Source organism: Manacus vitellinus, unplaced genomic scaffold, assembly GCF_001715985.3.
Source record: "Manacus vitellinus isolate BGI_N305 unplaced genomic scaffold, ASM171598v3 scaffold_51_pilon, whole genome shotgun sequence".
Taxonomy (NCBI): domain Eukaryota; kingdom Metazoa; phylum Chordata; class Aves; order Passeriformes; family Pipridae; genus Manacus; species Manacus vitellinus.
The window spans coordinates 4118528-4190062 of NW_021940620.1; the positions used below are offsets into that span (position 1 = coordinate 4118528).

The following is a 71535-nucleotide window of genomic DNA, read 5'->3' on the forward strand; positions in this document are numbered from 1 at the left end:
CCTCAGAGCCTGGCTCCCAGGCAGCTCCCAGGCAGTCTGGCGTGGGCTGTGCTGGAATGTTTGCACCTACCTGGGGGGCACATGCAGTCTGAGGGAGCCTCTCTCGCTGTCCTCAGCTTTGCTAGTCCTTCACCCAGTTTCTGTTTGGAGGAGGAATAAAAACAGTCATTTAGAGAGCACATTATGTCTAAATGCAGGCTGTGCACACGTGCCAACAGCCAAGCCATCCAGCACACTCCCTTCCAGGGAAGCGTAATGGTTTCATCCTGTTGCATTCAGCCTCTTTGGATAATAACCCATGCTTTAGTAGCACATAAATATTAAAGATTTCTTAGCAAGTGGCCAGTCTACAGCTCTCATATGGAACAGGCAGAGACTCCTTCTGCACATCCCAAAGTCCCTTTAGCCAAGCTCCATTGGTGGGATTCATCCTGAGCTCCTGTTACAAGTCCTGTGTTCAGTTGTGCCGTGATCTGGCTGATATTGTACTTAAAATTCATGCTCTGTGGAGTATTAGAGGTTTCTTTGGAGAGGGATGAGGAGGGGAAAGACAGTCAAGACTGGAGTGCTCACCCACAACCAGGTCTACCAAAAGCACAGTGTTTCCATCTCCAAGGTGAAAAACTCGTTGATGGGACAACTAGAACTCATAAAAATTCACAAAACTCAAGCAGTGTCTACGTGGCATATTGCAGGCAGATGTGAGCACACTCTGCCTGCTCCCTAAGCCAACCACACTGTTCGTGCCTGTTTCCAGGACACTGCCAAGCCCGAGTTAATGAGCCTTGTTGACAGGTATGTTACATTAACTCCAGCCTAGCACTTCATGGCTGGGGCAGCCCAGCAAGGGTGGGAACAGCTCATCTTCACCCACAGTCCTCACCCTCAGTCCTCCAGGAATGCCCTGTCTTACCTAAAGTACTTGCCAAGAAACAAACCAACAATCTGATAACTGGAGTCCCTACATTTCAAAGAAAGACTATTCAAAGTACCTATTGATTTCAGGGTGTTAAGACTTCAATTTTATACAGCCAATGACCCAGTCTCTGTTCAAATATTTGAACACTGTGGACCATTGAGGAATTAGGCTACCTGTGAATTAGGTTATTTTCCTTTTATTCAGAGGATTAAATAGTTTATCTGTTGCTGAAATCCTATGCATTCCTCTCTAGCTGCTAGGATGTGATGCTAGGAGATCCTGAAAGTATCGATATGGTTTCATAGCACCTCACAAAGCAGTTGTCCTAAGGGCAGTACAAATGCCAGAACAATTCAGCTGCCTTCTGCAAAACACACACCTTCCTTGAGAAAATGTGGCAAAAAATTAGCTAAATGACTTTTCTGACCTGCAGTCTAAATGTCACAGAGTTGCTCAAATTCTATCTGTTTACTTTTAAAGTAATTTGGATGATGAAGATGTTTGAGGAAATGAAAATAAGCTCTTCCATCCTTTTAGTTCCGCAGGCATCACTGGGAACAGCAGAGGAGATCTGAATCCTGGAGCCAGTCCTCTGTTCTCCCATTGAATTGCTCTTGTCATGCAACTGATTAATCTGGACACTGTGGACAATAAATCCTTTGTGAACAAAACGGTCCAGCTTTGTTTACAACAACTGGATGTTTCTATAATCCTCCCGTTAATATTTTCCCTCCAGTGTGAAAACTACACGCTTCGAGCTGGGGCTTTTGACACAGAGCAAGTGGAGATGCTGCCACGTCTGGCCCACGCTGTTGGCAGTGTTTCAGAGGGTATCAAAGCAGGAGCCTGCAGCATGTCCCCCTGATGGGACAGCCAAGGGAAGGGCAAGGTCCTGCCACAGTCAAATGAGCAGTTTCTCCAAAGTTAGAGGGATGCCTGTCACAGAGCCAGAAACTAAATCCTAGTTGTCCAAATTGGTTTTCATTACCTTAACTACACACTCAACCTTCCTTTACTGTTTCCTATCCTCTTATACTTGCCAAACATTTAAACAACACTAACAGGAACCGAGCCAGTGTGTTGATGTTGTGTTTGCTGCTCTTTACACACAGTTCTGCCATAAATTATGCCAGCAAATCACTCGATTGGTATATGGAGTAATGCTTTTTGGGTCATGGCAGAACAAAGGATGCTGGGTCATGCACAGAGAGAGTATGGAGCTTTGGTTTCACTTCTGAAATACTGTGGTAAACTTCAAAGGAGGACCAACACAGAATTTAACAAAAAAACTGACCCCAGGCATCAGTTGATGTTCATGACGATGGAAATATTCTCTCGCTCTCCAGAAACTCCCAAGCACAGAAAGGGCAGGAGTTGCCTGACAAGTGAGCCATCTTATGTTACAGAGTTTGGTCAAGAAACAGACCCTTTCTGAAACTTTACCATAAATTAATAGGTTCATTTGAAATGGTCATTAATAGATAATCACAATCTCTACCATGCATTCTTTGAATTTGTTACTTGATTCAAAATTTGCTCTAGTACTGACAAAAGTTTTGCCATATTAAATATTTCAACAAGCTCACTCTTGCATTAGAAACACAATTATCTGGTTTTACTTTATTTTCCCCTGTACAAACTCCATCTGAGCATTCCCAGTACAAAACAAGCTTTCCACACTTAACTAAATCTCAGCAAGAGGTTGCACATGATCTTACGCAGTGCCACAGAAACCATTCCCATTGCTAAGCACATTTGTTGGAATAATTGGAACAGAACCACTGCCACGACCAGCAGGCTAATTCCTGCCTGGAGAAAAGACGATAACTCGAGTCTGTGACTGCGCCTCACAGGCACCCCTCTGGTCTGGTATTCAGGGGTTTCACAAAAATATTTTTAACATTTCACTTTTATCAAGGCACATCAATGCAACTCCGACAGCAACAAACAGCATGAGGAATTGTCTCCCCATGCCCCCAGCACTGCCTCCATCCCTGCTAACAGCCCTAGAGCTGGTCACAGGGCATCACATACATTTTTGCACGACTGAGGCTTCATGGCTGTCACAGTTTTAATGCAGCACCGTGTTTTGCACCCCAGTCATGCCATTAATGAAATCCCAGTGTAAAACCTTCCCCAGATGTCAGAATCGATCACTTGGGGTGTCCTTGGGTAGCCCCGTAAGCCGTGTTGAATCTTGCTGAACTTTAGGAACTACTGTTTAAACAAATCCAGCAAATCAACTGTGGGATCTTCAAGCATTTCCTATGAGTGATGGAGCCGTCCCTGTCCCCCCGTGCCTGCAAAAAGCCCCAAACCTAAACACCAGAGTCAGGAAAAAGATGATCCTGGAATCAACTAAAACTTCTTCTAGAGATTTGGTTTAGTTACAGAGAAGGGCATCAGTGTGCATAATAGTTCTCCAAGTAGGGGAAATCTTTCAGCACAGAAATATTTATTGAATAATTTCAGAAAACCCTGGGACTGAAAGTTAAGTAACTAGTGGCGGGGTCTCCTCTGCCTGCCGTAAATCAGTTCTGCACTGCCAGACCACAATACGCTGGGAGAGACAGTCCAGATAACAGGGATCATGTTCATAAATTTCTAACAAGGAAATTATGGTCCATTACATCCCAAGATAAATAGTATTTAAGTACTCGGGTTACCTGTGCCAGTGAATAGAATGAGAGGGGAAAGTCGCATGTCCTCAAACCCTGAACTGCCCGCCCTTCACCTGGGGCATTCTGCCTTGTAAACCAGACGGGCACTGCCACGCCTGATTCACGGAAATGGCAGCAAGAAGGGGAAAGTTTGGCAAAAGGGAGGAGAAGCCGGTGACACTGGGAGCGAGCCCCGCGCTCCCCGCGCCGGAGCGGAGCCGGGAGCGCCTTCCCGGTCCTGCGGGCGCTGCCCGCCCTGGCGCCACTCACTCGTGGAAAGCTGCTCCACGCGGGGGCTGCAGCGCATCCAGCAGCGGCCCGTGGGCGGCGGCGCCCCGCTTCCTCCAGCGCGGCCAGCCGGCCCTGCAGCTCGGCCGTCTTGGCGCCAGCAGCAGGCACACGGGCCACGGCGGTGAGCGAGAGCAGGCAGGCACAGTGGCGGAGGTGGCGGTGCCGCCGCGGCCGCGGCCCGCTGCCGCGCCCGCGCTCATCGCGCCGCTCGCGCGGGCTGCGGGGTCCCGCTCGGTTGCGCGCCGCCCGCCGCACCGCGCATCCGCGCCGCCCGTGCGCTGGGGCGGGGCCGGAGCTGCGGAGCGGCCGCTCTCTACGCTCGCCCCGCCGGGCCGGGTCTTAAACGGAGGAAGCGGGGCGTGACGGCTCCCCCGCCGCCCTCCCCCCGCTGGGGAAGGGGGGATGCTCGAGCGCGGCCCGGCCCCCCCATCGCGAAGCCAGATCCACCTCGCTGCCCGGCCCCCCGCGGGGCGCTCCCTCCCGCACACCATTCCGCCGCCCCGCCGGCCCGCGCCCCCAGAGATACCGGTGAGCCCGCGGCGGGGACGGCCAGAGCCGCTGCGGGGTGCGGGGTGGTCTCGGGCGGCCCGCTCCGGTCCCCGCGCCGGTCCCGGTGCGGCAGCGGGGGCGCAGCGCAGCCCGCGGGCCGGGCGCCCTCCAGCGGGATCCCCCCGCCGGGAGCGAGGGAAGGAGGGAGCGCGAAGGATGTGCCCGGCCGCGGGGACACGGAGCCGGGGAGCGGCAGCGCTCCCGGAGAGCGGGACCTGCGAGAGGCGTCACCCGGCCAGGAGGTTTGTGCCTTCTGCGCTACAGCCCGTCTGGACCGCGGTCTGTTTTAGGGAAGAGACCTTACCGGTAACCCCGTGGCGCATTGTAACTCACGATGTTACCGCGCTGAAGTGCCCCATACGCTTTAGGGAGCCCATGAATGAGAGAAACTATGCTCATATATAACACTAAGTATCCCCACACTCTGCCGTGCCTTTTCCTCGCTGTTACAGTGCTTTACAACTCTTAACTTACCCGTAAAACAACCCCTGGTAACTTCATGCCTTACTGCCTGTCTAGACTCTAAGCACATAGCAAGTCCAAACGTACTCTTTGCCCGCTGACCACAGACACTGCCCTAGTAGGAGTAATTCTTACTTCTAGAATAGATGAGTGAAGCATAGGACAGTTAGGAAATGCTGTTATGTCAGTAATGATACCAATGTCAGATTCCAATTAAGTTTGTCAATAAAACACACACATGTGCACAGCTAGACGGCAGTGCTGCATATAGACATGATTTCGTAGCTATTTCCAAAGCAGTTAGCCAGGCAAATCTGTATCGTTTGCTAACAACTATTTCCTGCTCTCTTTCAGGGCCTGAAGACACAAAGAGCCTCTTCCTTACCTCCTTCTCCCCCTCTCCTTCCTCTGAGCCTGCCAAAACCATCTTTGCAAGCTCCATGAGATCAATTGCAGACTCACAGCACCATCACACTGAGGGAGAAGCATCTCATCCTAAAATGTGCCCATGTGACCCAAGCCCCCCTGACAGCTCTGATGCCCAGAAACTGAAGCAAGAGGCAGGACTGATCACTCCTGCAGCAGCTGAGCCCCTGCCCCAGAACTCCAAACCCCTTTCCTTTGCTGTTTATCCCCCAGCTCAACTCTTCCCCCACTCGGATGAGGTTCTGAACCTCTGGCTCTCCATACACTCTTTGCCCTTCAGCAGTGTCCTCTTGGAAGACAGCTTTATTCTGTCCCATCATCCATGTCTAGCGAAAGGTGAGACTGATCCATGATGGAAACACACTGTTAGTCTGCCTGGCTGACCCAGTCACAGACCAGATTTTTAAGGTACAATAGCTAAAAATCGGATGTGCAGAAACAGACGTGAATGCTCCTGTAATTATTTAACCAACAGCCATAGCTTGATCCAAACGTGTAAAGATTACAAACTGCCCAAATTATACTCAGGTATAAAGATGACAATGAGGGTGTGCACATAATCTGTCTCCTACTGAAGACACAGGACCAAGGGCAGCCCAGGAGACACCAGAGCCCTGGCCCTGGGTGCTGCTCAGCTGCCAGGAACCCCACTGAGCTTCACTGGGGAGTCCAAGGGCCCTGGACACGTGTCCCCGCAAATTAACACTCCTGTACACACTGCAAGGCCTGCAAAGCCACTTGGCACCTCACTGCAGACGCCACATTAATTGTGATAGTGGTTTTTTAAAAGCTTACTGGAAGAAAGTCAATTTAAACAGGGCTTTGTATGTTTTTCTAGCCTGTATCTCCTTGATGCAAGGCATTTCAGTACCTACATCAAGTACTCTGTAAGCAGGAGTACAGTGTCTTTGCCTCATTTTGATAGAACTGTTTTATGGTTACAGTTTTATTGTTATAGCAGCATATAAACTTTTCTCCCCCCCATCTGCCTTTGATTTGCAGTGTTTGGCTGATACACTCAGCCAAGTCCTTGCTTTGCCCCTGAAGCTGTGGGATAGGAAGTAGTGTGGGAAGAAGGGAAGGAATTTACTCTGGTCCTGCTCAGCCCCATGGCGCTGACCTGGACGGCACCAACTGTTCCATCTTCTGTCATGCAGAGCAGAAACAATGTCACCAACACCAACATCCAAGGAAAGGGGGTGGCTACGATGGGCTGTAATCAAGCCCAGGAGGTGGCACTGGTTACAGAAGATAAGCTTTCAAAGCCTGTCCCAGCTCTATTCTACCCCCACGATTCAAAGATATGCACGTCTGGAGCCTCTTGCAAATGAAAACTCATTCACATCAGTGAAACAAGGACATCAGTTTAAAATCTTACTGTGCATTAGGGCTAACTCAGTAAGCACAAAACCTGAAGTCAGGCTCCTGTGGAGCTGGAACAATTTACTGTTACCACACAAACCTTCTTCAAAGGAAGGAAAAGTCAGGACTGAAATAAAGAGCCAAAATTTGCTTATTGCAGCTACCCTGACAGACAGCCTGAACACTTCCATGGAAGGTTCCCCTCCTACTGCTCAGCAAGCCAACCATACTGTGTCAAATGGATTAAGAGAGTTGGAGCAAGACCAAGAAAACATCAACTTAGACATGGAAGAACAAAAACTACCAAAGTACGTTAATGGGTCTTGGAAACTTGTACCATTTCCTTCTCAACTCAGCACCTGAGTTCAGGAGTCACAACTGAGAACCCAGCCTTTTTCTTGTATAATCCTGATGCCTGTGTTTCCCAGTTGCCAAGGTTACTTCATTCATCAAGCAATTAGAAATCAAGCTCCACAGAAATATGCATTTGAAGACTTCAGAACGATCTCCTTACTATGGCAAGGGCTTAAATATGCCACAATTCCGTGGCACACTGTATTCCTCTGCAGCAGTACAGTCCTCCTAAAAACCTTATCACAAAAATCTTCATCTTTAATGACCCAGAACAATATTTAAAATAGGAAATGCTACTTTTCAAACCTCAACTAAAAAGATTATCTATAAATACTTAACACTGAAAGCATCAGACAAGTTTCCAAGGACTAACTAGCCAGCTGATTAACAGAAAACCTGGGAAAAGGTGACTCACAAAAAATACCTATTTAGGATAATACACCACTTCCAACCACGTTTCAGAATGGCAAAAACTGTTACACATTGTAACTAGGTGGCCCTAGTCCTTCAAATCTTTTCTTATGACTAATGAAACAAAGTATTTTTTTTTTTTAATGTTTCTAGATCTTCTTCAGCCAGTTCAGACTCCTCACCTACAGGCAGGTGGTCAACCAGCCTCATCTGCAAAAGGAGAGTGGCACAGGTTCAGACAGAAAACAGTTTTCAAAAATGAAAATTACTTTATTTTTCACTTTGATACCGATAAGACTACAACTGCTCAACAAGGTAAACATAACAGTTATACAAAACATATGTAATTATTTACAGACTTAACTGTACAAAATAATTTAAAGCTTACAAAAGTTTCATGCAACCTCTGCTGACTGACTGACACAGTCTAGGAAATCTCCTGGAAGAAGCATAAAAGATCTTTGAATTTATTTATTTAATGGTTCAAAGAAAGGATGCTGCAAGGCTTCATCAAGAGTAATTCTTTTGGCTGGGTCATATTCCAGCATCCTGCGAACAAGGTCAAACAGACTTTGATGATCTGTGTCCTGGCAATGCATGAATTCCTGAAAGAAAAGAACAGGAGGTATTTTAGAGAGTTGTTTCACAACTGCAAGTCTAACAGAGCAATAAAAGTGTTGTCTCCTACCTTTAAAGGCTTACAGCGCCTCCTGACATACCGGCCTGCAGAGCTGTGCTCGTCCCAGTCCAACTGGTCATGGTGGAAATAATGCTTCCTGCATGACAAGGAAAATCACATTAAGACAGTGCCAGTGCGCAAAGCAGGCAGATGCTTTTCCAAGTCTTGAAACACCATAAGGTGTGCCTGTGTCTATCTCTGCATTTGGGAGTTAACATTTCTTGTAGTGCAAATTTATAGAGTTTATACAAAAATCAATGTCTAATACTGTTCTGGTGACCATTCCAAACTTGGCTTTTAAAGACCTAAGAACATTCATACTCAGTTACAGTCGAGAGCCTGACATTTCATACTAAGACCAGTAAAAAGGACTGTCAACTATTTAATTAATCTCCATCTGACACAACTTCTTGCAACAAACTGAGGTAACAAAAAGCCTGTGAGTCCCTTTGTTGATCTTCAGCAGCTCATAGCTAACAATGGCAACTTTACAATTTCTCGTGTAATAGGAAAGTATGAGGCAACTTACCACTTGTATAGTGAACATACCTGGATTTCTTGATCATGTGAGTGGGCAGAGGCCCCAGGATTCTTTCCATCATTGCCAGGTGTTCTTTACTATCATGTGTCTGTGTGGAAAAAGCAATGAATGCACTTAGCACATTTTTCTCCTCTTAGCCACTTGGTAACAACGTTCAACTACAAACAAGATGTTTGCCAGAGTACTGTCCCAGTACCTTTACATGTTACCACCTCGAATTATTAAAAACAGATTATGCAATGCAGATTATACAACACTTTCCACAGCTAAGATGGTCCTTGAACAACAGAGTTTATAAACCAAGTTTTGTAAAAGTGTTTTCTTTACTCTTAGTTCCAGCAGTATGAGAGATTCTACACAGGCTTCTTCAACCAAAATGCCAGAACGGACAATCTTAGACACTCTGAAGGAGATATTTAAACATCTTATTTTTATATGCATGTTGGCTTTACAATCTCATTTATATAATCCTTAAGAAGCCTGTGAGGTTGATTATGTCTTTTACACTAACAGTTAGGTACATCATTAAGAGACCAAAATCAGTAGCCTGTAACAAACACATTCTATTTAACTTTATCTACCCACCTGAAACACTGTAAATCCCAGGTAATACTCAATCAGAATACAGCCAATACTCCACACGTCACATGGCTGTGACCACCCCAGTGCTGCAAAACAGGTAAAGTTTATGGTTTACTTTTCAATACATTCTCAATACCTGTAACCCACAAAGCACATGCCCAGTTTCCACACATTTACTGATGCTGATCTTACCCCTCCACGACTCCCCAAACCTTAGTGGGAGAGAGTGGGAAAGGAACATGTTTGGACTTCTGTTTTTAGCATATTTCTTCTACTGTTTACTCTCAAGAATTACAACACCACCATCTGTTATGGTGATGGTTCCATGACTGGTTATCAGAACCATGAGCAATTCCCCCAGTCTATGAAGTAAGGACATCTGAATGAACTGCAATGAACTGTCAGAAGGTTTAAGATTCTTTACTGACCTAAAATAACCTCAGGTGCTCTATAATGTCTTGTAGACACTAATGTGCTGTGATGCTCATCATCAAAAGTTGCACTTCCAAAATCAACCACTTTGATGTCAGTGTTTTTTAAAGTGCGCTCATCTCGCTTCTGCAAGAAAATCAAAATGCTGTCTGTTAGTATTTTTTAAAAGCATGCTCAGGCAAAAGGTATTCATCACATTATCTTCAAAGCACTAGCTATCATAAAATGCTAAAAATTAAACCCCTGTAAAAAAACCACTTCTTCCAACTACATCAATTCCTATTCAGCTCAATGATCCAAGAAAGAAGAGTGGGTAATAGCTGAGTAAAGACCTTTCCCACAGTAACAAGAGTTCTTTTCCTCTTTCCTTAACTTTCAAGTTAACTTCAGTTACTTGTTATCTTCATCCTGTTATTTTTTTTTTTTTAAGAGAAGTTCCAATGAAGACAGAAAACAGCACAATTCAAGTTGGGAGAAACAAAGAACAAACTTACCATTTTGGCATTGTACTTCACTATGTAATCAGACTCCACAAACAAGATATTTTCAGGCTTTAAGTCTGTGTGAGTTAATTTATTATGGTGTAGAACTAGAAGGAAAAAAAGAAAAATATTCCATAATTTATAAAATAACTTCAAAAAGGAAAAACCAAAAACCACCCACATATTTGATAAGGGTATGGGAATTTACTTACAGTTTATGGACTGGCAAATTTGATAAGCCATGTTTCTAATGTCATTAATATGAAATGGCAGAAAGCTGTTTTCCTTAATAAAGTCATAAGTACTAAGTCCCAGTAGCTCAAAAACAATGCAAACATGGCCATGGTGATCAAACCATTCCAGCATCTGGACACAGCGGCTTTAAAGAGAAAACAAAAAAAAAGAAAAAAAAAAATGAAAACACCATTCATTGGATAATTACCTTCCTCAAATCCTTGGTAAATTGACTGATTTTATACTTACAAATTGCTGCTTGGATCCATGTTGTTCAAGTGTTCCAACACCTGTATTTCTGAACGGGCTGCCTCCCGGTATCGACCAACATTTTTCACAATTTTAACTGCTACATGCATTCCTCTCCTTTGAGAGAAAGTAAAGCATCACAAACTGGATCAATTATTGTTAAATACCCACGACTCCAAAGCAGCTTGATTTTAATAAGCGAAACACAGGAAGATTAAAGGTCATGGAGAATTATGAACTGCATTAGGGGAATTTGACTTAAGCACGCTGCACTCAACCAGAACAGGTTTTATGAAAAATAAATGTAATACTGAGCTTTCCTTTCTCAAATACTCATTGTATATGCTACACTAACTATTTCCCAGTGTTCTTATCTCATCTAAAGCAGAATAAACATCAGGAATCCACCTGCAAAACAATGAAAAATATTCAAAAAGTTCTAATTTGAGCAAAAGTATGACTTTTTCTCCTGCAACTTGCACAACTTGTTCTAGTTCTTTCCCATTGCTCCTATGAAATCAGGGCAATTGAGTAACTTCTGAAGTTTAGGTTATGAGTATTTCATACCAGTGAAAGTTGCCCTGAATTGACTGTAAAAATTCCAACTGTAAGGTTATTACTTAAATGGAACACAGACAGACACAGGTCATTCTGTGCCATTCACTCTCAGACAAGTTTTAATTGTCTCTGTAGAGCTCTTTAGATTGTAACGACTTCAGAATATTGTCTGCCCTCACACCATGATCTCAAGCTCCACAACACATCTAACTTGTGAAATGGCTGAACAAACAAATCAAATACAGAGGAAAACATATTAAAACCACCTCACAGAACTGCAGACATAAAACATACAGTTAAAATAGCTTAACAACTGTTAGAACATAGAGAACTATTGGAAATACAGCAATTTTCTTCTCCTTCACCAGACATGCCATCACACGGAAGTAATCATTCCATAAAAAAAAAGGACTGGATACTAGATTACTGTTTATTCAAAAAAACTTTTAAAGGATAATTCTGATTATGGAGACTGAGGAAAGCAATTTACAGCTCGACCAATTCCAAGCAACTGCTTTCATTAAAAACTAAATCTACTCAGTATCTCACTGCAACATCTTCTGAAAGTCAGTCTCCCAAACTAATTCCACACTCTTTACCTATTCTAACCTTCTCTAGTTATGGCAGCAGCACTTACAGAATCAACAGAAAAATGTGATGAAGCAAAACATAGTTCTCAGTCACTAAAAAGGGTGCGTGACTTCTACTTAGTAGTTTGCACCCTGTGATTAGACAGTTTGTGCAGAAAAAAAGTTATTAAAGGTTTATTTTTGAAAGAAACCCTCTCCAAACAGATGTTTCCCAAGACAAATGCAGTTAAGGAAGTTTGTTAGAGACAGATTCTCAAAAACTTAAGAGGAAAATCCAAGTATTTCTCCAGATAGCATCTTGTATAAAGTCAATACTATCCTAGAGAGTTCACAGAGTAATAGAAGAAACAAAATACATTTATACAGGCAGAGATGACTGAAGCACCTTAAAAACAACCAGGGACGTGTAGTATCACCTAAAAGTCCTTAACAATTTTAAACCAGGAACAAGCTTAGTTTTCAAAACCAGTATAATTGCTTTTCTTAAATATACTGCATCACTTCATTTGAATTGCTTTCTTTTAAAGAAAATGTCCCTGAGTTTTAATTTCTGATCTAAGAAGTGCCATTTAATTTCTGATCTAAGTAAGAGATTCACTTAAAAAAATAATCAACACTTACATATCATGATCTATGCATTCCACTACTTTTCCAAAAGCTCCTTCTCCTAAAGTCGCAACAATTTCATCTAAAAAGAACAAAGATAAGTTAGAACTATACAACTACTTAAAAGAAGAATGAATATTATTAATGTAGATTTAAAAATGTGCCATTATAAAAGCATAATTACTTTAAATTTCAGCATCTGAATGCATTACTTTATTGGACAGGTGTCATGAAAACAGTTAGCCAAAAAACTATCTCTTGTTCTAATCTCAAGATTCAAGTTCATTTACTAATTGGAACTTCTCGAACACAGTATTTAAATTCTACAGAAAAGAAGATATGCAAAAAAACAAAAAAGCACAAAAAAAACAGAACAAAAAGAGCAATGAAGATTTCTTTAGCCCCCCTCCTCTGACATACTATTCTAAACAGATTTTTTTCTGAAAAGTTTTTTAAAAGTGTTGAAAAATGTTCTATACATCTTGCTCTTAGAACGTCTCCACTTTCACAGATCAGGTGACCCTCCTCATCATCCTCTACACTCCTGGATCTTTTCCTTCGGTGACTCTTCTGGGAACGGCACCAAGATCGTCCAGCCAATCAATATATCAGAGTGAATTCAGGGCAGAATACGCAATTCATTCAGCGGGGAGATATTCAGGCATTCAGTTACACACCAGGCCACGAACAGTTGGCAGGAGCAATTTCAAATTCAGTCCCCAGAAATTCACAGGGCACAGTTTATGTTACAGAAGAAAAACATGGCAAGGAACAGATTTTCAGATAAATACTTAAAGTGATACAAGCAACAGAAAAAAACAACACAATTTTGTCTCTCAAACAGTGGCTTAATTGAAGACAGATTAAGACTGCAACATTGCTATTTCTAATCCTTTGCTAACAAATAGTGAAAAACAGTATTTATTTGCATATCTAAGCTCTCAGTCAGGTGAAATGTTTCTGTTCTTAAAACATACAGTTCATGTAACTGATTTTACTTCCCTCATGTTAGAGAGAGAAGAAAAATTACTCTCAAGTCCTTAATTTGCATGGGATAATCTAATACAACTTGCTGTTTCTACTGCAGAAAAGTGACATAAAACACCTGGATCTGCGGATGCATCAGTGGGCATCATGCCAATCATGAGAAATTCAGAGGGCAAGCCTTCAAAGAAGGCAAGCAGCAAACTTCTCCCATCTAAGACATTAGGTGCCATTAGCTGGGCTCACACTTTATCAAAGGTTTTTTGGAATTAGGTGCAGAATTGTTCTTATCAATTTACCAGACATGCACATTCATACTTCCAATTAAGCCTATGTTAAAAAGGCATGTCATGTCAATTACTCTGAGTAACAGGATGGATGGCATCTCAGTCTACCTGGAAAAGCACAGTTCACTATGCTGTAAAACTGCCAACCGTACTTTACAATAGGATAGCTACCTGTCTTCAATTTCAATACAACATTTTTCAGATCAATCCCAGCGATTTTGACTACCAACCACCTACATTCCCAGTGTCCAACTTGTACTGATAATAATCCCACCCCCCACCCAACAGTGATACAAAAATCTCAGCTAAGAACATATTCACATGCTCCACAAACGGACTCAAATACAACTCCTTTTTTACTAACATATTTCTTAACGTACTGTGGATCAGGAATTGAAGCTCTAGCACTCACTTAAGAAGTCTATTACCACTAATTCATTAATAATAAAGTTAAAAATTACTCATACCGAATGCGATTGGTGACTGGAGCAATGATGTCTCTTATGCTTCCTTTTATGACTACTTTTCCTGCTCCGACCAGAGGATTTGCTATAGTGGTGATGGTGACTCTTTTCATAGTCTCTGTGATAATGCCTGTGGTCATACACTTCACAGAAGTCATTCCTGTACTCCTCAACATATCTCCGGTCATGATGGTCTCTTTCATTTATGGCTCTATCGTCCAAATAATGACTGAAAATATATTTTAAGTGAATGTTCTCCACTTCAAAAACTTGAGCTTCCAACAAGATAAGTGACTTGAGCTGAGTTACACAGTATCTGTCTTTACAGCAAAAATTGACTCCCTCCCCAAAACCAGTGGAGCTTTTGATGTTACTTTATTAGGAATTTAACAACATTGTCAGTCTCAAATACATAGCAGGCGTCCACAGGAACAATATATGATCTGTCCACAGTTTGCACTCTAAGTAAGAAACTCAGACTGAAAAAGGAGAAACACTTCCTAAAACATACTGACCAACTCCATTACAATCTTAGAAGTCTCACAGTTAGACACTTTCAATATAGAAACATCCCTTTCTACACTTTCAAAGTTCAAAGTGTTAAAGAAAAATAAACCCTAGAGACTAAGAAATGTAGCATCATTCTTAGTGCTCTGCAGTGAACATTAAAAACTCAGAGATCATCTGGAACATGGATTCTTCTGCACAGGAAACAGACCTTTAAGAAAGCTGCTGAGGCACAGAGTCCCCTTACTGCTGTACACCTACCCTTCCAGCATTTTATAAGAATGAGTATAAACAATTAAACAATTCCATTGGATCTTCTTCTCAAGGGAAAAAACCAGAAAAGCACATCTTTACAGTGAAAGCAGTGTGGGAGAAAACACCAACCACCTCTAAATTAGTTAAGAGAAATTCATACTTACCATTGTATTTAATGATTAAACAAATGTTCTCTTCTTCTTGTTCACATTAAGTAAATTAAAATGCATTCTTTTTACTTGAAACTTAACATTGATTGTATTCAATACCAATATTTAACTGACACCACTGAAACAAACTAGTTACAATTGCTTGTTTTTATTAAAGAACTTCTATTTAATGGGTCAGGTATTATGTTAACAACTACCCATTAAGCTCGTCTCAAGTGAGCCAAACCATAAGGAACTGACGATTCTGAGCACTCAAAAACTCTTATCCTGAAAACATTTATTTTAGGCACAGCAAGAAACATTTGCACTACTCAATTCAGAGTCTTATACCTTTCTGAAATGCGACTGGGTTTATAGTGCTTGCTTTCTTGGCCGCTGCTCTGGGACCTCTTTCTGCGTTTGCGGCTGCTACTGTGCTTCCTCTGATCCCAGCTCCTCCTGTCATCCCACTCAGGACAATGGGATTGCTTTGAATGCCTCATCTCCCACTGGAAAAACAAAACACATCAACAAACACACATGTAGATGCAAGTCAGCTACTGCAGTCTGATCAAATATGACAGAAGTGGAAAGAATCGTTTCCTCAAATAACTCTTGTTCCTCAGCCTCCCCCCCTCTATTATTTCAGTTTGGCAGCAGACACAGCTCTGTCAGCCCAACACTAACGCTGTTATGAAACACAAATCAAGATTAAATAGGCCAACTCATCTTCACTTAATAGCTTCAAACATGTCATTAAAGCCCGTTCTAAATAAACTCTCAAGTGACTAAAGAGAATCACTTCCTTAAAGAGCCTTCTCTTGGAAAAAAATCCTTCATCTCCAAACATCCTCTCTGGCAAAAGCTGGATTTAGCTTTTCATGCTATATGGTGCATAAGTTACTACGTGAAAATTAAGTATATAAAAATCAGTCTAAAAACTTCTCTCACAAAACTCTTCACAGATCCCAAAGCCAAGCCACAATCTTTGAACCCTATTAGCATTCAGGTCTGCGGGTGTTTTACAGTTCAGTTGATGTGCCAAAGACAAAACCCACCAGCTTCTCTTGCTGGATGTTAGGTGGAGGAATTCTTTGTTCAAACAGGTACATGCACAACTGAAAAAAAAAAAAAGTAAAGTAAAACAGTGGTAGAAATAAGGAATATAACAAAACCAATTATTATCTGTTTACTGATCTTTGGCAGGAGTTTTTTGGAAGCAAAATAACCTTACCTATCTATTCCAGTATATTCTAAAGAATTAATTTACACAAGAAAAAGTTTGCATAGTAAATAGTGACACTGAGAACAGCAGTTTAGACACAAAGACAGCAGTACAATAGAAAAAATGATTGTAAATCGTGTGAATTCTGCGAATCTGTGTAAATTTACACAGAACAATGTTGGTTGCCTCTATACAAAAGAGGAGGCATTAAAAAGGAAAGTCCTAGAACATGTAAATGAAAATATCTATTCTGAAAAAAGAAGTTTTCTGATACTTTCACAAGATTTGTGAGAGGTTGGTAGTTTAAAAAATCCACAGCAGACACCTGCACCAATACTTTTTACAGAAATAGGTTTTTAAACTACCAATACAATGTGAATAGAGTGACAAACTCTGCAAAAATGAGTGACTGGCAAACCCTTTGGGTCAGTCATGATCTAAGTCTCAAAAAATCTTATTTACTTATGAAACGTTAACAAAAATTAAAAATAATAATGTGGCAAATGCCAAACCAAAATACTTGAAAAATTAAAACCGACTTGGTGCTTCATTTATATGCTTGAATTTCTTCTCTCCTTACACAGCTCCAAAGTCATTTTCCTCTGTTTTCACCTTATGCAACTCGGGTTCTGAAGCGCACTCAGGTTTCAGTTACTCAACTTTTGACGTGCACGAACACTGAGTTACAGGTGAAGTGAAAATTTTACTTATGAGTGCTTGCTTTCTCATTCCTTCCCCATTGGGTAGAAGGCAGGCTATACTAGGGCTCTGTAGGGCAATAAAATCACCATTAAAGGGTCCTGCAGAGCACGGCTTGGGGGTGGAAGGACAGACATTTGACACGAAAAACTGGAGAAACGGTTTTGCTGAAGATTAACTGCTGCTTAACTACACTCAAATGCTTATGGCATTACTGGAATTAAGATACGAGTTGCAAATTCTGTCCTTAAAGGAGCAAAGGAAACGCGAATGAGGAAGAAATGGTCAGAATCGGTCTGAGTCCATTTTACAGCGAGAGCCACCTTAAGATTTCTGACTATTGTGCTCTCCCCTCTGAATTTATGCGCCGAGGAACTTCACTTATGTAATCCTGACAGCTGCCACGAACATATGCATTCCTGTAGCATATGGATCTAATCCATATCGCAGGCAGTTTTCGCTCCCACATTGTGCCATCAGGTTCCTCAGAAGGGAGCCGCGGCCCGTTTGCAAACGATCCACGCACGCCGAGGCCGCAAAAGCCGCGCCGTGAGCTGCCTACACAGCAATTTTCAAATGCCTCTCCTCCAAAACTTGGCAGGCGGAGGAGGTCAAAGGCTTATCCCTTTGGGATGGCCAAAGTCCGACACCGCCGTCCCTAAAGGGGACACCCCCAACCCCAGCCCTCGGGCATCGAGCCCCTTCCCCGCCGGGCTCCCCCGGGACGGTTCCGGGGCCGGCGGGGGGAGGAAGGGCCGGTGCTGGGCGGGCGCCAGGCACGGAGGGCCCGGTGACGGAGCACCGCCCGCCCCAGCCCCCCGCACAGACTCTCACATGGCTCCTGTGCCGAAGAGTCTCCTCCGCCTCAACATCCCCTCACGCTGCGCTCGGCGCCCCCGCGCCGCGGAGAAAACGCCAGCACCCACACGCCCTCCTCCCCCCCCACCCCCCCGCGCCCGCTGCGCTTCCCCGCTGCTTCGCCTCCCTCGCCCCCCCGCAAACAGAAACGAGAGAGAAGAGAAGCAAAGATGAAAAGTGGACAGGGAAGAAGGGTGGTCCTCACCACTCACAGCTGAAAAAGAAGACGAGCGAGCCCCGTGTCCGCCCTGCGCGCACAGACAAAATGGCGACGGCGACGAGCGCGGAGAAGCTGCTTCCTCCTTCTCCCTCGGCCTCGCGGCGTCTGTGCGCCGTGACGTCAGACGCACGGCGTGAGGGTGGGCGGGGCAGGGGCCCCGCGGGGAGGGCCCGCCCCCGCGGCTCTGTCGCTGAGGCGGTGCCGCCGCCATTGCGGGTGCTCTGAGTGAGCGGTGTGGTGTCAGCCCCGCGTGCCTCGGCATCGGCTTTTCACACATCCTCCGTGGATTTGCGACCCGAATCCATGGAGGGGCTCAAGCGGCACGGCCGAGTTCAGCGGCCACCCCCGAGCTGCGGGGCTGCCCTCTGCCGGTGCCTCGTGAAACGGGTGTAACAGTGCAGAAGTCACCGTTTAGTCTCAGTCGCCAATTCATTGCTTCTAATGAACCCCCGAAGCGTAACGTTTGAACAGTGTAGAAATCACCAGTTAGTCCCGATCGCCAGTTAATTCTTTCTAATGAAGCTCCCAATCGTAGCGTTTGAGCAGTCCGGTGCCCGGGCAGATTCCACAGTTAGGCCCAGCTTCGTGCTCCCCATCAGGAGACTCTGAGTTGTTCCTGCGTGACACAGTAAAACCCCGATAAAATCGGTTATCTAACCAAGTCTGCAACTCCCAGCTGCCCCCTCCTCTGTGAGGAATTGCTCTGATTCTTGTGCAATTCCTGGTTCACACCTGAACTCGTGTATGGTGGTGAATCTGGTTTAGTCATGTCCTGGCAGAGACAAAATCCATACTCCAAGGAAAGCAAAACTCAGCGCCACAGACCTGAATTTATAATGGACTCTACAGTGGGATTAATCCTGAACTGTACGGTGGAAAAATACTGTTACCAACCCCTCTAGATGTCAGTCAGACAGAGAGTTCAATAAGCCCAAAGAGACTGTTTGCAAGTAAACAAAAGCAAACCCCAAAGCAGGGAAAAGTGGAACTGGAATGCAAGCTTCAAATTTAGCAGCTCACAACGTTTTGTCTGGGGAAAATCACAATCCATGAGGGTTGATGGGTAAATTGAAAAATTCCTGCACTCAGTGACTCTTTCCTAGAATAATTTTAGCAAGTTTTACCTCTAATACAGCAAGATTTTGCAGCTGAAGCAAAATCCAGAATATCTAAGGTGTAGTGTACTTTTTATTGAATGAGTGTCGGTGTCTTTTTAATGTCAGTACCCCAAAACATTAGCAAAAAGTAGTTAAATAAAGACATGCTTTTGCATTTGTGGTTTTAAAGTGTTCATTAAAATTCATTTGCCAGAGAGCTTAAGATAACCATTTAAACCTGGTTTGCACTAGAGTGAAAATCCCGTTTCTCTTTTTTTTTTTAATTTATTTTTTTTTTTTTTGTAAGGAGAGAAACTAAGATGTGGGGCATTAACATCTGTTTGTTGCCACCTGTTTTTTAAAAAAAACCTCCTTGCCTCATCAATATTGTTGTATACCAGATCTGTTAATGCCAATTATGGCTTTGGTGCCAGTGGTTCACTATTTCTCACTTAGTATCTAAATGATTGATTATTATTTATAAATCTAGTGATAACATCTGCAAAGTGTTAAGAGTTTTCGCAGTATCCACTGACAGAGCCCCTGTCTGAGGAATTCTCTCAGACTACAAGCAGCAGAAAAAAAGATAGAGGCATAAAATTAAATATACAGAGTGAGTGTGCACACGTTAACAGGCAGAAAATATCTGTGTACCTGACACTCATCAACTGTACCAGATAATTACATTTTCTCATAGACTTCTTATTCCAAGAGATGTGTCCAGGAAGAATATCTGGATTTTACAGAAAGTTCCTTGCTGAAAAGCTGGTGACAAGCCAGTGGCTGGTATCCCTGGCAGGGCAGAGGAGATGGGATGTGACAGGGTCACGCTATCTGCCTTTCTTGCCTCGCTGTCTCTTCTAGGGTTTTACTGGGTTTTACCTTTGCTATTTTTGTATCCCCTTATAAATAGATGACAGGCCCTTTAACAGGGTATAGCAGCTCAGGGACAATTTGGGGAAATTACATTTAATGAAAAAAAAAAGCTAATGCTGAAGAGACTGTCAGAGCTGACTACCTTGAAGCAGGAAAATTTTGGTTCTAGGGTCTTTCGGTTCTCTCCTGTCAAGAAGAAGGATCTTCAGCCTGGAATAGAAGGGGTAGAAGTAACTAATGTTCATTATGAAAATGAAATCAATAGCAGCTGTAAAAATTTATTGGTTTCAGTCAGAGGTTTTCAGCTGACAGTTGAAAGAGGAACAAACCAGAAGTGAAGAATCAGGCCTTTTTGAAGAAGAAAAGCAGTGTATAAAGGCTGCACCCCCTTTATAGCATATATACATAAAGAAATTTCCCTCTGAAGCAAAAGCCTTACAACAGATTTCGTGGAACAGATTGCAAGGCAGTTTCAGCTACTGCTCTTCATGAACAAAACACTCTCAAAAATACCTCTCCAGGCATGCAAAAGGAAAGCAGACTGGGAAGCAGTTAATTTTCCTTCCTGTTCAGGAGGTGGCAGTGGAGACCCAGCAGTGGAGGGATGTCAGCTGGAATTTAAGTGGTGTCTCAGAGAAGGATTGAGTCAGGAGAAATTCTCTGGCCATAACCGGGTTATGTAGCACAAAGTAACAGCCCCTCTAAAAATGGCCATTTTTAAGACAACAATAACTGAACAGTGTAGAATCAAACTAGAGAAATTTAGCCTTTACAAGACTGGGAAGGAAACTCATGTGACTGCTGTCAACCCTTATGGTGTTTACTTTTGTTTATATGAGATATTTCCTTCTTTAATTAGATTTGCAACACCAAATGTATGCACAGCTTGAGGAAGAAGTAACACACAATGCAACTGTGTTTTAGATTGCTTTGTACAGCAGAATATATTACGATTCAGTGTTACTGTGCTGGTGTGTGAGTGTATGAAAAGATACCTTCAAAACATTTGCTTCAAAATGCAATTTTGTAAGGTCCCTCTTTCAAATGCCTTCCCAGAGTAGGTGATCCATCCTCACAGCAGCTCTTCAGGAGACGTAAATCTCATTTAGTTTTCTCATTGTTTGGATACAAAATTTAAAGCAAGGGTTGACTGCCTTGCCCAAAGCCTCAGAAAAACTCCGCGCCAGAGCCAAAAATTCCTGGCTTTCAGTACTTCCAGTGCTGTGCTTGCTTTCTCTTAATTAAAGATGTATTGGTTTTGTTTTTCATCCCTCTGGTTACCATCAGAGGGTGGCTGATTAGCAGTTGTGTTTTGCCTTTAGTTGTTTATGGATTTCTGCAGTTCCATGGTTTGGTTTTTATACTGACAGAGAATTTCTTGGGCCCCCTTGACTGGGTGGGAGCAGCTGTAGCTTTGCTTGGGAGCTCAGGGACAGAGTAATGACAATACTGTCTGTTTATAAGGGACTGAACTGAATGGGGATGGAAAAACCTCCAGGAGCATTTCTAAGATGTCTCAGGGAAAATACATTATTAATTTCACAAATCACTATAACTACTGATCAAGGGAGCCAGTGTCCCAGATTGTTGTGGCATATGTAAATTCAGAGAGATAATTGGAGCTTGGATGGGTGGATCAGCAGAAAGGCAAAGTGAGAACCCACTGACAGTTGTATTTCCACTCCACGAGAGTTTATTTTTGTAAATGAAGTTTTTAATTATTATTTTTAGATTACACCGTAGAATAGGAAAAAAAATGCAAATATTCAGCCAGGTGAAAAAGAACAAGATACGGTTATGGCTTAGGGACACATTTTCCTCCTTAATGAATTATTAGAATTTTTCTTAGAAACGCAGTGGCCCAGAAACTTTGTGTGAGCGTGGGCACTTGTGCCCATTCACATATGCACTGGTGAAAAGTCGTGCCAGATGTGGTGGTTCTCTCTGAGCTGTGAGTGGTAGCAGACGGGAACAGCCCACACTGCCCTCAGCACGGTGACACACTGGCAATGGGAGCACAGTGCCTTGAACAGCTGGCAGGTCACCACCCAGGCAGGGTTTGTTCTCTGCAGTGGTTTGACTGGTTTGCACTTTGCTAATGCACAGCCCAGCTGGGATCACCTTGGGCTGAGCTGAGCTGAGCTGATCCACCCCCCTTAATCGCAAGGCTCACAGGGATGGTTGAAAAGTGGACTTTTCTCGCTCTCTGTGGCACAGCTGGGCCTCCTGAGGATTGAAATGTCTCAGCCTAAAAAAGACTTGGGGGCTTGACACGGGGAAGCCCTAAAAAGCCACAGTTTACAGGAAATTCAGCCAGATGACTTAACAGTCCTATTTGGCAAGAGCTCTGGCACCGTGAGTAGGAACACTGTGCTGAGAAAGGAGGTTGCACATCACACTTCCACAGGCTTTGGAGCCAGTGCCACTACTTACATGGACAGAAGTTCTCACTTGGTGACAGCAGGCAGGACCAGGCTGTGCTGAAGCAACTCGGTGTAGATGCCCAGTGTTACATCAAGGAAACCACCACTTATGTCTACAAGAGTTTCACCTCTGAGCCTCTTTATTTAAAAGGATGTCTCTTACTGTACATTGTTACTGAAATGGGTCCCTCATCTCCATAGAAGCTCTCAGCTTATTATTTGTATTGCCCTCAGCAATACAAATATTAAAAGAACATATTTAAACATCACTTGTACCATGGAGTTTTATAGGAACAAACTAAATATACTCAGGTCCAGTCTTAGCTTTTTGCTCTCCTTATGAAGAAGTTTCCATTCTATGACTGCTATTTGGGAAAATGCTTTATTATGGAAACTGAGAATCTCTTTTCCTTCAGTGCAATGTTCTGAATGTGTGAGGGTGAAGAGAGAAGCAGCAAAGTGGAAATGAGGAAGAGCAGAAACCACAGATACATTTCTGCCTACAAACATGTTCATGAATTATTGTGCAGAGTCAGGGACATCTTTGTTTTTTGGAGTTTCAAAGCAACCTGAATTTCTTTGCAGGTTATTATGAAGATTTGCAGCTGTTGAAATCTCTACTACAAAACTGAAGAACAAAACCCACACAGCCAAGCCGTTTGGTTTTGGTTTTAATTATTATTCTTATTTGACACTCACATTACAAAATTTAGAAACCATAGACAGTTCAGGCAAACTGTTAAAACACAGTATAAATTAGGGGGGGCTTAATATATAAATTCTATACATAGGTAAGTTAGCTGGAACATGACTGACAAAAGGAGTTGATAACAATCTTACCACAACTGTATAAAAAGGCATGGGAATAGGATGGGCACTACCATCATGAATGCAGGTTAAGACATTTTCCACAACAGCTATAAAGCGTAACAATGACCATGCTATGCTCGCAGTGGTTATGTGGGGTACAGAATGCATATTTACCATTAACATTTTGCAAGATCTATGTACAGTCACAAAATCATAACAGCCACTTTCAAGTAGCTTTGCCGTTTCCTGCCTGTGCAATCAATAAATTGTTGGTATTTGTTCTGAGCACTTCGAACAAAGCTACGTGGTTTGGGTGTTATGGATGGGTTAAAAGTTGGACTCAATGATCTTTCCAACCTAAATGATTCTACAATTTTATGATTCTAAGGTAGAGGGATTTCAATTTGACCTGAAAATGCTACTCCTAACATGAAATTGTTTAATTTAATGAAGAAGGTACAGGAAAAGCACAGTTCCTCATTGCTATCACTCACGTAAGTATATACCAGTCTTTTAATCCGTATTTATTTCCTAGCTTGATTCTTTTTCAGAACAAAAGTGATAATTTAGTTCCCATTTTTCTAAGCACAGTTGTAAAAAGGAGTTACACCAGAAGAAATGCTAAACTAAAATTTGGATAGTTTTATGGGGTAACCCTTTGAAAGCACCTGCTTCTCAGGTGACCGAGGACGTGTCATTCAACCTTTGAATTTCTCAATCTGAAAATAAGGACAGTTCTGCTTACCCATTTTTACTCTGTGCTTTTAGGTCTGTGACTAAACAGTATTATTCTAATAGTTTTCGAATAGCAAGTTCCTGGAGTGTAGGTTTCAGATAGCTGATAGTCAGTGTCGCTAAAAGTGGAAAAGACCCCTTAAAATCTGATTTTTGACCTTTATAAGATGATGAACACTTGCTAAGAGTTCTGAAACCCAGAGGATAATTTATTTTCCATCTGTGTTGTGTACCAGCAAACGGTGTTTCTACAGACAGACCCCTAAGGGAAGTACTTGCCCATTTGTAAGAATCATATCTTGAAACACTTGAATTTAATAGCCCTGTGTGTGCATCTTTTGCTAAGTTTTAATAATTAGGAGGATTCTATTGGAACAATTCCTTCTGGTTCAAGGAGAGGACAGACAGTAAGTGATAACACAACTGGGGCTGCTACAGAAATACATGTGATGTCAACTGTCCAGACTACAGCCCCCATTTTCTCAACTCTGTTTGCCCATGGGCCAAACATCAACAAACCATCAAACATTTGTTTCAAAAAGACTGGAATTTTAGAAGCATAATTAAATAATGAAAGCAGGGATATAGTACTGACCAGTAACAGTTCACTGAGGAAGTCATGTTTCTCTGAAAGGTAGCTGGACTATGGAATTTTCTGTTCAGAACTCCATTAAATGGGCTCTGCACCTTTTAGAAGGAAGTTTCCTGTACAGACATTTAATTTGTAGGACTCGAGTTCTGAACTTGAAGTCTTTCTGCATTCAAGAAAGCCTGGGAACATTGCTGCACTGCAGTATTAATCTGGGTTGGCAGCTTTAGGGCCACAGGGATGAAAACAGAGAAGGACTCCTATTCTATTATGACAGATCTGGAGTATGATTACAGAGCCTTTATGTGGCAGAGAGCTAGAAAAATGTTCCTTTGGCATTTTGCAAGAGCTGTTTATGGAGCAAAATACCACTTCTGTGGAGGGAAAGGCACTAAGGGAAAAGGGAGCAGCCTAAGCCACTGTGAATTTACAGCACTACAGCCTGTGCCTGGACAAAGAGCAGGGCAGGAAAACCGGGCAGGAGTTACTCATATTCAGCTTTTTTTTCTGTAGCTCAGGCTGTAGCCTGAGTTTCAGAGTCTTGCACCCGTGCAGAGTGTATGAAATACCACCCATACAAGCTATTGGGTCCCCATCTACATCTTGCATAATGTAAAAATGCAGGATGTGATGCCTTTATGAGCATAAGCTTTAATGAACTAAGTGGTTTTTGAATATCTAAAAATATGCAAAATATGTAAAAAGAATTGTAAAAGAAATGAATACAAAAGATTAAACTCCAGATCAGTAACAAATTCTTCACTGTTTCATGTCCACTAAGAAACCTCTTTTAGTTCGAAAGAATTTTCTTTTACTCATTCTGTTGGATGGATAAGGAAGCGTAGTAGCCTTTGTCCCAGGTGGACTTGCAAGAACTTTCTGCCTTTCAAAAGGGACATGTCCCAGGATCAGAAAGCTAAGAGTGCAGGCTCAGATATGACTTTGTACAGGATCATCCAATCCCCCCTGTGCCTCCATTAGCACGTGTGCCACCACACAGACCCCAGGTACGTGTGTGCTGTTCCCCAGCCACACTTCAGTAATGCCCTGCACCAACTACAGAGGAGATTTCACTCAACAGGTAGTGTTAGAAAGGACAAAAGAAGACAGCTTTGGTCCATAGTTGGGCCTCTGAGCAGTAACAAAGGGGCTTTTCCCTGTTTCCTTGTCACTCCCTAATCCCATTCTGCAACTACAACAATGGAAATAATCAGTTCACAATCAAAGGGGTTTTAATTTCCAATGAGAGAATCATCTGAGATAGTATGGCTAATTTCTACCAGTCTAAAAAGAGAAAAAGGTTCTTAAAGCCAGAAAGTCAAATTCTGATCTCAGACATGAATCAATCCATTGGATCAGATTTAGTCCTTGAATTTGCTGCTGAAATTTCAACAATGTCAAAGAAAACTTCAGATAAGGCTGGATTTTCTCCCTATTAAGTGCACCTCCCATCTGAGAGTTGCACCTGGCACAGGGACTATACCAGTTGTCGATGCAGTTTAATCCCTATCGATAAGTAAAAACTGTAGTACAGTTAATAATTGCAGGACTGCTCCAAAGCCCAACACAATCAATTGGGGATTTTCCTCTGGCCCATCGCTGTGCTTGGGATCAGTGTCATTCCATGGAGCACAGTCATTGCTAAGCCAGAGACTGTTAACTGTGTAACATTTTTACCCTGATATGCATAACAGTATCTTTTCTACTAACATGTCTTCCTGTTGATAACTCCAATTACATATTCAGTAATCTTAGCTCTGTTCTAAACTGGATTTACAATCATGTGCAAACCAGCACTCATGTGCTTTAAGAAAAGGTGCATAAACTATTACAATAAACCACAACAAATTAACCAAGATATCAGTAAGGGACAGGCTTGAGCGAGTATCTTATCACCACTGACCACATCATAAAATATTTTCAAGCTGAGAAAAATATCCCCATGCTTCAAATGTTACTTATTTGAAGTGCTTTAGTGTCTGTCCACACTTTGTTAAAGTGAAACCTCAGCAGTTTGCTTCCGGATCTGCACGTTCCCTATCCACATGGGGAGCTTCCAGAGATGTACAACAGGATTGTATTCACTGCCTAACAGAGGGAATGATGATAGGCTAAGCTCAGGATACTCTGGTGCACAGGATTCTTGTGGAATTTACTCATTTTGAGTTTTGCCCTGAAAATTCAGTCATGCCCAGCTGACCAACATCCATCCACCTTTCATGTGGTAATGGGATTGATGCTGATGTGAAACTGAGGGCAAGATTGTATGATTTGGGTGTCTTTTGAAAGGCATTGAGCAAGTTCATCTACTGACTTCAACACAAGCTGAAGGCACACAATTCCCTCATTGCTTCCCGCTGGGCTTATATCGAGCCCTGTGTTGCAGAATGGCACACTCAAGAAATGGAAAAATGGGACTTTTGCTGCCATTCTGATTACATTGGAGGAGATGCAGAAGTGATTTCATGTATTTGGGTCTTTTAAAATACTGCTGTATACCAGAAGCTAAGTTAATGCTTCTGGAAGACTGTACATATTCACATCTTTCTAGCTTAGGGGTTTGATACCAACACTGCAGACCTGCAGGTCTAGTTTTGCTCTGTTCTCTGTGTAGCATTAGTTCAAGCAGCTGTCAGGGAGGTGAATCCTCTCAAAAAAGTGGAATTAGAAAGCCATGACATTACTACTAGTAACTTGTCTAGATATTAGTCTAATGACTACATGCCTTACAGGGGCTTAGTGCTTGGATACCTCTATAGCAAGAAAAATTAATTACTGCACATGGGTTTTTTTCCTCATTTTCATGTAATACTAATACATTTTTGGAAGAAATCTATTCCCCAAATTGTCATGCTTTGTTTTCAGTCAGTTGTACTCGTGCTTCCTGAGCCCTGCTGGTGAAGCAAGGCTGTAACCACTGTCCTGCCAGGAGCTGACACCCTGGCTAGGCCAAACATGAACTAGAAATGCAACCCACAGCTGTAACTTAAGGCTTACATTGTTTCTATTTACATCCAATAGGATTTCAGCTACAAAATTCTGTGAAGATGACCTATGATTCCTGAAGTCCATTTTTTAAAAGCACTGTCTTCTCATTTGAAGTTGTTCTGCACTCTCATCTCCAAGTCATTCTGCAAAGAGCAGTGAGTGTCTCTGGACATCAAATACTACACATTAATCTGCCATGCACCTCTATAAAGCAAGTCACATTACTCCCCAAGAGATGAGGATGTTTAGCACCTCTGAAGAAGACCTTTTAAATGTGTGACTACATAAAGGCTTAAGGATATTTAGTGCTTTTGACAGTCCCACTAAGCCCTTAATACCCACCCAAATCTGACCTTTATGCTTCCATTTTAAGCACTGAGGTTCGAAAGTTTTGGACTATGAAAGTGGTTTAGTGATAAACTTGAGGACATCTAATGTAACTTATACTTACAAAATAGACTGAATTCCTGGAAGGTTCCCCAAAATATAAAGTATTATGATGAGAAATCACATTTTAATTATCTTCAGGGTTTTATAATCTCAGCTGTACCAGACTCTATTGGCTCATTAGAAAAGGAGTGAGGATTTCAATTTTAAGAAGCAGGTTTTAAGAAAAGGCCCATCCACCTACATTGCATCTCAGATCAATAAAAACCCTACATTTCCACTATGAAGTCACACTGTGCCTGTTAAAAAGATGCAGATAGCAAGAAAAAATGACAATTTAGCAAACACATTTAAGCATTAGCATTTTTGTAAATATGTTTATGGTTATTGCTCTGGATTTGTCTGGAATTTAACAGGCTTTTAATGGCTTCATTTTGGAAATGGTTCTGCCTGAAGGAAAGGCTATGTGTGTATGTTCCTCTGTATTGCTCTCAGCTCATGTACAAAAATTGACAAACAGCATATTGACAGTATCAGCAGAACAGTCATCATTCCCTGGCTGAAATGATGTTGTACCATCCTTACACTTAGTTCTTCCATACAAAGCTTGAATAAACACATCAAAGTTTTATGTCCCCCCTGCTTGAATTCATGCACTGATGGACCTGTAGGAAAGGGAGACTCAAAGTTCTGCTTCGAGCCCCTGTGTAAGCAAATCTAGAAGCACCTGCTCAGCTGAGCCAGTGCAGGAGCAGAACATTCCACATGGCCATGATCCAGACTGGCTGGGTTTCCACCAGGTCACAACCCAACATCAGAACTGCACTGCAGGCACAACAGACCTGCAGGGTATCACACAGAGCGTGTCTCAGCCTGCTGCCCTCAAACACCAGCTCACCAATGCTCACAGGTCAACAGCTCACCCAGGCATGGGTAACTTGGAGGCCTGGCAGAGGGCAGGAACAGTTCCAGTTTCTTGGCTAAATGCATAGGCCAACACAGCCAGGTTTTGTGATTAGCCTAATTTTTCAAAACACTACAGCCACTTGGAATCACTCTGTACTGAAATAAAACTATTACTGATCTCAAACAAAGGGTTACAACCTTTTGTTGTAGGCAGAGAAAGACTGGAACATCTGAAAAGGCCAGCATCAAGTCAGTAATAAAAATGAAAAGTTCAATATCCTGTGCCATTTAGCTTTCATTTAAGCTTTTTGAGGTCTTTCCTGGGGCAGCTAGAAACATTCCTTCCACACACAAACAATTAGTCTATTGTTAGGGCTTAGTTTTCCATCTAATATAGTACATTATAATTTAATATATCTGTTACAGTAGCACCTTGATTATTGTACAACTTTAAAGACCAGACATAGTCGCTATTTCATATTATCTGTAAGGTAATGGTGAATGTGGTTTAGATCCTAAAAGTAAAAAAGACAAAAATGGTTATCTGCTCATGAATAGTGCATTCATTCTAGTCTGAAACCCTTTCTCCTTTTAAAGCGTTCCCAAATTCAAAGCAATTACCCCCACCTCCCATCCTCCTGGCATCCAGTTGGAAAATAAACAGTACTGTGTTAATTGGAACCTGATAGAAATGGTAATGAAGGTTTGGTTGGTTGTTTTTTTTTTTGAGTGTGATAAAACCCTCTAAAAGATGCAACTCGGCATCAGTGAATTTAGGGAATACACTATGTACATTAAATAGAGGTAAGTTGAGTCCAGAGTCATTTTCTTCTTCATTCAACTTCAGAAGTGGTGGGGGGGTGTCTTTAAGCAGCACCATCTGCACTCTGTGCCCTCCTCAGACCAGCCAAGATTCACAGTAAGAAAAGCAACAACAGCCATGGGAAGAATAACTGAGCAACAGTCACACTTGAGATTGTTCTCTGCAAAACTCCGTGGGGTCTGCGGGACTGTCCCGTGCTGACGTGGCCTATTTGTGACATACATGTATCCCTAGGAGTGATGTCAGCCTTCATCCCTGCAGCAGTCAGTGCTTTGTTCAACAAGGCTGGGGGACTGCAATTGCAAGGTGAAGTTCTTCTTTCTTCGTTCAGCAATTAACCAGATTGCTGCTGTGTCTGTCTTTTGATTTAATTTTACAAGCCTCAGAGGGTTTAAAGAGCCGCTGCCTGAAGCACCTGCTTCTGAAATACTCGTGTGTATTTTTGCTTTCCTTTTTTACACTCCTCCATTCTCTGCTGCAGTTCCATGATGCTCTGTGCTCCTGGTTTTCCTGCGTTTTCCCTCAGAGGCAAAATTACAGTGATCCTGACGCAGTTTGGGCACAGCCACAAATAGTCTGTTTGTCCTTCCTCTCCGTGTCTCATAGCTAGAAAAGCATCATTGTGCACACAGTCCCGTTGATTTCAGTGGATGAATCCAGTTCATCCATCGTGTTAGGCAGTCAAAAAAACCCAACGAAAAACTCAAACAAAAGAAATTGTCTAAATCCCAAACAGGCATCTTTGGAATCAGTAGTGCAAAATGTTTGCGGATTTCTTTTCCTTGACCTACTGCAATAATCTCTTAATCTTCAAGTCTTTCCTAAAATAGTGGATCTGTAAATTTAAAACATAAGGACAATGAAAAAAAAAGGCAAATGTAAAGTGTTTTGTTGTTTTTTGTTTGTTTTTTTAAATCACTCTCTTCAGATTCTCACTTATATAAAACCATTATACATCTCTTATAAAAGCTGTAAATTGTTGGAAGATCCAGTTAACCTGGGGTATTCCTCATCTACACCAGGCTTTTGCATGGGTACAGCAAGCAGAGGGTATTCTTTAAATGGAGGATAATTTGAGATTACAATGAGCTTTTATCAGGGCAGCCTCAGCTCTGCAGATTAGTTTTAAATGGAAGAAAGGTCCCTCAAAGGTCACAGTTTAAATGCCTTCACTTCACAAGCTTTGGCTATCAGTGCAGCACTTTAGAAATGAGCTGATAAAATGAGAGGTTACCTTAAGGATTTCCACCTGTCTTTTTCTGTCTGGTTTTCCGGACTTTCACTTTCATAGGAAGCCAGATACAAACCTGGAAAAGGTAAATATGTGTTATTCCAACAACATCAGTAACTCCTCCCATTTCTCTGCATTCTTGTGTGTCTTTACATTGTACCACACAGCAACAGAAACTTTAAAACTTTATGGTCCATCAGGTGGCTGGTAATGAGTAGGACTGATGTTTAGCTCACATGTCTACCTTGGAAAGTTGTAAGGTTAATTTTCATGGAACAGTAAAGGAGTCCAGAGTTAAAATATGTTAGCGTGACCTCCTTTTAACAATATTAAGTAGCTGAATGGTCTCTGGTTTTCCATATAGAGGTCTGGGCCTATTTCCTTCATCACAGCACTGCTACCAAAGAGTTACACAAACACTAAAAAAGACAGACAGAGCTGACAGCTAAACACATAAGTTTTTAAAAATTAAGGATAGTCTCATAATTTAACACAATTTTATCTTCCTCAATCTTTTTAAAGCTTATGGGAACATGGTATCTTAAATGGATACACAACACCCTTGAGGTAAGAGTGAGTTCCAGAAACCAGAGAAAGAATGCAGTGGAAGAAAATAAATGTCTTTTTTTTTTTCCTGCAAATTTTTACACTGTAGGATGCATTTTATGACACCAAAATGTGTCTAGACTGTAGAGTTTCCCTTGCACAAGCTGGCAGTGCATTAATATCTCACTGTCTTCACAGAATCATGGGCTGTGATTTGTGTTCACACACATTTCCTCATTTGACTGTTTCATGAGGCTTTATTCTTTAATGCTGGAACCATCTCACTACTGAGGTCTGTGCTACAAATCAATTGCCTTTTAATACTCCAGTGCTGGCCCACGGTTCCAGCACGCTGTGACACGCACAGTGCAGCTGCAGTTCACATGCCACTGCAGCATCTCTCTCATATATCCTCCCACCTTTTACTGAGGGCAGGTCTTTCTACTCTGCACTTCCCTTGGGTAAGGGGGGAGGCCTCCTGTGGCTTCTGCAAAGGGCATCTCATGAAAGCAGTATGAATATGAGGAATAGCATGAGACAGAAAATCTGCAAACGATTAGTGGGTTGAGGTCACCCTTTTTCAGTCCAGTAGCCTGAAAACTGTGCTTTTACCCCTGACTTTCCTTTTCTGTCCCTATTGAGCCCAAAGCCAGAACAAATGCCTCCATCCTATCTCCTCTTCATAACACATGACTTTAATCACATTAATTATTCTGTTCTGGCAATTATTCTATTTTGGCAGTCATTCTTCTTAGGGTTTAGGCAGGATTTTAGAAGCGGCATTTTGTGTTCTGAAGTAGTCTGTGAAATAAAAACTGTCTGGTCTGGTTACCTTGGATTAGCACAGAAAACTGCCTATAGAATCAAGAAAAAATAAACCCAACACCAGTTTAGCTTAGGGGAAGGTGTCTATAGAGAATTTGCATGACAATGTACTGAGAGGCAGCTAACAATAGGAAATGACACAGTCTGACATGCTGGATACCAAACTGAAGAGGACAGATGAGTACAAAAAGACAATCAGAGAAATATTTTCAGGGCTTTCATAGCTACAGTTTAAATTAATTACTGGAAAAGGTTTTCTTAAAAATTCTTTTCCGTGGATAACGTGTTTCTTTGTTGGAGGGGAGGAGGTCAGCTGGACACCGTCGCCTTGGGCTGTGTTTACTGAAGAGATGACAGAGCTGGCTTGTGGAAGAGATTAGCTCTGGCTCCATCAATCACAGAATGAGTGGCTAAGGGACAGCTGACATTCACAGCAGTCCATGACGTGCTTGTGTGGCCTCTTTTTGTGACTGCAAAAATAGGGCCACAATGGCAACTTCCCAGACAGAGCCTCATAGAGAGGCTACAGACAAGAGAAAAGCAGCAGCTTTGTGTGCTAGAAGGTTGTATTTGCAAAAACCCATGGACAGACTGGGGATGAACAAGCTGTGTGACAGGAAAGCTAGGAAAGAACTGGGACTGGTCAGTGAGAGGGAACACCAAAGCATGGATCAGGGTGTTAATTAGTAGTGACAAAGAGACACATTTCTAATGATTAGAGATTGTACAGAGTCTTACCATCTTCAGTAAAAATGGGAGCAGTATGCAAGTAGTGGATGATGTTAGGGTCTTGCTCAAAGGGACATTCCACTTGCTTCCATGTTATAAATTCTCCTACTTGCTTAGCCAGTTCCAGAAATTTCTGTAAACATGAAATCATTCCACTCAGATTATCTCACATTCGGTGTTTGTTGGTCTGCACTGAAAATTGCAGGCAAACTGTCTCAGTGCTATCAGAATGGAATAGGTAAAAACATTGTTCAGATCTTACTTCAAAGTTGACGTGTCCATTTGGAAGGCGATTAGCACATCCTTCATTCAAAAAATAAATGTCTTTGATCAATAGGCTGAAGAAGGGGATCACAATCTGCGAAGAGAAATGACATAACTATTATCTTTCCAGTTCAGTATTTTCTCTGCATGAAAGAACAACTCAATTGGGAGAGAGGAGAATAAAGAAATATTAACTTTTCAGTGTGCTATGCACTTAAAAAGCAGCACAATAACAGGCAGGCAAAAGGGCAGTAGTGTATAGAGAGACCTTCAGCCATCAGGAGAATGTATGCTGAGATGAAAGTGAATGAACACAATGTTCACTGAGCACAATAACATGACTAAGAAAATGCTAACAATCCAGTTTATCAACAGCATCACTGCCTGATGACAAGATCAGACAGCAAAGAGCAAAATAACATTTCACAACTCTTCCCTTTTCTGTTGTGTCTTTGTAAGCAAAGATGCTGAATGCACAAACCAAGCAATTTAAAGACAGCTGGGAATCAAAGAATCAGTACTGTCCCTGAGAGGAAAGGCAGAATAAAATTTCATGACCAAGGACTTGTCTACAAACAGTTAATGGGAAGCTGTTTCATGTTCAACAGCTCCATGCATGGCTACCTCTCGAGGCATGTAATTTCCTTCCTGGTGCCTGATTAGTACAACCTGCTTCTCCAAATTAACCCACAGACAGTAGGATTGAAAATATTAAACTGGTTGACAGGAAACTGCCAACAGTAGCCAGAGAGACCATTGTAGTGCTCAAAATTAGCCCTGGCCATCATCCAGGGCAGAGTGGCACATGCAGTGATCCAAGCCTTCCCCCTAACCAACCAGAGGTGGGTCATAATTTGCTATAAAAGAAGTCTAAGTAAGACTCTTGAAATTAATGGAATTTCAACAGGGATAAATTTGATGCCAGATGTTGTACAGCAGAACACAGTAACAATGCTCCTTAAGTGAATCCCCAGCATTCCAGCAGAGATCCAGAGTGAAGCAGAGTCATTCCAGGTCCTCTTGTGAGACAACTCAAAGAAAAAAGAAAGGTAAGACAAAGGGCCAGTCCATTGCAAGGCTGACCCCCAGGGCTCTGGGGTTTGATAGTCAAATCTCAGTCTCCCCACCTCTCCAGCAGTGACACGCAACAGAAAAAGGCTGCTTGGAGGGTTTGAGCTGTAAGGTCAGCAGCCTCTGAAAGCATTTTCCTGAGGCAGCAACACCTGTCTTTTAAGCCACCAAGTATAAACTTAATCACCATGAACATGAAGGAAAGCACAGTGCATGGCAGTGTCCAAATGCTTCCACTGGCCTACTTGTATATTAACTGAACTGTAGCTTGTTATCAGCACCAAAGCTCAAGTGCCTTCATGGCAAATATTCAAACTAGATCAACAAACCTGCAGTAAACAATATAATTCAGTCTGTGATTTATTTTCTACCAAAAATGGTGATGACCACTGTAACCACTGTGGATAGATAGAGAGCTGGAGCCAGACACTGATCCACAGTTAGAAATGACTGCCAAGTTCTGTCTACATATTTTTTTTGCAGGCAGATGCGAGCTTGTCCTGCCCTGCTCCACACTGCCTGGGAGCAAGGTCACCACCATTAGTGGTACTGAACAGGAGTGAAAAGCCTTGCTGAGATGGAAGGTACATGAATGTGGGCTCAATGCCATGCTAATACAGCTACAAAGCCACCAGTCAGCTGAGAACATGGCAGAGCTCGTTCTCATCTGCATCCAAAAGGTGCCAAAGGCATACTCGAGGATACCAGTTCTTTATACATTTTCATGGGATTTCTGTCTTTGGGTCACCATTTATTTCCCCACTAAAAATGTATTATCCAGTATGTTTTGCTTTCCAAATTTATGTAGGAAAACCAACAAAAGTGGTTTGGCTTCAATCCAGGCACTTTACTAGCATAAAATCTGGGTTAGTGCCAGAAACTCATATTTCTCTCTGTTTTGATCCCCCCCCCCGTGCCATCCAACCCACCCACATGATGAAGCACAACTGCCTCCTGCAGAAAGAAGGAAGTTAATGAGATCCAACATGTTCTTCCTCCACAGCATCAGACAGCAACAACACATGGCACTGCACTGTACATACTCCCAACATTTCAAAGCCAGGGACAAGTCATTAGCACAGTGCAGGGTTTCCCTGTGGAATGACTTAATTTTAGAGGTGTCACAGGTCGTTTGACTGCATATACAAAACCAGACTTAGTTACTAATGAGTAACACCCCTCTGCAAGCACAGTTCAGTTTGAAGATAAAAATTTTCTTCAGAGTGAGCTTTGCTATGTGTTTGCCAAGAAGCAACATAACATTTTCTATCAAAAAAGCGATCGTGTTCTTTCAATTTTCTTCAAGCTCATTAAAACAAATAAGTCTTGCTTATAAAAAGAAACAATATTCCTTAATCCTACAGCAAGCATTACATGATCTGCTTTGTCTGACACTGTAAAATACTGTTTGAATAGCTACCAAATCATATCCTGGAGCATTTTCTTGAACTAATATTCAGAAAACAGAATATGGCTTTTTCTGATGTAAAGTAGATTCCTTTTGATCTAATAACCTCTCTGCCCTCAGTATTAACCAGCTAGGGGTAGAGATATGACAGAGATTGCTGACTTCACAGGAAATTAAGTCAAACTCTAAAGAATTGGTTTGAATATCTATCATGGTCACAAAACTAAACTGCAAAAGCACCTCAGACTGACAGATCCTCACTGCAGCGCATGAGAGTTAAAAGAATTTCTTTGCCAGTCCCAAACATCCAAAGCCATCATCCCTCCTTTGCACAGAGAAGTGCTTTTCAGAACAACTCAGTGTACTCCCAGTGCAGCTGGGTCAGCCTGCCACCAGATGCTGATCTCATTTCACTGTAAATGCTGGGACATTCCATTAGCTTCAGCAGATTTACATCAAATTTACAAGTGTGTGAGATTAGCATCTGGTCTGGCTCCTCTAGTGAATGAATACTAAATTCCATATTATTCTTGTTCCTGCAGTATCTACTTTACCTTTGCCATGCCCTGTGCAGAGACTACCCATTTCTGACTATGGGCAATTGTAGTGTTAAATAAAAACCCTCTTCCATAAAACAAAAAAAATAGAGAATTGAATGGAGAAATAAGAAAATTAACAAGAAACAATGGGGCACAAAACAGGAGGATCCTGCACTCCAACATCTTGTCAGTCTGATTTTTGCAGCATCAGTGACATGTCAGAAAGCTCCGTATCTGCCCTGAACACTTGATGAAACACTTCAATTCTTGCTCACTGAGATGGCAGCAACGACCAAACGAAATGAAAATTCACAAGGACAGAATATCACTCCAAATTTGCTGCAATGGATTCAGACTAGACTCCTTTGCAGTGCTTGTGGTAAGTCATCTTTCCCTAATGTAACTGGAGAACCACCTCATCTCCAGTGCTGTGCCCTCTCTCTCCATCTCACATCACACTCTGCACAATAGGGGCTTGTCTGCCAGAGCCTCAGAGCACGGTTGTACCAAAGCACAGTTCCACCTGGGCCTGCCAGGCTGATGCTGCATACCAAAATGAAAGTCATTTTTAGGCTGGAATACCTGTTCCATCAGGTTTATCAACCTAAACAATGTGAATTTCCCAGGGATATAGAGATGTTTGCAACAACATCCTCCACGCTGTGTGTCCTGCCCTCTCCAGCCCCCCGGTGTCCGAGAGCAAGTCCACAAAGCCCTTGGACCCACTTCAGACTCTTTCAGCCACAGATTTACATTTCCACTTGCATTCAGCAGCGCACAAGCCTCGCACTGGTGACCCATGGAAGGGAGGAGAACATCTGCATCAAGCCTTTGAGCCACTGGCTCCCAGCAGCAATGCACTGCACCTCTGTGGAGATGGATGAGATGTGGTCACACCCACCTTCTCCCTGTTGCTGTGTGCTGTCAGGGACCTGTGGGCAGCCCCCCGCAGCGCTGTTCGGTAGTTGTAGAAGTTACCAGTGGGGTCCATCTGGTGCTGGATGCACAAAAGAAGACACTGTTGGTTAGAAGGCAACCCGGGTTCTCCAAAAACAACTTTACACTCAGTTGTAGCAAACCCTGAGCAGAGCTTAGCCTACGTCTTGAAAAGGTACATCTTCAGAATCCACACACCCGCAGAACTCCACGCACCAAAGACACAGTGAGAGGTTACAGCCCATGGCTGTTCACACCTTTGATTTTTCTACTAACAGCTTACTGAGCTTTTATGTGAAAGAATAAGGACTACACACTTTATATCTGCCAAAGAATCTTCAATACAAAAAAACCAACCTTGGGCCATTGTTCACTCAACATCCAAGGTACAGACTCGGAACTTTACATTCAGCATCAATGGAAGCACTATGGCATATATGCTCATATTTCTATTTTTTTTTTTATTTCTCCTATTTATTTGAGTGTCTGAATCCCCTCTACATATCAGCAGCTTCACACCTTCCTCACTGCACCTGGGAAATTTCAGCTTAGAATCTGGCCCTCTGCCTGTCAAACATGTCTGCAAACATCTCATACCTGGCTAATAATGTGAAAATTCCCAAACAAAAAAATCCAGAATATAATTCAAGCAGTACATCAGCACCTTTCTTTAATTTTTCTTTTCTTTACCTCGAGAATGAAAAATTTGGCTGTTTTCACTTTTGACCAAGTCTTCTTTAGCCTGGAAACTGGGCTCATGTTCATTCCAGCTATGAGTGAGAGAGAAAAAAAGAGAGCCACGGATAAGAATTGGGCTTCCTTTTTCATCTGCGACAGCTGATGGAGAGACCTGGTTAGAAGCTGTACTTACAAATGATTGCCATCAGCGAATTAAAATTCCCTATGTTAAAGCACTCTCGGGCAACATCAATGAAGAATTCAATGACTTGTGCTCGCTGTTTCTTTTTTGCAGGCTGTAAATTAAAATAAATGAATATCTGTAATAAGCAGAGGCAGAACTGGAGGTCATCCTAGGCATTTGTACCATGTACAGCATGGTTCCATGCACAGTTTGGACCATCTGCTATTAGTCACTGTCCCTAATTCCGTTCCAGCCATCCAGTGGATGCTGGTGACTGGCAGCCTCCAACATCAAAGCTCTCATGGCAGTGACACAGAAGAAACCCACAGCAATCCCCAGGCTGGCCTCAGTGACTGTTCAGTGCTGGAACAGGCAGCCCAAGCAGGGCCTCAGCTCCCTGCTGGCCTCTCTCCAGTCACTGGGCACATCAGCACAGACTTTCCTAAGGGCAGGATTTCACACCCATATAACAGCAGCATCCTTGTCCCAGAAAGAGTTTGTTTCACTGCATTAATCCCTTTCCCCTCTTCTGTCCCTTCCAGTAATACAGCCAGGCCAAACGGTAGTGTGCATTTTAAATACACATTTTAATTGGACTGGAATCACCCTCCCTTTCCCAAAGATGATCTTCAAGTGGTAATTCTTATGTGTCATGGGCTATCCAGGCTCTTTAAACTATTATTATTCATCCCTTCCACACCCTTTTCAAAGGGGAAAACATAAATTGCATTTCGACGGGGCCAAATTAAACAAACTAAAACCATGACCAAGTTAAGAAACAACAGTCACAGCTACAGTAGTGGGCAATGGGACAAAGAGCCATGCAGTGGGAATTTACACACACAGCAGAGCCTTAGGATGACAGGTAACACATACAGCTCCACCAGAATCTTTGCCGGCAGAAATCTCACAGGATAATTCGAGGCACTTTTTCCTCTCTTTTTCCCTGCAGGGTTCATTATTCCACACTGTGCTCCTACTACATCAAGAGAACAGTGCATCCCTCGTGTGCTGCCGGCTCTGCTTTGCAATACATTTGTCATTTATCAGGTCGCTTCTGCAAGTGCAGTATCACTAAAACTTCCCATCAGATGCTTTGCTGGGTCATAAGAAGTAAATCCCCAGGTTTGCTTATTAATGTAAGATCTCAGAGTGGTACCTCAGGCGTGTGGTAAAACACGCCACATACTTTTGACTTACCATGCAAATTTCTGTTGCTACGAGATAGCAGAGCCTGTTGAACCATTTCACATAGGCCTCAAGGTTACTCGTCTTCTTCTGTTCACTGAAACAAGTCTGGGGGGGGGGGAAAAAGCACAGAAAAATCTAACTGTGTTCCAGGTAGCTGGCTGATCACTAAGATAAATGCTGCACAAAGGTGATGATGACTGGCCACATCTCTCTCATGCACGTGGTAGACTGTGCACTGAGGGCCCCTTTCAAAAGTCCCTGGGTGGGTGGGTGGCAGAGGGGGGTCCAGCTGAGTGTGTCACACTGCTGGTGTTTTCTGTACCATTCACACTGGGGTACAGAAAACAGCCCGTTTTGCCTGCAGCAAGTGTTCACTGACACTGGCTGCACTGACCCTTGCTCACTGGGATATGAACAGCTGGGGCATTGCAGGCTTCTGACAGCAACAAGAATATGCAGACAAAATAAGACAGGCACAGCCTTCCACAGCATGCCCAGTCTGTGGCCTTGGTTCTGGGACTCCCTTCAGTAAATGCAATCACCCACAGCCCTTCTCTGGAGGGAAGAGACTGGAATTTAGTGAAGTGTACAAGAGAGAAGCAAGAGAAAATACAGTTCTAGTTGGTTCTTTATGAAAAAACACCAAACTATTTCCCTGATTGAGTTTTCAGGAAAACAGGCTCTTAGTGCCCAGCTCTGCCGTGATGGCTGCACTTGAACAGGTCACTTACATGCCAGAGACACTTCAGTGATAAGAGCCATTACAGGAAGCACATTTTTCACTTACTTATATACAACTGAACATAAATTCCCATAACTGATACAGGCTGTGGGAGCAGATACTTGGCTGAACTCTTCCAGTTCCTTTGTCATCAACAGATAATTTGACTTCAGAGGAGTGATAGGGCAGCTTGCACAGCCTCAAGATGTTGCTTGGGATTACAAGAATTCAAGTCCTTTTCCCAGCCCTAAGTTGTTAGACAGTCCATGTAGGACACACAGCTCTCTGGAGTTCACGAGATTTGTTTGAACATTCATTAACATCCACTAGAGGGTACCAGAGAATACTGATTTTTTTTTTGTTTTATTAGGATGATCATTTCCCAGCACTACTATAAACACGTGTCATTAAGAAGAAAATCACAATGCATAAGCACAGATCCATTAATGTCAATGGGATCACTCATATTATGTCAGGCAAACAAATGACTAAGAACCCCTTCAATAATGAGGCTTAATTGGATTCCCAAGGTAATTCCAAGTAAGAAAATATTCACCTGTGATTCTGTTTACAGGCGTGTTTAGAAACAGAAATCACAGTACCATGCTATGGAGGAGCAAAGCTTAACAAAGCTGGAATTCTGAGGTACTTTATGAATACACTACGTATACAGTAACAGTGTATTTTAAAAGCATCTCAAAAGTAAATGTCAGCAAGCAGCATGCAAATACCATAAAACCCAAAGGAAACCCAAATCAGCCCCAGTCTACGCACAGCAGCTGCTTTTCACGAGCTCTGTTTCTTATTCCCTGTTACAGCAAAAAATACACAAAACCCCATTTTTGTTCCAAATATGGTATTTCCATCTCAGCACTGTTGTCCTGTGCCAGGGCGTAAGGACCACAGATAATAACACAAAACTTGTGAAAAATGTGCAGCAGTTAAAGTTGAGACAGACTGCTTTTTAAAGGTTAAGCTTTATAAATGGCAGCAATATTTAGCACCTCCCAAGCATCTTCCATCTGCAACTCAGAATGCTTGATAAACATTCATAAGTGAAGCCTTTTGAAACCCTCGCACAAGAAAGATGTTTAATATGATCTTCAGCTGGAGGGAATTCAGACCTGAGCCAACTCCCTGTGCTCAACAGGGGTGTTCTTCACAGGTCAGGGAAAATGTGACTCCACGTAGAGGGTTTGTGCTGCCACACAGGGCAAAGGAGCTGGGGAAGGGTCTGGAGCACAAATCTGATGAGGAGTGGCTGAGGGAGCTGGGGGGGGGCTCAGCCTGGAGAAAAGGAGGCTCAGGGGGGACCTTCTTGCTCTCTATGACTTCCTGGAAGGAGGTTACAGTGCAAGCGAGGGGTTCCTTCCTAAAGAATGTGACCAGTGCTCAGAATACCTGGAACTGAATCTCTGTCATTTCCCTCACCCTGAAACCAACTGCAGAATCTCTGTGGCTCCAAGAAGAAGAATGCTGCACTTCTCATCCATCCATCCATCTTTTCACCATTACAAGCTTTGTGCAGCACTACAAACACATGTTCGGCATCCAGTGAGGAAATTCTGCCATTGATGTATGGTCTCAGTGGGAGCCCACATGCAGTTCAGGGGAAGAATTTTCCACCCTCTTTCTTTTCAGACAATATGTGAAATCTCTGACTCTCCCTCTCCAGCTAGGAAGTCTCTTTCCTCATTGAGGCACTCACTGAAATGCTGCTTCAGACCCCAGTGGAATCAGTGGAAAGACTCCAAGTGGCTTTCACAGCCTTTGGATGAAGCCCTGGTCAGGCACTCCACTCCCTGTGGTGCTTTGGGTTAACAGCTGTTGTGTGGAGAGAGAGGAGTATGTTGATTCACGATGCACTGACTCATTACTGTGGTGTCTGGGCACACACTCTGGGCATTACATCACATCCCGAGCCTCTAAGCCTTCAACAGAGGGAACAGACATTCCCTGGATGTGTAAAGCCACAAACCATCCATCCCAGTCAAAGCAGGTTGGGAGGAACAAGCCAGAAAACAGAACATCAAGGTGCTGGCCAGCCTTTTACTCTCACCAGGAAGGAATGGCAATGACCTGCCAGGGCAAGCTCTGCCAACAGGTCCCATCCTTGATGGGAGGACACAGGTCACCACTTGGCCTGGCCTCGGTCAGCTCGTGCCTCAGGCCCTGCTCTTGGTGACCTCATCACACCAGTTCACCTGGGCAAACATCACAGGAGACACTTTGCATGCAGAGAAACCATACCTTGGTGCCATCCAGAGGGTCTTTATGTACAAATGCCTGCACAAACTCCTCGGGTCCAATGTGACTTAACCTTTCCTGTTGGGGGGGAAGAGAGAGGGAAAAAATCAGAAAGCACCCCAGAATCTCCTATTTCCCTTGGTAAGGCATTGCCATTATCTGTCACCTCTGAATAGTGTTAACTGAGCTGGTAGACAGCCAACCAACACTACACATTAAAATTCATAAGAACAATTAGAACTATTTCAGTAGAAAGAAGAAAATGAGCATAAATATGTCTCATTACTGACAAGCCACAGTAAGAGTCCCCTCCACTGTGCTGGATGCACAGGGCTCTATCTGGGAGCCAGCAAATCTCAGTTCTGTGCTTGATGCTGCCTCAGACCTGCTATGGTCCAGCAAATAACTGTTTTAAATAAGCAGCAAATAATTCTTACTAACAACTAAGCATCAGACAGTTTCAGTGCAGAGTACTTGGTGTATCACATGTAGTAATGAAAAAGAAGGCAGAGAGCATTGGTTACAGTACAGTGGAATGAAAACTTCTAACTGCATCTGTTTTAAAAAGGCAGTGATGCCTCAGTTACAGGGAATCTCCCCTTGGAAGACAGTTGTACTATGGAGGAAAAAAAAACAAAAGCAAGAAAAAGACTCCAGGCAAAAGGAATTCTACTCTCTGGCTTAAGTTACATAAAGCAAAGAGAGCCAAGCCTGCATGTTCTGAAAACTAACCTAGGTGAGATGATCCTATATTTGGGATTTCTGAACCATTCCACTTCTTGACAATAGAATATCAACTACCTTCAGAATTCCCAAGGCTAATTTCATGATATTCACTCCAATCCACAATCCATTTCATGGTTTGTTTTTCCAGCCTTCCTCTCAAGGATGAACAGTGTCCACAGGACAGGCAGCAGGGAGTCATCAGAGCAACAGGAGATCTGCAGAGGGCAGCAATGTTTTACATTCTCCTGTGCACATCCAGGAGGTCTGCAGGGAGGACCTGACCCTGGGAGAAGGGTGTGCAACACAACAGGCTGTCCAGTGTTTTGGCACTGCAACTGGAGTGATTACCAACAAGAGCCTGTTTGGGAGAGGACTGCAGCCCAACGGGGGGAACAGCAGGACTTCCTGTGGGTGGTATCTGCACACCCAAAGGGAAGAATGAAAACCATATCAGACAACTCAGATGCTTTGTGTATCAAGAGGAATGGATCTGAACTGCTAAAATTCCTTCCAAATTGACAGAGGGGTTAATGACCAGCCATTTCAACAGCACCTGCAGGTTGTGGGGCTCTGAGCACCTTATAGAAGTGACCCTCCTGGGACTTGATCTTCCTGGGACTGTGATTCACATTTCACAAACAAGCAAGCTGAAGTGCAGTGACCCTCCCCAACACGCACAGGAACACTGATTTACAGTTTTCTTCCCAAGCATCCCTTAACCTGTCAAACCCTGCCTTCTGCTGCAGTGCTGATACAGCATGGGATGTGCTGCAGCAGTGCAGACATTTTTTAGTTATGTCTGGAATACTTAGCAGCTGATGGCTTAAAATAATACCTCTGGCTGCAGAAGTTGGGAACCATTCCCACTTACCAGCTCCACATGTGTCAGCTGCTGAGCCAGAGTGTAGGGGTCACTGCAGACACTCAGGATTTCTCTCTGAATTGATGGGGGTTTAGTTTTAAAGGCAACCAGCTTGTCAGAGACAGCAGCACTGATCTTGACAATCCCTTCTTGCCCATGGCTGAGGGTGGCAAGCTTCTGATTCAGGGTTTGCAAAAGCTGATTCATCTTTTTCCAGTAGGCCTGGAGAGACAGGGAGAGAAAGAAACATAAGCCACTTAGAAAATTTGACAAAGGAGTGTTTTTGTGCTGAATTTTCCCTTCTGCGAGATACTCCTAAGCCAGCAACAGGTCACCATTTTATTTCCAACAAGCCTATTTCAGAATAACCAGTTGGCTTAATTACAGTTCTCTGCTCTGGACCACAGAAAGAGACTGCAGTCAAGAGAAGAGGCAGGCAGGACTGGTGGGTTGGGCTGGCACTGATACTCCCATATTCCTGCCAACATCAGGGTCAGAGGAGAGGGAATGCTACAACATGAGTTACTGCAGCTTTCTGGAGCACAGCAGCATTCAGTACCTGTCCTTTATATCAGCTACGTGTTGGCTGAGAACTCTACCTGTTAACGGTGCCTTGTCAACTCTTATTTATTAGGAGTAAGAAATGTTTCTAACACTATTCTCTTCATCCTTTTGAGCTGAATGCAGCAGGAGCATGCTGCTGCTGCTGCTTGCTACCCAGGTGGAGTGGTTGGAGCATTGTGTAGCTTGGAGTATTTAACATCCAAAATGTTAATTGCTACTGAAGGAAGCTCATACTGTATTCTGAGCACAGCCATGTGCTCAGCAGATGATCATTACTAAGGTGCCCAGGTTGTTCTCAGAGCTGGAGCAGCTCCTTACAGACAATGAGTGGAGCTGCTGGCCATGGAGGATGGGCAGAAAGAAATTACTGCAGCTCTTCATGACTGACAGGTGCAGACATCACAGCACTGAGATAACAGAGAGAACAGGTAGATGGGCTCTAAAGACAAGGATTGATTGGAAATGCCCTTGGCAAAAGCCATACATGCAGGATAAAATATATCCTGCTGAGGAATATGGTCTCATGGGCTTTCCCAGCCAGAGAAATGAGCACTGGGCATGGGTGCTTGCCCAATTTCAAAGAGCATGGTCACTTGGGAGAACAGTTTACAGGCTGGTGACTACCAGCAACTCTTCTGGCACAAAGACACACAGTGGAGAGATCCCCTGGCTGCTCATGAGTGGAATAACTCCTCGCTCCCCATCCAAACAAGATTTGATAATGACAAGTTGTCAGTAACATCAGTTTGTCATCTGTCAGTGAGGAACCTGGGCTGGCAAGGAACCAGAAGGTTTCACATTGCTGAGGACCCTCTCCTTCCACTAAAGGAAGACATCCTCTTGAGCTGGCCCAGAATGTGGGCCAGATAAGCAGGATGCAGACAGGCTTTTTTTTTTTTTTTGAAAAATAAAGCTGTTAAGTCTGAAATGAAGCAAGCATCTAGAAGGCAAGAGGACTTGTCTTGGAGAATGACAACACAGAATGTATTTGGAAGCAAATCACACAGGAAGAGTGAAAATTGAGTGAGGAAAATAAAAGCCCACCCTCATTTTTTATCTGTTATGGATGTGTATTAGCTCCAAGCAAAAGAGACTACAGGCCTTCTTCATGTAATTCCTCATGCAAACAGGTGGCCACACTTTTGATTTACAAAGACTGTTCCGGACTCAAACTACTGACCACCATCTAAATATTTCTCTGTTTTACATCCAGGTGTGTTTGCAAATCTGCTTATGAACACAATGTTATTTTTTAGTGAAAACTCAAATAGTGACATATTTGGTTTTTTGTGAACATATTTTGTAAACAGGGAAATTAATTGGGGAGGGGGGGCGGGCAGGCACAGCACTGAAATCCAAGTTTTCTAATAAATATAAAACATCTGGCTAAAAGGCTTAGCTGGAAACCCAGTTATCTTTCTAAAAGGAGTTTGGATGAGAAATCTTGGATCAGCCATGTCTGTGCAGCATCAAATTCTTCACTGTTTGGATGAAAAGCCAAAAAGCAGCGCAAAATTGCTTGGAAGACATGTATATTAGCCAGTCTTTCAATAGATCCTTATCAAGAGATCTAGTTTCACTTGGTTTTGTAGAGAATATGGTACAAAAACCAGATATAGACAACAGTAATCAAAGACTCAGGTAAGCCAATCACTTAATAAAGAATGAAATGAGAGAGACACTTAAGGGACACAAAAAATTCCACAGAAATTAGACCTCTTGAAGATACAAGTGGTTGGGTGCACCCTTGCCCAGAAAGCTTTTCTGTGTGCATTGGAGGAAAAATTACAAAAAAAAAATTAAAAAAAAAAAAAAAATCCTGCTTTTGCCCTTGTAAAAGCATTTCCTGCCTTCTTTAAACCACATTCACTAAGTGAAAACAACATTGTTCATTACCTTCAATGTGCTGGTAATTATCTTGCCACAAAGTGACCCCCCACTGTACAGGGGCTGCATGCTGGACTCCATCAACCAATTTCACTTCACTGCCACATTAACAGTCAAAAGAAGCAACTACTGTTTAATATTTAAAGAAAATGTTTCGTTCTTAACTAGGAAAGTTCCTCTGAAGACAGCAGGCCTCAGCAGGTGGTTTAGGAGCTCAAATTTTAATTAAAATTTCTAGCTCTAAATGCAAATCACAGCACTTACTCAGAAATGCTTCTCAGCATGGACACCTTTCTAAGCACATCACAGAGCCTTCAGAAAGTGGACTCTACAAAGGACAGGAGCACACACTGCAGGGGAAAATCCTGCACTGACCTACATGGACTGCATGACATCACAAATCTTTCAGTCTTTATTTTCTGTGGTTCACAACAGGAACAACTTTCTTCCGAACAACTAACAGGCACCACCACTCTTCTGTGCTGTCCCTTAAAAAAGGAAATTTGCATGGTAGGATATGAGCTGTTTCTTAAATTAATTATTGATTTTGCTCAGGCATAATCACTTGCAATCACAGTGCCTGGTAATATCTGAAAAACAATGATTCGAGACTAATGTAGTCGAGGGCTCCCAGGGCACCCACAAGCACTGGTACACGGGCATGCACTCTCCAGAGCAAAGGTGTGCAGTGCTTGCTCAGGTTAGACAAATAAAACTATTGTTTTGTATGTAGAAAGTTGATTTACTGTATTTATGGCTCTTCACCAGGGCAACTACTGCTTTTAGAGAGCACACACAAAGCCCCTCTTCTTTGCCCTTTGGCTGGTTCCTTCTTCCCAGTGGACATGATGTTGGTGGGTCTGTATGGGTTTCTCTCACTGATGCTGAAGGGCTGGAAGGCACCTTTTGTGGTGGTTGGCAGGAGCAAGTCCATTGCCTCTTCCCCTAGAGGGAGTTTCACTACTCTAGTTAATGGAACTGAAGCCACTTGGGCTCTTTTCTGAGTTTATTTTTGTTCCCTTCACCTCCATCACTGTGTCACACAGCTTCCCCTTCCCACCCCTTCTCTCCCACGGGCTGGCCAGCCCAGCCAGTGGATCCAGGCCAGCCTACAGCTCCCTGAAAGTGCCAGACATGATGCCAGCCCAGCCCAAGGGCAGCTGTTCCCATTTCTGACATATTTCATGTGCGTAGGAGGGCCCAATTTCATTTCTGTTGTGCTGCAGCCCTGCTGATTCCTTCTCTCCTCTCTCAGCCTCATGGGTATGTTCTTGTTGTTCTACTGAACTGCAGCCCTCTGTGGCTTGAGGCCAGGCCTTCATGTAGCCAATGGAACTGAATTCTTCCACATCCCATGGTTAACCTAGAAGTAATTAGAGACTCTCTGTGTACTATTTGCTTATTATTTTCGTGGACTTTGTGGTCTTTTTAATGTTTCTGAACTAATTTATGGGGTTCACCCACCTGAATTTGCAAGCAGGTCTCCCAGAGACTCCATTCACTGTGACTTACTCTGCCACACACACAGCTCATGTTTGAACACTGAGACCATACAGACATCTACCCTGAGCTGCTGCTCAGCAGGCCACACACTGCTGTCTTCTGCCACCTTCATGCTCCCAGAGAAGCTACATGTTCATTAATATTTGCATTTTCTTCAAACACAAGAACTTAAACCTAGAGAAGCTGTGGATGCCCCAACCTTGGAAGAGTTCAAGGTCAGGCTGGATGGGGCTCTGAGGAACCTGGTCTAGTGGAAGGTGTCTCCACCCATGGCAGGGGGTTGGAATGAGATGGTCTTTAAGGTCCCTTTGAACCCAAACCATCCTGTGATTCTGTGATTCTAACCTGGGAGATCACAGCTCTGTTGCTATTTGAATTGTCACCAGCACATTCAGTCTATGCTATGCCTTCATATATTCCTTCTGTAAAATGGGAATATTGTTATCCTACAATTCGATGTGCAGTAGATAAATTCTACTGATCGCTCTGATGTGTCCCCATGTCACTGCCAAGGAGTACCCAAAGTGAGAGATGTGGCTTTCAGGGAAGCTACTGCAGGGTTTTTCCATTGTTGGAGAACAAAACTGTGAGAGTATCTGGGAAGAGGCATGGAACAGAATGTGGCAAAAGGAGGGAACCAAGCGGAAAAATGAACTTAACATCTTAACACAACATCCAAGATCAGGCATCCTCACCTCATCACACGGGGCTATCCTGTGAATCATGTCTTTCAGATGGCCAATCATCCGCTCTTCCTGAAAGTCATACGGGAATGTCTCTGTCCACTCCGTCAGCAGCTGTAAGATTTTGGGTCCAAACTTTCTGATTCGAGCCTGAAATGGAAACCATTGAATGATGGACAGGGACTGAAATGTGTTTACTCCTTAAAGTCTCCCAGCAAATATGTGTGTCACTGAACGTGGGGCCAGATTTTCAAAGAAGGCATTTATGGTTGCACCTGCAAAATCTGCCACATGCATACAAACAGTGGGGTGCACAAATTATACACTTGGGCATGCAAAATACACCAGCACTTAGATGCATGCACAACTGTCTGTTTTACATGCAGATTTAAGTATTCTGCACATGCAATTGTCTGGTTTATGGCTGGGTAGACATTTTGTTGGGTAGACATTTTGTTGGTGCAACCTTTATACCTTTTTCAAAAACGTCTGGCCTTTTTAATGATTTGAACCATTTGTTCCCTTTCGTACTTTCAACCCTGCTACATTTTCATCCTTCTCTGAAAAATTGATTGGAATGAATTTCTTTACCAACCAAGAGGTTTTTTTTTGCTTCTTTGCTTTCTGGCTGTATGAAAAAACTACTTAGTGACCAGTGGCAGATGTAAGATGAAGAAAAGACCGACAAAACAGCAGCACTTTAGTAACTTGACCTGGGCTACTGATAATGTTGCTCTCTTCCCATATGAGCTCAAGGTCATGATAGGACAAGGACACCCAGTCATATAACACACAGCTGATATCCACTTTACTTTTGATGTAGATTTATCAGAGGATGCAGCAGTGGGAATAGTCAGGATGATATGGGGCAAGGAGGGAAATGTGGGGAATAGCACAGTTGGTGCATTAGTGTTATCTCAAAAGATGGCCAGCACAGCTGCTCCCAAAGCTTTCATCCTCTGTTATCCAAGAACATGTGAAAAGAAAATTGTGTTAAACAACAAACTGCATTTTTATTTACAGAAAACAAGACTGAAACAAACAGCCTTCTTCTGTATCCTATGTACTGCAGCTAAAGTGTACCCTGTAATCAGGAAAAATTATACTCTTAAGCTCCCCAGCTCTTTGTTTTTCAACCAAGGTGGTTAAAATGCATATTTCAGCTTTCCACCAACAACAGGTTTCAATGAACCACATCTCTAAAAATAACTGCTGTCAGCTAGCATTAAGCTCAGGCTCAAAGACCAGCAGGTGGCTGCTAAAGGGAAAGCTTTATTGGAAACTACAAAGGTCTGGGGAGACATTTGCTCCAGCTGTGTAAACTGTATTTCCAATCGATGGAGGGGACTTTGTGCAAGTCACAGGACACTGGGGATGGGAGGTCTCTTGTGTGCAAAGTTTCAAAGTGGGCCCCACTCTCAGGAACACAAAATCAGCTGTGTCCCACCCACCCTGTGTTACTACAAAACACAGATTCACTCCAGGCAGATAAGAGATCTTTGTCATAAGATAGCTTTTCTAATTTCTTGAAAGTGTAATGAGCAGCAAAACTGTGCAACGCTCACATTTTAATCCTCCTAAACTTGTATCTGTCATAGAATTAGAGAGCAGAACCTATCACAGCTTATAAAACCTGTTTTGCTTGGTGCACTTCACAAAAATATTTCTATTAACAAAGAGTGTACGGGCAATCCAAGTCTCAGATTGCTGAGTAGTCTGGTGAATGGCTCTCCACAGTGAAGGCAGAGCTCCTGTTACTCATGCAACCAGGTGCCTGTGCAAAAACAAGCACAGGTGTTCAGATGTTGGTGACTCAGTATTTGATGCCAAAACCACTGTTTCAAAGCTGGAAAGGCTGATCCTGAGAATCATTTCAGAATCCTGGGGGTTCTGGAAAGTTGCAACTAATGCATGTTCTTTCCCCCCCTCTACTGCTCTGAAGGTGCATCTCCTGCTCCAGGTAATGCACAGGACAGGTCTTCAATGTACCCAGGAAAGCTTGGGCAGAATCCAGCACTGAACAGGATCCAGTGGGATCCGTCACCACCGTGGCACTGCCAGAGGGTGCACATGTGTTGCTACACACTGTATCAGCCTGCACAGTCCCTGGGGCAAAGCAGGAGGAGTGCTGAGGCAGGAACAGCTTGGATTTTCTCATCTGTTTGCCTGTCACAGCCTCACTGCTGTTTCCACTCGTTCCTGGTGTGCCAGGCAGTGCCGCCGGCGTGCGGCCGGTCTGTCAGCACTGAGGTGAGTGGGTACCTGCACGCTGTTACAGAGTGTTCAGAGGCACAGGGAAGGCCAGGAGGAAATATTACTGTGCCAGAAGCAAGAAAGGAAAAGGGCAGAGGCATTGAGTAAAAATGGGAGAGTGGTGTGTTGACATCTGCAGCTGACAGTGAGTGAGGTTCATGTCCTACCTCCTTGCATCCCGCAGGCTTCATCAGAGCCTTAAAGAAGTTAAGAAGGAAAGTCACCTGGGAAGACTGAGACGGGGGAAAGGGAAAATTAGAAGAAGATTTGAAGTGATTAGTGCCTGGAGCACTGCTCTCAGACATGGATACTAGGACGCCTCAATGTCAGGATTTCAGCAGCAGCCGTCATCCTTTGTGAGAAAGCTTCATTCAACCCAAAGGGAGGCAAAGGACACAGAGCAAAGCCCCAGAATTCTCTGCCCATTGGAAACACCTCACATTTTTCTGCTGCAAAGGTAAACTAACCTTGTCCAGCACGGGGTCGTCCAGCCGCTGCTGCTCAATGCACTTGTGACAAACTCGGGACAAAAGCTCATGGGGTTCGATGAAGAGTCTGGAACTCAGCAGGAATGTAAAGATATAGGCTTTCTGTGGGAGAAACACAAGCAGACCTGCTGTAAGCAGCCACACAGTGGGTAATATTGACCATAAAAGCCCTGAACTCCACAGTTTTTGCATTTTCACTGGGCAAGGCCTTTATGTCTGGAAGACATAAGGATTCCTGACCCTGAATATGGAACTGGTTATACTGGGCACAGGAGGCAGTGGTATCTCTTCTCCACAGCATCCACTTCCAGCCCTTGCTTGCCTAAATATCCAGCAAAGACAGTGCGTAGGTCACTCTGCAGAGGCAAGCCCAGGTACAGCAGACAGCACAACCAGGATACTGGGAGACAGTAAATCTAAATGTGTAGACACTCAGGAATCTCTGTGTTGTACTGAGTTGGGAGCTGCAGACATTCCCACATTAGCCACATCTTGCTCCTGTCCTGCAAATTGCATCCAGCCTGTTTTAACCAGCATTTCATTTATTCTACTAACTCCCCAAAATTCATTTCTATCAGCCAAGTCACATCATATGCAGTTCCACATCTGTGAAGCTGTGGGAAGCAGGTCTGCTGGATAAATCCTTGGATTATTTAAATTATCCCAGCAGTGAATTTAAAATATATGCATGAAGCCTCAGTTGCTTGCATCCTGACCCTGCCTGGCACCTGAATTATCTTCTTTCCCCCAGCCCTAGCCATGCTCCTGAGCAGCAGGTATAATATTACATATCACACATTGCTTAATGAAAATCTCACAGCCTGATCTGTCCATTACCTATTTTTATTGCCTTTCTATTCCTTTTTATTTTTTTTTTTAATTGAGATGCCTCTTCATTACTTACTTTTAGCTGATCAGAAACTGAGCTCCGGGTAATTTAAAATATGCTGCCTGCTCTGCATTGATAACTTTCCTAGTCTTCTAAAGTGCCCAGAAGTCAATGCTACTCTGTGCTTTGAAATACAAGCCTTTCCATGGAGATATATTAGCACTTAAAAGTCTTCCAGTCAAACTGTGTCTGAATTCCAGGGAGGATGTGCAAAATCCAATGAAGTCAATAGCTTGCAGGACCATAAACCTGCTTCCAGTTTAGATCCTCACACTGCTGGTGAAGAAAAACAATATTCACTGACAGAACAAGGATTAGGATCTGGGCTGTGCTGTCCAGGGACTGCAAAACTGGTGTGACTGGAACCCCAGGTAAATTATGAACCCATCAGAAGAAGCATCTCTGTTGTCACTGAGGGAATGCTTTGCACATAACAGGCAAACCTGGCTGACTTCAGCAGCCACTGAAATTCAGCTAATTTAATGCCAGTTCAGACTTGGAAGTTTTTTGCTCCAGTGTTCCTCTAAACCTCTCTGGGATGCACTGCTATTTTTGAACTGTTCCAACTGCTACATCACTAATTCATCACCAGGACAGCTCCCCCCAACCCTGCTCTCTTATTTAAAGGCAGTATCATCTTTGGGATCTGCTTTTTCATGGGAACAATTATAGAGCAGTGAAGCAGCATTTAAAGCAATGCATCAATTTACCAAGCTTTAATTGTATGCAGCTTTTAAATTAGCCTTCTTAATTCAAAATTTAACACATTTGCACTTTTTGCATAAAGTGCTGCCCCAATTCATCAGAATTAAACCGTTTATTATCCCGTGAATTGCTTACTTCAGGGTAGTAATCAGTGGTAGGTATCAGATGCTGGATTAGAGCATCCAGAGATGCTGAGGTAAGGTTTCCATCCTGGAAGATCAGTCCTCCTTGTTCACCTTCTTTCGAAGTATGTAGATGAGGGCTGAAGCCACATGGGGTAAACATACTGGTAGAACTCAGCGTTTGGGGCATGCCTTCCTGCAAGAGAGAGACAAGACCCGTCAGACCCACGGCCACTTCTGTCTCCTGGTTGATTTGAAAAACACAAGACACCAATGAGAGTTTCTTGTTCACAGAATTAACACAGTCCCTTCATGATAACTGCTTTTATTGTTGGCATTGGCAGACCATGCCTGTGATGGGAAGCACACAGGAAAATGGGACATTTTGAGTTGGTTTTGGGCCAGAAAGTGATGGCAGCTACTTTGGGCTCCCAATCCCAACAAGAGTGTCTGTGGTGATTCCCTTTCTGCTGCCATCCCTGGTCAGTCCCACATAGGAGAGGAGAGATACATGGGACTTGAATTCAGCAAGTTCCTGAGCAGAATGGAGCAGTTTGTTTGAACCTCTGCCCTCCCGAGGATGAGGCAGAGAGAACTGAGGGAGAGAGAAGTAGAGAACAGAAGTGCCACCTCAGGCTTGCTCAGGATGGACCTTGAAAAGTGCCCTGTGGCTCCCATGGGACAGAGGAGGTGTCAGAGTGAGCGAGGAGGTGGAAACAGAAGCAGAAGTCAACTGGGGGAGGATGGAAAAATGAAGTAAGTTGGAGAGAACAGAGAACGTGGGAGCTGATGAAGAGATTAAAGAGCAGGGAAAAGAGAAATGAGGAAGAGGGAGAAGGCAGACACCTGCACTATATTTGGAGCCTGAAGTTAGTCAGTCCTAGATCTATACTTAGGTACTAAATAAATGTTTCAAAGAGATCCTGAGCACTCATCCCTTTCACCAGAGATGCAGAGTCCTCAGCACTTTGGAAAAGGAGGGCAGGCAGACTCCAAGCACATAGCCCAGTTTCAAGCTCCCTGTTTTACGGTTCTCTGGGTTTATCAGGCTGCATTCTAGGCTTCATCTCTTATTTTGAGGTTTACAATCAACTTTAAATGTTCCTTCTGTTGAGCAAAGTTGTTTTGTTTTTGAACTGATGCAGAGGTATGATAGATTTTGCCCTGAGAGCTTTAAAGCATCTCAAGCTGCCTCTAAAATCCTCCCTGGAAGCTGCTCCTCAGCTAAAGGCAGCATTACAGGGCATGGACTGGGAAAAGGACAGTGCATGCTCCCTCACAGGTCTGCAAATACATCATCCTGAGCAAGGGACCCTTCTGGGACCTGACTATTTGGTTCTGTTTGATTTTACCTCATGCAAGGGAGGATGGGAAACAGATGAGGGGTGGGAAGAGTACCAGAGCCAACCCCTGCTGCCCCGAGCAGCTGCAGAACTTCTCCCAGGACTCCAGCTCTCCCTTCTGAGCACAGCCTCTGCCTGCTGGAAGAGCAAGATCTGCACCCCAGGGTCTGCTGAGCCAGCACCAACCTCCCACATCGGAAGGGCCACAGGCTGGCAGTGCCTGTTGCTGCACCTCAGCCTGTCGAGGCTCAGGCACACTCAGCCAGCAGACACACCTTAGTTTTTAATATATCTCTCTGCCCTTTTCTGTATTCTGTCCCATCTGCTTTCCTGCCTCTTTACCATCCCATACAACTCCAAAAGCTGCCCCGTGGATTTGGCTCAAAACTTTGAGTTTGCTTTTCTCCCTCATGTATCAGCAGCCGTGCTGTGACCCAGACAGTCAGCTCAGCTTCAGCTTACAGGTACAGCACGTTCTGGTCACTCCTGTAAAACCCTCTCTCTGCCTGGCACAACCCATCTACTCCTCCAGCTCAGGCTGCTGCGCTTTGCCAACTCAGAGCCACCCCGGGCCGCCCAGGATGAGAAGGGCAGTGTCCTGTGAGCCAGGTAGGGTGTGAAGCCCTGGGAGAGGCTGGGAGCTGGGTCCCAGCACCGTGGGAGATCAGGCTTTACAAGCAAAACTTGGGTGACTTCATCCTTCAAAGGAGGGACCGTTCCCTGGAGCCAGCGATTTGATCACTGCATCTTATCTCCTCCTGGGAGGCTCACACGGGCTGCCTCTGGGATCTGCAAGCACCAAAAAGGAACCGAAATGCCAAACCCAACAAATTCCTGCGACTGAAAAATAAAATACACATTGGATTTTAGTTTAAAGACCAGAATATCTGAATGTCATCCCAGCCAGGATGGAAGCTGAAGTATCTGGTTTTAATGAATGTGCAGATGTGCCTGCTAATAGGGTTCTGAGAACAAATAATTGCTGCTTTTTGTACACAGCTTAGACTCTGTGTAGTAAATGGGAAGCACTGCCAAATCCCATTTGTTACTTCTAACACGCTCTATGTTATTGCTTGTTTCTATGGCAATAATCCCAAGAAGGATTTCATGTCCACACAGATCAAGAAATAAATCTCATGGACATACAGCTGTCTAGATGAGGAAAAGAGAAAGTTGAAACAGCTGTGAACTTACAGGACACATCCTGGCTTCAGCATGAAACAGAACTCACAAGTAACGATTTATTCGGTGCAATCCCTCACTGTCAATGCCATTTTTATTAACAAATAGAAACACATCTAAACAGGATATTGCCTGAACTTTTGCATCTTATTACATGAGAAATCTTGCCGAAATATATAGTAATGTTTTTGAAAAAGAAGTTACCTTTTTTTTTTTAAACTGAAATGAAACAGCTGTACAACTGTCACTGGGACATCCATCCTGGGTGTTGTCAAGAAATAAAATTTGACTTTTTATTAGAAATTTCCTGGTCTAATCTCAAGTTTTCAGGCAAGACCTGTGTCGTATCTGAGCTGGCACCTGGTTGCCACCTTACCTGCCACCAAAGAAGACCTGAGGGTTTTAACTACCTGCCTTTTTGTTCTCTGTTAACTGGTACTATTATGCTCACAGCAGGATGAGGCCAACTCTACAAAGACTAAGAACCTCTTGCACTACTAAGCTTGAAAGTAACTAACATTATTATTTGGCAGACAGGAACATAGGACAGGGACTTCTCTGCTCACAACACCTAATGTCTTTTTTCTGTTCATGCATTTCCAAAGTTTTCTTTTCAAGAGTACTAAATAGAAACAAGATCTTTCTTTGAAAGAGCCCAAACACACAGTTGCTTGCAATAGGCAGAGGATAAGGCTCTGCTGTCAATCACTCCCAGAATACAGAAACAAGGGAAGCACTGAGAGGAAAACAAACAAGCAAACAACCTCAAGGAGATTTGTCTTATTGTACTGACGGTGGTTTGGATGATGGAAAAGGCAGGTGGTGTAGACAGAGGCAAACCCTTCCCAGAAGAGCACAGTGACAGGATGAGAGGCAGCACCCCCAGGCTGCAGCAGGGAAATTACAGCTGAAGAGAAAATCATCCCCTGAGCACAATATGAAATTGGAACAGGGACCTGGAAAGGATATTCAATTCAAAGAATTTTCAAAACTCAGCTAAACAAGACCCTGAGAAAATGTCAAGCCCTGATTCAAGCATGAGCTCAGACTAACGACCATGAGACATCCCTCCTGGTTCTCTGTGATTCCAATACACACCTATCTCAAACTGTTTAGTAATGCCCCCATTCTGAGCATTATCATATAAACCATGGCAAGTAAAAACGGAGTCCAGATTATCAGATATTTGTAAAGAAGTCCACCTTGGGCATAAAAACTTTTTTCCACTTTTCCCGGAAACAAAAGCTCACATGTGGTAAAAACGTCTCAAAACCTCACTTGAAAAGCACTTGAAGTTAAACCTGAAGTCAGCAGATAAGTGCTTCCATGAACTTTAGTCCAATTCAACACACAGTGTTTTGCTGTTCCTCTCATTTCAGAAGGAAATCAGATTCCCATTTCAATTGATAACTGGTGCTCTGGAGGAGGTGCTGTGGGTGAGATGGTAGTGAAGGGCAAACTTCCACACCCCAACATGCAAAATGACTGATGATACAGGTGGCTGCCCACACATGGCATTTAAACTATCTCTGTGCTCTGAAGGACTGAGATCTGGAGATGGGAAAATGTGTCTGCACTGCTTAAAACAGCAAAAAAGAAAATCCAGGGGCAGACACTTTCTGGGACTGGTCTCCATTACACAGGACCTCCCTGTGTGGGAAAAGGCAGGGCACATGGCTCCTTCCTTGCCTACAGAAAATCAAGATAATGAATTGGAAACAAGAGCACATTGGTCTCAGCATTATCTAGACAAAGGGAACACAAAATGCTGTTGAGCAGGTAGCATTTTGCACTAATTTTACCAAAACATTGTGTCCACCAGCAGTGGCACAGAGCAATCAATAACTCCAGCTCTGAGCAAGTGGTGCTGAGCAAGGTGGCACAGGAGAGGTCCCTCCTCACTTTTTGGGGTACTTTGCAGTAAAGTGTCCTCATGACTCCCTGACCCCAAAAATGAGGAGGACAGTGGTGTCCCACCAGATCACAGTGGGCTCCCAAGTCTTGGGGTTGTATGTTCAGTTCTCTGATTGAGCAATGCAACAGCTCAAGCAACAGCTTGTTCAACTGTGGCTTTTTTGGATGATAAAATCTGGTTTTCTGGAAGTCAGCCCATTGCCACCCCAGAGGAAATGCACTTCTGGGATGTTATGCTAAAAACTGGAACAGGAAACCTTCTCCTGTATTTATTTCTACCTCTGCTCTTTTTTTTTTTTTGCTGTTCTTCTGTTTAATTGCTCATCATTCATGGCTTTTATTGGCTGTTACAAAGTGCTCTTTTTTTGCATTCCTTTGATATATTTCATATGTTCCTAAGACTGGAAATTGAAAAGTAATGGCAATAACTGCTTTTAAATCTTTCTGCACTGGCCAGCACAGCTCAGCATTCCACCACAGTGATGAAAAGAGGCAATCCATAGACACTTCTCATTACAAATTATGCTGCTTACACAAAAATATTTAAGGACTTGATTCACTGAGCTAAAGCCTGGAACTAAAGGATCACCACACAGGTAGATGTACCTATCTATATCTGCAAGTGCCTTAAAGCCTCCAGAAAACCAGTGCCCAAACCTGCAAAACCGAGCAGGGCATGGCTTAAAGGGCTGCCTAACCATGCACATAATGCCAGCCCACTGATCTGTGGCAAGAGAGGTTTGAGGTGCTAGAGGATGGCTGCAGGCTGCCAGCTCTGCCTGCCTGGGGCCAGGCAGGTGACCTGCAGCAGGGCCACGAGGGTAAATACTCACCAGCCTTCCCCAGCTCCACCACCTGCTGTTACCAGTGTCCCCATGGCAAGTACAGTTAATGCTTACGTGGACACGAAACGTTCAGGAAACATTTAATGTGGTTTTCAGCGGCTTTGATGTGATAAGTGTTTTATCCTTTATCAAAAACTTAATCACGCTGTTTACTTTTGATCCTCATTTCATCTCTGCCTTCCATCTGCTCTGCCTCTCTCAAGGGGAAACAAGAGCTGGTACCATGTGACGAGTGGAGCGGGGCTGCAGACTTATCTTCCCACCCACTTAACTTTCGGATTAACCAAATAAATAAAAGCCTTCCCACTTCAGGGATGAAAGGCACGAGCTTCTGACAATCTCCCAGCAAAATTACAGGAGCTAAAGAGGATGGTAAGGGAAGGTGTGGAGAGTGGAGTGTCCAGCTGTGCCATGAGGGGAGGTCCAGTGAGCTCCTCCTGACAAGAACTCAGAACGTGTAAGTCAATGCTCAGTGAGCACAGGCAGGGGATAAACCAAGGGTATAGGAGACTCAGGGTCAAGCATTACTTTGGTAAGGCACAGACTTCAACAAACACACCTAATCCAGAGTGAATTGGACTCGTTCCTACTCCCATCTGTGAACCAAAATAGCAAACATCTCCCATCCTGCCTCAATCCTGCAAAAGTCTTACCTGATCAAACATTCACAAAACCCACAGTTCAAGGAAGTGGAGTTCACAGTAACACATTCTTGAAAAACATCCTGGAGAAATCTTGGACACCTTTAGCAGCCAGATCTACTACCCAGCCATCACTACATGGGGAACAAATCCTGCTCCATGTTCTCAGCCAGGACAACACGAGACACACTCGGGTCTCATCTGCCTCGGTACCTGCCCACCCCGTCACACAAGCCCTACATACCAGTGAGCTCAGCAGAAGCTTCAGTAGCAGATGCTCATTTTTCTTTACATTACTTTCAGTAATTTTCCAGCTATTCATCTTTGCAGAAAAATATTCAGAAGATAATGATAACGAGTTGAAATTCATATTTTTCTCTGCTTCTTTTGTAGGGAGGGAAGCAGAGGAAAGAGGAAAAAAGAATTCTAGTGTTTCAGAATACAAAAGGAAAACCACTGCAAAGTAATTGCTTCCAGTTGTCAAGGCCATGGTTATAAACATTTTCTCAGCAAGAGTACCTGGCATTAGCAAACTCAGAGTATGCTGATGTAATTAGGAAAATGGTAGCAGATGTAGCTTTCTTTTCACCTTTTCAACAGCCCCTAAAACATTCAATTTACGGCCCACAAAGTTGTGAAATTGCTGAAAACTCAACCTGTCAATTCCAGTACTGTTGGAAATGGTTAAATAAGCAATATAATGAAGTTTCTACATGAGTTAGAAACACAGAGGAATCACAAGGGACAAGAACGGTGGGACGGGAAAAGTAGGGAAAAACACTTAACTGCAATATTCTCCAAACCCAATAACAATAATTACATCTCAATGTGGGCTCCTTCCCCTTTCCTACCCATTCCTTGCAGCAGCTGAGGCACTTTACTGACACTCCCATGAATGAGATTGCAAGAGCAGCAAGTGAATTTAAGGCTTTGGGTATCTAATCAGAATTAGATGACAATTCGATTTCCTTTGATCCCACCTGGTTCTCACCTCTTACTCATCTGCCCTCCCAAATCACTTCCCTAAAGAGTTCACCCATGTGGAGCCTTCTTTGGGTGGAGGGGAAGGAAACCTCCTGACAAATCTACACCAGCAATCCCAAAAAGCAGCCTCGGGTAAAGGAAAGGGAGTAGAGCAGGGGAGAGGAGAGGACGGTTCTCCCACAGCACTCCAGAGCAGGGGAGGGATGTGGGACAGGAGCCTCAGGGTGCCCGGAAACCTTTACTTCTTTTTCTTCTGTAAAAATCAAACTCCACAGAAACTACTGGGCTCTACAACTCATAGAATTTACTCCAGGCTAGAACAAGAGCTGTTATTCTCTGAGATAAGCCCACGGCTGCACTGAAAGCTGCAGCAGAGCCGAGCGTCCGTCTGCCTGCTGAATTTATTCCATCACATCAGTAAAATGATCATAGAGGTAAAATGATCTTGTACTAGAGGTTTATGAGAAATGTCTTGCAGTCAAATCCTGTGGTGAAATAACAACTAACCAATTACCTCAAAATCTGATGGACAAGCCTCAGAAAGAGGTCCAGTTATAGGTAAGGAGGCATTAAATCAATTACCAGCACAGTGCAAGCAAGAACGAGGTCACCTTGCTGAAGGAATATTTCTGTTTATGCTCATGTCAGAGTATTTTGCTCGATAGAGAAAAATGAAAACCTGATTATCATGAATTTGGTAGACTGGTCTGAAGTAGAACGTAAATCAGAAATGAGGAGATTTATGGCCAATTAAATTGAACTCCAATCAAAATCCCATTCAGGCAACAGTTCCCTGGAGGCTTCAATTTGTTAGTGCCACATTTTTTAAATAATTTTCTTTTTCATGTAACATCAGCAATAATAAAAGCCCTTCAATAACAAGCAGAGCCATGAACACATTATTTATCTTAAAATGCCATCATCACCTGGAATCAGACAAGCATTGAAAGGATGTGCTGTAACTGCTCAGGAACAACCCCCCCCCCCATAACACTGCAATGGTGTAGAGCTTTTTTTTTTTTCCTTAGTCTCAGAGCAATTTCTCTTTTCATTAATCTGGTTCAAGTCTGAAGTATTTCTCCTGAGTAAGAGGGAGCTGGCGCTGACCCCGCCATGAGACCCAAGGCAGCCTCTGATGTCTCAGACTCTTTCCCAACACTGGGTGTGCACGTGACACACACGGCCCGTGGCGTATCTGTGCCTCATCATTAGCAGATTTTTAGTATTATTAGAAGGAGGACGCCTATCAACATATTCCAGATGCCCTTGACAATATTCAAATGTATGCCAAAGGCAGCAGTCTGGATTTCTCTCCCTTTAAGCTAGGAAATCTATTTTCTGTTCTAATGTGCCTCTCTCCCTCACGACTCCTCCTTCCTCCCAAGTTCCTGGTATCCTGGTAAAACCCTCAGACAATATAAAAATTATTCTTGTGCATTGAGTTGGGGGAGTTTTAAAGAAAAAGTTATCTTTGCTTAGAAATTATCCTTTATCCTTTTCCTTTTTTTTCATTAAGGAAATAAAGAGGATAAATAGAACATAAATGGAACAAGGAAAATGAGAGTGCTTAGGGTGGGAATGAGTTACTGTACCTTTAGTTAAACACAGAATTGTAAAATCAGCCCTGAGTGAAGTCAGAGCTCAACCAGGCATGGACAGAGAGGGAAATCCCGGAACAAAACCATGCAGGCAGCATTCCCAGAAACCACTGACATCAACAGGAGCCTTTTGGCTCAGTTCAGTCGTCGTTGACGGGCCACCACTGTGACTGCCTGGAAGTCAGTCAATGGTTGGATTTTCTTGCTTCATCAGTGGAAGTGGTGAGGAGAGGAAGTTACTTAAGGATAACTAACACTTGTCAACCTGCGGGGCTGTGTGGTTTTGTAGGGCAGTCTGGGCTGTGGCATCGTCAAACTCACTCTTAAAAACGAGAAAGCTGCTGTGGGAATTTTATTTAATAACTAAATAGCCGGGCACGACATCGCGACTGCCCTCAGACCTCAGCAGCCGCCTCCTCTCAGGAGCAGCTTCTTCCAGGCCAAACCTGGAGGAAATCAGGGCAGCTCAAAAGCAGCACGGCAGAGTCTGGCCCCCGCAACACCAACAGCTTTGCATGAGCAAGGACGCCTCCCCCCAGCCAAATGAATGCTGTCTCCACCGCATGCTGTCAGAATTACAATGGAAGGCCCGTAAATAAAACAAAAATGCAGATCTCAGTCCTCCTCTCATGACATCTTGGTGAGAACAAGCCCTGACAGGAATAAAAAAAACCTCCCACACTAAGCAAAGCAATTCTGCTATTTATGCAGAAGGAAGAAGGAAAGCTGTATATCAAACAAATAATTACAAGAGCAGCTTTATCAGTCCCTGCTGATTACTCTCAGCTCGGTTTGATGATTCTGCCAGCGCTCCGCAGGTTGTTCAGAGAGGTGGATGTCACAACATTTTACTTGCAGTTCTTTCATTTATTAGCACCTACTGCTACCTGTCTCTTAGTCAAAAATCTTGGCATACATTTAGAAATTGGTCTCCTGGAGTCTGTCAGGGAGGTTTAAAAACCTATAAATCATATTTTTATATATACACATACATCCTCAGACAGACTCCACATGTGAATATGAATGCATAATGATGTATTTTGGGTGTTACATATGTATATGCAGTTATATAGAGGCACACACGTCTTTATGTAAGTGTACCCCTCCTCCTCAATATGTAAATACAGAAATTCAAGTGACTTGCTTGCCACTGCTCCAGTTTGGGTGGGACAACATTTCATTTGACTTCTTTTCTTTCCCAAATTTGCTAAAATATTAAATGGAGGAGGGTCTAATTTTTATCTGGCAAACATCAACAGCTTCTGAAGAGCAGCATAAGCTCTGACTGTCACCCATGTCAATGTATCACCCTTGTTAATTATACTGTATTTGAGCAATGCTCAGTTACCAGATTAGGAGCAAAAATCTAAGAGACATTTTGCCAATTGCCACGGTCTGGAGGCATCCCTGAGATTTATGTCCAACTGCAAGACATCCTTTGTTGGGAGCACCTCTGTGGCCCGGTGTGCAGTGCCCAGCCAAGGGAACAGACAACTGAGCACCTGATTCATGGTGCTCACACCCTCTGTTCTCAACTCACCTCCCAGAGCTGTGCCAGGACTGTGGACAGGAAAACCAAGAGGTCAGAGCAGAGCCGTCAGTGATGGATGCAGCCATGCAGGCTCCCTAGCTAAGTCCCACCTCTCAGCCCTGGGCAGGAGAGGCACTGATGATGACACTCAGACACACAGGACTTCCTTCCCTGGCAGGGAGGACGGACAGAGCACAGGGGCTACACCAGCACAGCCAACAGCTCCTGCTTAGCTACCGATCCGGGTCATTCCGCCCAGGCAGCCTGGGAGCGCTCCATGCTGACGAGCAGGCTCCCGTGCTCTGTGGGTGACATATGGATGCGTCTCCCTAAAAGAAACGAGCTCGTGAGCTTCTGGATTTCCCCTTCTGGAGCACCATCTGTGCCCGCTCCCCGTGCCACCACCCGCTGCCGCGGCGTGACCGGGGGCAGCCGGGCCCGCGCCAGCCCCGCGCCAGGCAGCAAAGCAGCATCTGGAGCTGCCCCCAAATTTAAGCACGTTCTCCCTGGAATAGGCTCAGCCCACGCAAGCTCAACCTTCGTTCAGGCACGCAAAGAGTCTTCTGCTGACAGATTTTTCTCTGGCTGCGTTAAGTATTAAAAAAAAAAAAAAAAAAAAGAAGAAGAAGAAGAAGAAGAAAGAAGAGACTCTGCTGACATTTAGGATAACGCTGCAAGTCTGTAGCTGGAAAATAAATCCCTCTGCTCCAGAAAGAGGGAATTTGAGCTGCAGCCCAAGTGCTACTGCAGGTGAGGGTGCTGGGCCCACACCTGCTGGGGCTCCCACACCCCAGGGAAGCACCATGCTCAACCCCGACCACCTCTTCCCCAGGGGCAACTGGCAGGGGAGAGTCACTGCTGAGCTGACTAATTGCTCATTAGCCGAAATTAACTCTGCAAGACAATTCTGTGATCACTGCTAGAAGTCTGTCATTAAAAAGGACTGCAGACATTAGTTCTGAGCTTCCTATCAAAGCAGCAGCAATGTGATGCCCTGGCTTAGGGATCAACAATCTGCTCTGAGAGAACCACGGGAATCACCTGTGGTCCATCCACCCGTGGTCCATCCAGCTCACCCGCCTGCCTCCCACTCTGGCCACCACTGGATGCATCACTGAAAGGCAAGAGCACTGCAGAGGGCAGAAATACAACAGTTTGCTCACTACAGCAGCCTCTTTCTGCTCCTGAGTTAAGAGACCAGTTCATACCCTGAAGCACGAGATTTAATATCCATCCAAAACCTGCTATTGTTAGCGATTCTCAGTGCCCATATAGCAATTATAACCTTCAGGAACCAGCAAGCAGAACCCTTCCTAGAGCTGTGGTAGGGAGCTCAATGACACACACGTGTGTTGGAAGAGCTGACTTTAAATATTAGGAGAATAATTTTTCTTTCTTGGCATCATTCCACTGATTTTTGTGGTATAAAACCCAGGGGTGAGTATGGTCCAAGATATACACAAAATGAGCTAAATTCTGAACTGCACTTGCTGACCTCATAACTCTTCAGCTGTTGAAATGTGGGTTACAAAGCCAATTTCCATAAAGGACGTGCTCCGTTAACAGTGGGAGACTGTGCTGACTCGAGCTGTGTGAGCACACTACTGAGACATTTCCCACATAATCTACATTCATTCCATACTTTTTGGAAGTGCTCCTCAAAAGATGGTGTCAAGGGTGCAAATCCTATAGATCAAAAAGATATGTGACCCGTCAGAAAGCACAGAAAGCAGAGCTTTCTTAACTCGTTATTCTGGTGCTCTGAAAAGCCCCAAATAACACACATGGTTTTTCTTCCCCCCTCAGCCTTCAAGGCTGCAGGGCACCAGCTTGCCTGGGGTATGGGCAGCCCAGACTGGGGGACACACACATCCCTCTGCAGTGCTTGGAAAAGGACGTGCTGTACAGGGACACAGTGAAAATCCCAACCTGCATCTACAGATAGCACCCAACACAAAAAACTATATTCATTCAGTCATTTTGGTTGAGCAACAGTAAGGTTTTCAAAGCAGCAGCTACCACTGTTATGAAATTGTACTATTCTAATAATATAACAAACTGCCTGATACAAAATTTGAGTGCACACCAGAGTTGTTACCCTGTGGCTAAATATCTCACCCTGACTTAATCTTCTAAGGCTCCAGACCTGCACAGACAAGAGACGTACACACCAGGACTTTAAACTCCGTAGGGGAATTTCTGGTAAAACTATGCACCTACAGATATGCAAACATGTAGGATTTGCAAAAGGAAGAGTCTAATGTCACCTGTAATCTCTCGAGCCTGTAGATTTATACATGCAATTGAAGAAAACCCTTGACTTTCCACTCTGCATGGGAAATTGGATGAATCACATGCCCAAATTAGGTCTGGCATCACCACATATCTGATGGCAAGATGGCTGTATTCTTGCCATCTTATTTCTGTTCAGTGGCCACAAACCCAACAAGCCCTTGAAATCAGTGTGACTATTCCAAAAGTATGTTCCTCTGGATAAGGGGAGGCACCTTTGCTCCCCAGATACAACTGATGGCTCACGTCAACACTTACAGAAACAAGGTTAGAGATCCCATTTAAAAACTCAGTCCCTGGTATTTGCAAATTTTCTAAGAGTGCTACTATCAAAACCAGAAATGTGCAACTTTTCTTGAAACGTTTATTCAGCTAAATAATTGTTTCAGTTTGAATAATTCTAAAGAAGCTGAGCCAGCAGGCTGCTGCAAACAAAGAATATTGACAAGAACACTGGTTTATGCTCAATTTAAGGCAATAACTAGAAGAGACACACAGCCCTTTGTCAACTGGATATACACCAAGCAGGAATATATGATAGCACAGAATGGCCACAAAGACTATTTTAGGACTACTTAGAATTTAAATGATCACAGAGATCAGGGGTCAAGCCAGCAGCATGTCCAAAACTTGCATGTGTGGGTTCCCAATGCAATACACCCTCCATGGATCCAGTCTTTGAGAACAGGGCTCAGGCTGTACTCACACAAACATTTACTGTCACAGGAGTTTGCAGAAGGATGGACAAGGACAGGTGAAGATTTCAATGCTAAATGCTTTGCTGGGATGACTCCAGCTGCAGCTATGATGGACACAAAGTATGGCAATCTGACTCAGAAACAATCTGAACTCTACAAAGAGAAAACCATGGAAGTGAGGAATGTAATAATGTGAGCAGTGTTCAATGCAACTAAGAAGTGGGGCTGACTGTTGGTTTGTAAATAGTGCTAATTAGACCAGAAAATGTAAGAGTGGCAGAGCCTCACGTAATGCTCCGTTAAAGTTTCCAGCAGCACAGCTGAGGAGCTGAAACACCACATTCAAACAGCAGAACCCCTTCTCCTGGCTGCACTAGGACACTGTCCTTCAGATGTGGTGTATGGTTATTCTGGTTTTTTTGGGATGACACTTTGAGATCCAGGACGCTCTCCTCACACTTCAAATTTTCAAATTCCCATTTCAGCAGTCCCTGCTGTACTTTTAGGCAGCACTGAAGTTTGACAGACTGTTCTTCCCTACAGAGAGAATCTATTTAGGAAGGAAGCAGGGAGGTAACCAGCTGGAAACCCATGATGAAGGAAAGACTACTTGTTACCTCCCCAAGGGAGATGGAGGAGAGTAAAAGTTAATGGAAGGATAATCAGGAACTCTTCAGGGATATCAGTTTATAGGCCAGGAGCACATATAACTGAGACTTGTTTGCATATCAAGAAACTCCAGGAGAAGGTGTGACAGCCAAATGCAGCTTATGAAAATATGGCTATCTGAAAAGCTGATAGCTTCCTCACATGTGAAAACACAATCCTAACACTCAGCTTGGCAAGTGAAGGCTAAATAACATCAATACGTCTGCTCTGGGCAGCCATACAGTGAAATCGCTTCTTGTGACTGTTTTCAGCAGACATGCCTGGGACTCAAAGAAACAAGCTGGTTTTTTAGGGATTTCAAGGATCCCTGCTTAATATATTCACAAAACCGAAATATTCAAGCTTTGAAACAACACGGTGAAATCGGGTGCCTTTAAACAGTCGGTAAAAAAAAACCCCAACAGCTCAGAAATTGCTTGAAAACATCACACTGTGCCACAAGAACAGGACAAAATGCAATTCAGTTTTAGAAAGAGCCCCGGGTACTTAATTTCTTCAAAGAGTTTTAACAGATGAAGCTCCAGAGAAGCTGTAGTGCCCAAAAGCAGAGATGTAATGGCTATTTACCTGCTCGGCAGTGCATGTCTGCAGTCCTGTCACCTCACCTGGAGAACTCCCTGCATCCCAGAAGGGCCAAAAGTCAGTGACAGTGACCCTTTTGGGAAATAGGAGGAGTCCACCCATATCTGAACTCCCTCCACACTATAAGAAGCATTTTGTTCAAGTACAGTCTCTAAATAGAGGTATCTGTGAAGATCCCCCCTTCACACCAGTGGTTCCCATTCACTTCCACTCCACACATTTAATAAAGGCCCCAGCTGGTCCCTGCAAGTGCCACCACACTTGGGCCAGATCTGTGCCCTGACCTTCCTGCCAAGGCCAGCACAAAGCTCTCCTTCCCTTCCTGCTCCGGGCTGGTTGGCAGTGTCACCACAGCCTATTAAACACTATGAAAAGGAAGGACCATGAAAAGTCCTTTCACTAGCATAAGTGATCAAAAGCAGGGTTTTATTATTAGGATATGTTTTGTCAAAAAGGAGGATATTGGCCAAGATTATCTCAGTCTGTTTTGTGATCATTTCAGTGAAATCTTTCGCACTGGCCAAATCCGGAAATGTGTGGGAAATTAAGTGATTTAGCCCATTATGTCTCTTTTACCACATTAATGACCAATATTCTTTTTTGTCCAGGGCATTTTTCAGTGTGTGCCTGCCATTCAAAAACATACAGTTGCTTTCTTGTTTAAAATTTTTCTTAACATAGTGAGTATTCAGACGGCTACAACAATTACCTGGGGAGAAGAAAGTTCCATCTTATATATGGCACAATCCACCACCGTTTTTCAGGACTGTAGTCCATTTTACCAACTGAGTGACTTCTCAACGAGAACTCAATTTCAAAATTCCCAAATCCTCCACTTTGAAAGCTTCTCATGTTACACCAGCTCTTCGTTTCGCTCCACTGCCACCCCACACACCATGAGAAGCCAGAGTCAAGAGGTTATCCTGGAGCTCAGTCCATTGCTATTCAATGCTCATTTCTACAAAAGCCTCCAGGAGCTTCCAAGTTCCAAACGACCCTTCCACAAAGAAAGGGGTTGGTCCAGCACCATGTTTCCATCCTCTGTAGAATCTTGAATATTTTTTTTCCTCTTTCTCACAACTGCAAATCTCTGATAATTTTCACCTTCTCTAGGCAGTTCAATGACACTTTTGATTTGCAAGCTGAGTTCAGGAAAGAATTTTACTGGGTGAGTAGTTTCACTATCTGCATTTTGCTATCACATCAGCACTGGCTTTCTTCCAACCAGGAGACTCAGAAGAATCCTGAAGAGGTCTTTGTATTCCGACCAAGCCTTCTGCTGAGCTGCGGGCACCATCTGTAGAGTGACTCTATGAAAATGACATCACTGTGTGGCAAACGTGTTCTTCCTACAGTAAATTTGTTTGGCACACAAAGTCAAAACCGAGCTTTTTCAAATTGTCAGCATCTTGAGCTCAGTCTTGCAGCTAAATACCACGTTGTCTTCTTTCTACTCCATGTCTCGCACTTCAGCAACAATACCATCTCGGCAATCAAACCTGAGCTGGCATTTTTTGGGATGACTCACAGAGCTGACTACAATATAATTGCTCTCCCAGACCTGGGCTGGCTCAAAATGGCAGCGAATGTATCACAGAGGTGCCTCTTAATTCCCCACCCTTTGTTCAGAAAATTAAACACACACACGGGGAAGAGACAGATGCAGCAACGGAGTGTGCATTTTGCCCTCATTTGTAACCAGTCCAACTCTTAACTAATGGGGCTTAATGTGGTTGTACATTATGGTTTCAGACGGGCGTCTTTACTCACACTGAGTTATGCACTTCATGAGCGGCAGCAGCAAAACCACGTGCTCACCAACCAAGGCACTGAGAAATAAGGCTGGAGTGAGACTCTGTAAGTTAAAGTGACATTTAGTAGCATAACAGCCACATAACCTCCAGATAGAGGCTCTTAACCCACAGCAGACTTATTTCTAAAGCTGTGTTTGTCACAGGTGACATGCAGTTACGTGCTCCCCAGACAGCAGTGACACACAATAGAGAAACCTTCAGTCTCTCTCTGAAGGCAAAAATGTTTGTCCTTGTCACCCAGTGAAAGATGGCAACCCCAGCCTGGTGTGTGCTGTAATCACACCAGCACAGTGAACCCAGGGGGAGGAAAATGAAAGCAGCCAAGAGGCAGTGCCTACCTTTTGAAGCAATTTATCTCAGGGCATGCCTGTAGTCCTCCTCTGCGAGACACCACTGCTGTGAACCGGCAACATCGCTGAAGTAGGCAACAAATATCGACCTCTAAAACATCAGCCGGGCTGTTCTGTATGAACCTTGGATGTGACTCAGCGTGGGAATACATCTTCAAAAGCAAGAGTTTCAGACAGCATTCTCTTAAAAGAAAAAAACCCAAACCAACTCCCAAACAAACAGTTCCTTTCAAATCACTCTTCCTTCTTCCTTTTGTTTTTGTTTTTAATTGCAGCAGGAATGAGCTTTTCTGGGGTGCTATTTTAAAAGTCTGGGCCTCAGAAAAGTTCTGCCAAGTCCCAGCAAAACACAATGCAATTTTAAAATTACAGTCTGACAAACTGCTGCTTTGAGAGAACAATCATCTTCTAAATGACTGAGCACACTGCCTCAATCGCTGCTTTACACAAGTTAGAGAAGGGGCTACAAGAGCACGTAGTGGTCACTGCTCTAACTCCATGCAGGCCATGGACTTCAACAACATCTGAGCATCACCATGTTGGTAATGAAAATCCCAGGGAATTTCTCTGCACCATCTTTGTTTAGCCTGATTTTGGTCACTGTGCTGAAACATCAGGATGGTACCACAGCAAGTCTGTACATGTCTTGTTACAGTGTCAGATTGACACCACACAGCTCCATCAAATAACTGTAAATCATGTCTCATAGATATGACTGAATTAATTTGTGTTACTTTAGTCTGAGCAGGACTGAGCACTAGAGAATACTATACAGAGACAAGGCATACTGTGTATAGCACTGATCACCTGAATGAGCCTGATGCTCCAGACAGCAACCCAGATTCAAGCTGCAAAGGCAGTGACAGATGATCTCTGGATCACCAGAGATGGAAGAATCATCTATTTTCATTTGCCCAAATCCTCTGCAGCTTTCAGACCTGTCAGCAATAAAGCACTGCCCAGCAGGAGCAAAGCAGTCCAGGATAATCCTGCAACATAACTCTTCCTAATAAACTGGAGCGATGGGCAATGGCACCTCCACTGTCAAACCTCACTCTGGAATCCCACTCAGCACCTCTGGGACCTCAACATCCAGGGAGGATTTGGGAAACTGTCAAAGGGCAGAGGAGACTCAGCACCACCAGCCCTCTTCTCTCCACAGCCACACTGCAGGTGCCACGATGACACCCAGGACAGGATGATAAAGGGTAGGGAGCAGCTGGCTGAAACCAGACCAAGCTGCAGAGATGTGATGCAAAGAAAAGTGGTTTGGAGAGAGTTCCAGCCACAATGCTGTCTTTTAGCCCAAAACGAGCCCATGCCCTGCAGTCATCCATCCCAGGTCCGGATCCCAGGAGGGACGGCGTGTGACATGTATCCCATGGCTGACAGCTGTGCTGGCAGGCAGTGAACAGCTTTGTGCTGCTGGATGTGAACCCACATCCTCCAGCCGACTGCCCAGAGGCCGTCAGACTTTGAACCTTTATCACTGTGTCCCTGTGGCCAAGGCCAGCACAAGCCACCTGCAATGCCACCCCCAAGGTGAGCCAACATCAGCAGCACAACTCGGGGCCACCCACACCACAGCTGCTGCCTCCAAAGGAGCTGGGGGAGAGGGTGAAAGCAAGGGACATACCAGTTGTCTGGTGAACATTAGATCGTGGCACAAGCCAAATTATCCAGGGTGGAATTCACCCCTGAATTTGTCCCATGGGGGAAAGATAAATTCACTTTTAAGAGTTTACAGACTTGAAAAATCTCCAGCAGCTGGACACACTGCAGCCCACAGCAGGCGTGTGTCCCTGTCTTCCAGCTTTAGCAATCCACAGCTCTGCTTGCTGCTGGCTGTAACCTAGAGCATTAACTGTACAAGATTTATGTTTAAAGCGTATTAGTAACACTTTTAAATGATGGAGGCATTTTAGCAAACAGTAAATTCTGCAGAAGCTCTTTTTGGCAGAGTTATCAATAATCCTATTAATGACAAGGTGCAATTTACAGCAAACTGGCAGTGGAAAGGAGATACAGGACTTATGTGAAACAAAAAGATAATACAATATTATTCCATTGACTGTGCTTTCTCTTAATTGCCTTGTTATGTATGCTCAGGGCTCACAATCTATCAGGGATGAAGTTGTTTGTTCATAAAGCAGCACACAAGAGATTTTTAA

The 71535-nt window shown here is 43.6% G+C and overlaps 3 protein-coding genes across 10 annotated transcripts in view; all 3 read right to left on the reverse strand.

Annotated features, from left to right (window-relative positions):
• Positions 1 to 227, reverse strand: part of COL23A1 (collagen type XXIII alpha 1 chain) — a 173575-nt gene extending 173348 nt beyond the window's left edge. Inside the window, exon 1 of the mRNA XM_025896000.2 lies at positions 71 to 227. Coding sequence (XP_025751785.1) covers positions 71 to 227 — 157 coding nt within the window. The remainder of the gene's footprint in view (positions 1 to 70) is intronic.
• Positions 228 to 7680: 7453 nt separating this feature from the next.
• Positions 7681 to 18138, reverse strand: CLK4 (CDC like kinase 4). Of its 8 annotated transcripts, none has more exons than XM_018081110.1 (14): positions 18028 to 18138; positions 16092 to 16151; positions 15385 to 15542; positions 14126 to 14351; positions 12867 to 12957; positions 12403 to 12469; positions 10634 to 10750; positions 10363 to 10529; positions 10163 to 10257; positions 9665 to 9794; positions 9240 to 9322; positions 8663 to 8742; positions 8123 to 8210; positions 7681 to 8039 (listed from the first exon to the last, which is right to left on the reverse strand). In XM_018081110.1, exons 2-14 carry the CDS (start codon positions 16143 to 16145, stop codon positions 7902 to 7904), a joined length of 1494 nt encoding a protein of 497 aa, XP_017936599.1. In that variant the 5' UTR covers positions 16146 to 16151; positions 18028 to 18138; the 3' UTR covers positions 7681 to 7901. The 8 variants fall into 8 exon arrangements, with proteins under 8 accessions (XP_017936599.1, XP_017936600.1, XP_017936601.1 ...); XM_018081111.2 differs by having other exon boundaries at positions 18021 to 18138; XM_018081112.1 differs by lacking the exon at positions 16092 to 16151 and having other exon boundaries at positions 18028 to 18134.
• Positions 18139 to 29562: 11424 nt separating this feature from the next.
• Positions 29563 to 53111, reverse strand: RASGEF1C (RasGEF domain family member 1C). The gene is made up of 13 exons (XM_018081171.1): positions 52935 to 53111; positions 51185 to 51307; positions 48477 to 48614; positions 43837 to 44049; positions 42243 to 42317; positions 39281 to 39376; positions 38090 to 38192; positions 37909 to 37988; positions 37184 to 37279; positions 33263 to 33358; positions 33010 to 33133; positions 30904 to 30976; positions 29563 to 30504 (listed from the first exon to the last, which is right to left on the reverse strand). Exons 1-13 carry the CDS (start codon positions 53109 to 53111, stop codon positions 30480 to 30482), a joined length of 1419 nt encoding a protein of 472 aa, XP_017936660.1. The 3' UTR covers positions 29563 to 30479.
• Positions 53112 to 71535: the final 18424 nt, after the last annotated feature.

Excerpts from the sequence above, each read along its gene's own strand:
- RASGEF1C (XM_018081171.1), bottom strand. The coding sequence starts at position 53,111 with ATGCCCCAAACGCTGAGTTCTACCAGTATGTTTACCCCATGTGGCTTC. Across the intron at positions 44,050-48,476 it reads GGATAGCCCCGTGTGATGAG|GCCTACTGGAAAAAGATGAA; the intron begins GTGAGGATGCCT and ends CTGTCTCTCCAG. Across the intron at positions 42,318-43,836 it reads AGCTGACACATGTGGAGCTG|GAAAGGTTAAGTCACATTGG; the intron begins GTAAGTGGGAAT and ends CCCCCCCAACAG.
- CLK4 (XM_018081110.1), bottom strand. The coding sequence starts at position 16,145 with ATGTACCTGTTTGAACAAAGAATTCCTCCACCTAACATCCAGCAAGAG. Across the intron at positions 9,795-10,162 it reads TGAAGTACAATGCCAAAATG|AAGCGAGATGAGCGCACTTT; the intron begins GTAAGTTTGTTC and ends ATTTTCTTGCAG. Across the intron at positions 9,323-9,664 it reads AGCACCTGAGGTTATTTTAG|CACTGGGGTGGTCACAGCCA; the intron begins GTCAGTAAAGAA and ends CCTGTTTTGCAG.